The sequence below is a fragment of the Triticum aestivum genome, chromosome 1A (genome assembly GCF_018294505.1).
Source record: "Triticum aestivum cultivar Chinese Spring chromosome 1A, IWGSC CS RefSeq v2.1, whole genome shotgun sequence".
Taxonomy (NCBI): domain Eukaryota; kingdom Viridiplantae; phylum Streptophyta; class Magnoliopsida; order Poales; family Poaceae; genus Triticum; species Triticum aestivum.
Window position 1 is genome coordinate 33,870,279 of NC_057794.1, and position 66,957 is coordinate 33,937,235.

Consider the following 66,957-nt stretch of genomic DNA (forward strand, 5'->3'; position numbering starts at 1 on the left):
TGTTCATGCTCAAACTTGGCACAAAATAACAATTATTGAGGTTCAAAACTAATCCCGTAGGTAAATGTAGAGGTAGCGTGCCGACGGCGATCACATCGACCTTGGAACCATTCCCGACGCGCATCGTCACCTCGTCCTTCGCCAGTCTCCGTTTATTCCGCAGCTCCTGCTGTGTGTTACAAATATGAGCAACGGCACCGGTATCAAATACCCAGGAGTCACTACGATTACTGGTAAGGTACACATCAATTACATGTATATCAAATATACCTTTGGTTTTGCCGGCCTTCTTGTCCGCTAAGTATTTGGGGCAGTTCCGCTTCCAGTGACCACTTTCCTTGCAATAAAAGCACTCAGTCTCGGGCTTGGGTCCATTCTTTGGCTTCTTCCCGGCAGCTTGCTTGCTGGGCGCGGCAACTACCTTGCCGTCCTTCTTGAAGTTCTTTTTACCCTTGCCCTTCTTGAACTTAGTGGTTTTATTGACCATCAACACTTGATGTTCCTTCTTGACTTCTACCTCTGCTGATTTCAGCATAGCAAATACTTCAGGAATGGTCTTTTCCATCCCCTGCATATTGAAGTTCATCACAAAGCTCTTGTAGCTTGGTGGAAGCGACTGGAGGATTCTGTCAATGACCGCATCATCCGGGAGATTAACTCCCAGCTGAGTCAAGCGGTTATGTAACCCAGACATAGTGAGTATGTGCTCACTGACAGAACTATTTTCCTCCATCTTACAGCTGAAGAATTTGTCGGAGACTTCATATCTCTCGACCCGGGCATGAGCTTGGAAAACCATTTTCAGCTCTTCGAACATCTCATATGCTCCATGTCTCTCAAAACGCTTTTGGAGCCCCGGCTCTAAGCTGTAAAGCATGCCGCACTGAACGAGGGAGTAGTCATCGGTACGTGCCTGCCAAGCGTTCATAACGTCTTGTTCTGCAGGGAGAACAGGTGCGTCACCTAGCGGTGCTTGTAGGACATAATCTTTCTTGGCAGCTATGAGGATGATCCTCAGGTTCCGGACCCAGTCCGTATAGTTGCTGCCATCGTCTTTCAGCTTGGTTTTCTCTAGGAACGCGTTGAAGTTGAGGACTACGTTGGCCATTTGATCTACAAGACATATTGTAAAATATTTAGACTAAGTTCATGATAATTAAGTTCATCTAATCAAATTATAATGAACTCCCACTCAGATTTGACATCCCTTTGGTCATCTAAGTGTTACACGATCCGAGTCGACTAGGCCGTGTCCGATCATCACGTGAGACGGACTAGTCATCGTCGGTGAACATTCTCATGTTGATCGTATCTTCCATACGACTCGTGTTCGACCTTTCGGTCTCCGTGTTCCGAGGCCATGTCTGTACATGCTAGGCTCGTCAAGTTAACCCTAAGTGTTTTCGCTGTGTAAAACTGTCTTACACCCGTTGTATGTGAACGTAAGAATCTATCACACCCGATCATCACGTGGTGCTTTGAAACGACGAATTGTAGCAACGGTGCACAGTTAGGGGAGAACACTTCTTGAAATTTTGTAAGGGATCATCTTATTTACTACCCTCGTCCTAAGTAAACAAGATGCATAAAACATAATAAACATCACATGCAATTATATAAAGTAGTGACATGATATGGCCAATATCATATAGCTCCTTTGATCTTCATCTTCGGGGCTCCATGATCATCTTGTCACCGGCATGACACCATCCCATCATGATCTCCATCATCGTGTCTTCATGAAGTTGTCACGCCAACGACTACTTCTACTTCTATGACTAACGCGTTTAGTAATAAAGTAAAGTAGTTTACATGGCGTTCTTCAATGACACGCAGGTCATACAAAAATAAAGACAACTCCTATGGCTCCTGCCGGTTGTCATACTCATCGACATGCAAGTCGTGATTCCTATTACAATAGCATGAACATCTCATACATGACATATAGATCATTCATCATTCATCACAACTTTGGCCATATCATATCACAAAGCACTTGCTGCAAAAACAAGTTAGACGTCCTCTAATTGTTGTTGCAAGTTTTACGTGGCTGAAGTAGGGTTCTAGCAAGAACGTCTTCTTACCTACGTGAAAGCCACAACGTGATTTGTCAACTTCTATTTACCCTTCATAAGGACCCTTTTCATCGAATCCGCTCCAACTAAAGTAGGAGAGACAGACACCCGCCAGCCACCTTATGCAACTTGTGCATGTTAGTCGGTGGAACCGGTCTCACGTAAGCGTACGTGTAAGGTTGGTCCGGGCCGCTTCATCCCACAATACCGCTGAAGCAAGATAAGACTAGTAGCGGCAAGAAAGTTGACAAATCTACGCCCACAACAAATTGTGTTCTACTCGTGCAAGAAGAACTACGCATAGACCTAGCTCATGATGCCACTGTTGGGGAACGTTGCAGAAAACAAAAATTTCCTACGGTTTCACCAAGATCCATCTATGAGTTCATCTAGCAACGAGTGATTAGATGCATCTACGTACCTTGTAGATCGCGAGCGGAAGCGTTCAAAGAACGGGGATGATGTAGTCGAACACGACGTGATCCAAATCACCGGAGATCCTAGCACCGAACGGACGGTGCCTCCGCGTTCAACACACGTACGGAACAGCCACGTCTCCTCCTTCTTGATCCAGCAAGGGGGGAGGAGAGGTTGAGGGAGATGGCACCAGCAGCAGCACGACGGCGTGGTGTTGATGGAGCTGCAGTACTCCGGCAGAGCTTCGCTAAGCACTATGGAGGAGGAGGAGGTGTCGGGGAGGGAGAAGGAGGCAACCAAAGGCCAAGGTGTTCAGGTATGAAGTCCCTCCTCTCCCCCACTATATATAGGAGGGCCAAGGGGGGGTGGTGCGCAGCCTAGGAGATCCAATCTCCTATGGCCGGCGGCCAAGGGGAGGTTTCCCTTCCCCCCAAGGCACCTAGGAGGTGCCTTCCCCTCCTAGGACTCTTCCCCCCTCAAACCCTAGGCGCATGGGCCTATGTGGGGCTGGTGCCCTTGGCCCATGTAGGCCAAGGCGCACCCCCTACAGCCCATGTGGCCCCCGGGACAGGTGGACCCACCCGGTGGACCCCCGGGACCCTTCCGGTGGTCCCGGTACAATACCGATAACCCCGAAACTTGTCCCGATGCCCGAAACAGGACTTCCCATATATAAATCTTTACCTCCGGACCATTCCGGAACTCCTCGTGACGTCCGGGATCTCATCCGGGACTCCGAACAACATTCGGGTTACTGCATATACATATCCCTACAACCCTAGCGTAACCGAACCTTAAGTGTGTAGACCCTACGGGTTCGGGAGACATGTAGACATGACCGAGATCGCTCTCCGGTCAATAACCAACAGCGGGATCTGGATACCCATGTTGGCTCCCACATGCTCCACGATGATCTCATCGGATGAACCACGATGTCGAGGATTTAATCAACCCCGTATGCAATTCCCTTTGTCAATCGATATGTTACTTGCCCGAGATTCGATCGTCGGTATCCCAATACCTCGTTCAATCTCGTTACCGGCAAGTCACTTTACTCGTACCGTAATGCATGATCCCGTGACCAGACACTTGGTCACTTTGAGCTCATTATGATGATGCATTACCGAGTGGGCCCAGTGATACCTCTCCGTTATCCGGAGTGACAAATCCCAGTCTCGATCCGCATAAAACAATAGATACTTTCAGAGATACCTGTAGTGCACCTTTATAGTCACCCAGTTACGTTGTGACGTTTGATACACCCAAAGCACTCCTACGGTATCCAGGAGTTACACGCTCTCATGGTCAAAGGAAAAGATACTTGACATTGGCAAAAGCTCTAGCAAACGAACTACACGATCTCACGCTATGCTTAGGAATGGGTCTTGTCCATCACATCATTATCCTAATGATGTGATCCCGTTATCAATGACATCCAATGTCCATAGCCAGGAAACCATGACTATCTATTGATCAACGAGCTAGTCAACTAGAGGCTTACTAGGGACATGTTGGTGTCTGTTATTCACACATGTATTACGATTTCCGGATAATACAATTATAGCATGAATAAAGACAATTATCATGAACAAAGAAATATAATAATAATGCTTTTATTATTGCCTCTAGGGCATATTTCCAACAGTCTCCCACTTGCACTAGAGTCAATAATCTAGTTACATTGTGATGAATCGAACACCCATGGAATTCTGGTGTTGATCATGTTTTGCTCTAGGGAGAGGTTTAGTCAACGGATCCGCTACATTCAGGTCCGTATGTACTTTACAAATCTCTATGTCTCCATCTTGAACATTTTCACGAATGGAGTTGAAGCGACGCTTGATGTGCCTTGTCTTCTTGTGAAACCTGGGCTCCTTGGCAAGTGCAATAGCTCCAGTGTTGTCACAGAAGAGCTTGATCGGCCCCGACGCATTGGGTATGACTCCTAGGTCGGTGATGAACTCCTTCACCCATATTGCTTCATGTGCTGCCTCCGAGGCTGCCATGTACTCCGCTTCACATGTAGATCCCGCCACGACGCTCTGCTTGCAACTGCACCAGCTTACTGCCCCACCATTCAAAATATACACGTATCCGGTTTGTGACTTAGAGTCATCCAGATCTGTGTCGAAGCTAGCGTCGACGTAACCCTTTACGACGAGCTCTTCGTCACCTCCATAAACGAGAAACATTTCCTTAGTCCTTTTCAGGTACTTCAGGATATTCTTGACCGCTGTCCAGTGTTCCTTGCCGGGATTACTTTGGTACCTTCCTACCAAACTTACGGCAAGGTTTACATCAGGTCTGGTACACAGCATGGCATACATAATAGAACCTATGGCTGAGGCATAGGGGATGACACTCATCTCTTCTATATCTTCTGCCGTGGTCGGACATTGAGCTGAGCTCAATTTCACACCTTGCAAAACAGGCAAGAACCCTTTCTTGGACTGATCCATTTTGAACTTCTTCAAAATCTTATCAAGATATGTGCTTTGTGAAAGACCTATGAGGCGTCTCGATCTATCCCTATAGATCTTGATGCCTAATATATAAGCAGCTTCTCCAAGGTCCTTCATTGAAAAACTCTTATTCAAGTAGGCCTTAATGCTGTCCAAAAGTTCTATATCATTTCCCATCAAAAGTATGTCATCTACATATAGTATGAGAAATGCTATAGAGCTCCCACTCACTTTCTTGTAAACACAGGCTTCTCCATAAGTCTGTGTAACCCAAACGCTTTGATCATCTCATCAAAACGAATGTTCCAACTCCGAGATGCTTGCACCAGCCCATAAATCGAGCGTTGGAGCTTGCACACCTTGTCAGCATTCTTAGGATCGACAAAACCTTCCGGCTGCATCATATACAATTCTTCCTTAAGGAAACCATTAAGGAATGCTGTTTTGACGTCCATTTGCCAAATTTCATAATCATAAAATGCGGCAATTGCTAACATGATTCGGACGGACTTCAGCTTCGCTACCGGTGAGAAAGTCTCATCGTAGTCAACCCCTTGAACTTGTCGATAACCCTTAGCGACAAGCCGAGCTTTATAGATGGTCACATTACCATCCGCGTCTGTCTTCTTCTTAAAGATCCATTTATTTTCTATGGCTCGCCGTTCAACGGGCAAGTCAGTCAAAGTCCATACTTCGTTTTCATACATGGATCCTATCTCGGATTTCATGGCTTCTAGCCATTTGTCGGAATCCGGGCCCGCCATTGCTTCTTCATAGTTCGAAGGTTCACTGTTGTCTAACAACATGATTTCCAAGACAGGGTTGCCGTACCACTCTGGTGCGGAACGTGTCCTTGTGGACCTTCGAATTTCAGTAGGAGCTTGATCAGAAGTATCTTGATCATCATCATTAACTTCCTCTCTAGTCGGTGCAGGCACCTCAGGAACATTTTCTTGAGTTGCGCCATTTTCCGGTTCAAGAGGTAATACTTCATCAAGCTCTACTTTCCTCCCACTTACTTCTTTCGAGAGAAACTCTTTCTCCAGAAAGGACCCATTCTTGGCAACAAAGATCTTGCCTTCGGATCTGAGGTAGAAGATATACCCAACAGTTTCTTTAGGGTATCCTATGAAGACGCATTTTTCCGATTTGGGTTCGAGCTTTTCAGGTTGAAGTTTCCTGACATAAGCATCGCATCCCCAAACTTTTAGAAACGACAGCTTAGGTTTCTTCCCAAACCATAATTCATAACGGTGTCGTCTCAACGGATTTCGACGGTGCCCTATTTAAAGTGAATGCGGCAGTCTCTAAAGCATAGCCCCAAAAAGATAGTGGTAAATCGGCAAGAGACATCATAGATCGCACCATATCTAATAGAGTGCGATTACGACGTTCGGACACACCATTACGCTGAGGTGTTCCAGGCGGCGTGAGTTGTGAAACTATTCCACATTTTCTTAAGTGTGTACCAAACTCGTGACTCAAGTATTCTCCTCCACGATCTGATCGTAGAACTTGATTTTCCTGTCACGTTGATTCTCAACTTCACTCTGAAATTCCTTGAACTTTTCAAAGGTCTCAGACTTGTGTTTCATTAAGTAGACATACCCATATCTACTCAAGTCATCAGTGAGGGTGAGAACATAACGATAGCCACCGCGAGCCTCAACACTCATTGGACCGCAAACATCAGTATGTATGATTTCCAATAAGTTGGTTGCTCGCTCCATTGTTCCTGAGAACGGAGTCTTGGTCATTTTACCCATGAGGCATGGTTCGCACGTGTCAAATGATTCGTAATCAAGAGACTCTAAAAGTCCATCAGCATGGAGCTTCTTCATGCGTTTGACACCTATGTGACCAAGGCGGCAGTGCCACAAGTATGTGGGACTATCACTATCAATCTTACATCTTTTGGTACTTACACTATGAACATGTGTAGCATTACGCTCGAGATTCATAAAGAATAAACCATTCACCATCGGAGCATGACCATAAAACATATCTCTCATATAAATAGAACAACCATTATTCTCGGATTTAAATGAGTAGCCATCTCGGATTAAACGAGATCCTGATACAATGTTCATGCTCAAACTTGGTACAAAATAACAATTATTGAGGTTCAAAACTAATCCCGTAGGTAAATGTAGAGGTAGCGTGCCGACGGCGATCACATCGACCTTGGAACCATTCCCGGACGCGCATCGTCACCTCGTCCTTCGCCAGTCTCCGTTTATTCCGCAGCTCCTGCTGTGTGTTACAAATATGAGCAACGGCACCGGTATCAAATACCCAGGAGTCACTACGATTACTGGTAAGGTACACATCAATTACATGTATATCAAATATACCTTTGGTTTTGCCGGCCTTCTTGTCCGCTAAGTATTTGGGGCAGTTCCGCTTCCAGTGACCACTTTCCTTGCAATAAAAGCACTCAGTCTCGGGCTTGGGTCCATTCTTTGGCTTCTTCCCGGCAGCTTGCTTGCTGGGCGCGGCAACTACCTTGCCGTCCTTCTTGAAGTTCTTTTTACCCTTGCCCTTCTTGAACTTAGTGGTTTTATTGACCATCAACACTTGATGTTCCTTCTTGACTTCTACCTCTGCTGATTTCAGCATAGCAAATACTTCAGGAATGGTCTTTTCCATCCCCTGCATATTGAAGTTCATCACAAAGCTCTTGTAGCTTGGTGGAAGCGACTGGAAGGATTCTGTCAATGACCGCATCATCCGGGAGATTAACTCCCAGTTGAGTCAAGCGGTTATGTAACCCAGACATAGTGAGTATGTGCTCACTGACAGAACTATTTTCCTCCATCTTACAGCTGAAGAATTTGTCGGAGACTTCATATCTCTCGACCCGGGCATGAGCTTGAAAAACCATTTTCAGCTCTTCGAACATCTCATATGCTCCATGTCTCTCAAAACGCTTTTGGAGCCCCGGCTCTAAGCTGTAAAGCATGCCGCACTGAACGAGGGAGTAGTCATTGGTACGTGCCTGCCAAGCGTTCATAACGTCTTGTTCTGCAGGGAGAACAGGTGCATCACCTAGCGGTGCTTGTAGGACATAATCTTTCTTGGCAGCTATGAGGATGATCCTCAGGTTCCGGACCCAGTCCGTATAGTTGCTGCCATCATCTTTCAGCTTGGTTTTCTCTAGGAACGCGTTGAAGTTGAGGACTACGTTGACCATTTGATCTACAAGACATATTGTAAAATATTTAGACTAAGTTCATGATAATTAAGTTCATCTAATCAAATTATAATGAACTCCCACTCAGATTTGACATCCCTTTGGTCATCTAAGTGTTACACGATCCGAGTCGACTAGGCCGTGTCCGATCATCACGTGAGACGGACTAGTCATCGTCGGTGAACATTCTCATGTTGATCGTATCTTCCATACGACTTGTGTTCGACCTTTCGGTCTCCGTGTTCCGAGGCCATGTCTGTACATGCTAGGCTCGTCAAGTTAACCCTAAGTGTTTTCGCTGTGTAAAACTGTCTTACACCCGTTGTATGTGAACGTAAGAATCTATCACACCCGATCATCACGTGGTGCTTCGAAATGACGAACTGTAGCAACGGTGCACAGTTAGGGGAGAACACTTCTTGAAATTTTTGTAAGGGATCATCTTATTTACTACCGTCGTCCTAAGTAAACAAGATGCATAATACATAATAAACATCACATGCAATTATATAAAGTAGTGACATGATATGGCCAATATCATATAGCTCCTTTGATCTTCATCTTCGGGGCTCCATGATCATCTTGTCACCGGCATGACACCATGATCTCCATCATCATGATCTCCATCATCGTGTCTTCATGAAGTTGTCACGCCAACGACTACTTCTACTTCTATGACTAACGCGTTTAGTAATAAAGTAAAGTAGTTTACATGGCGTTCTTCAATGACACGCAGGTCATACAAAAATAAAGACAACTCCTATGGCTCCTGCCGGTTGTCATACTCATCGACATGCAAGTCGTGATTCCTATTACAATAGCATGAACATCTCATACATGACATATAGATCATTCATCATTCATCACAACTTTGGCCATATCATATCACAAAGCACTTGCTGCAAAAACAAGTTAGACGTCCTCTAATTGTTGTTGCAAGTTTTACGTGGCTGAATTAGGGTTCTAGTAAGAACGTCTTCTTACCTACGTGAAAGCCACAACGTGATTTGTCAACTTCTATTTACCCTTCATAAGGACCCTTTTCATCGAATCCGCTTCAACTAAAGTAGGAGAGACAGACACCCGCCAGCCACCTTATGCAACTTGTGCATGTTAGTCGGTGGAACCGGTCTCACGTAAGCGTACGTGTAAGGTTGGTCCGGGCCGCTTCATCCCACAATACCGCTGAAGCAAGATAAGACTAGTAGCGACAAGAAAGTTGACAAATCTACGCCCACAACCAATTGTGTTCTACTCGTGCAAGAAGAACTACGCATAGACCTAGCTCATGATGCCACTGTTGGGGAACGTTGCAGAAAACAAAAAATTTCCTACGGCTTCACCAAGATCCATCTATGAGTTCATCTAGCAACGAGTGATTAGATGCATCTACGTACCTTGTAGATCGCGAGCGGAAGCGTTCAAAGAACGGGGATGATGTAGTCGAACACGACGTGATCCAAATCACCGATGATCTTAGCACCGAACGGACGGTGCCTCCGCGTTCAACACACGTACGGAACAGCCACGTCTCCTCCTTCTTGATCCAGCAAGGGGGGAGGAGAGGTTGAGGGAGATGGCACCAGCAGCAGCACGACGGCGTGGTGTTGATGGAGCTGCAGTACTCCGGCAGAGCTTCGCTAAGCACTATGGAGGAGGAGGAGGTGTCGGGGAGGGAGAAGGAGGCAACCAAAGGCCAAGGTGTTCAGGTATGAAGTCCCTCATCTCCCCCACTATATATAGAAGGGCCAAGGGGGGGTGGTGCGCAGCCTAGGAGATCCAATCTCCTATGGCCGACGGCCAAGGGGAGGTTTCCCTCCCCCCCAAGGCACCTAGGAGGTGCCTTCCCCTCCTAGGACTCTTACCCCCTCAAACCCTAGGCGCATGGGCCTATGTGGGGCTGGTGCCCTTGGCCCATGTAGGCCAAGGCGCACCCCCTACAGCCCATGTGGCCCCATGGGACAGGTGGACCCACCCGGTGGACCCCCGGGACCCTTCCGGTGGTCCCGGTACAATACCGATAACCCCGAAACTTGTCCCGATGCCCGAAACAGGACTTCCCATATATAAATCTTTACCTCCGGACCATTCCGGAACTCCTCGTGACGTCCGGGATCTCATCCGGGACTCCGAACAACATTCGTGTTACTGCATATACATATCCCTACAACCCTAGCGTAACCGAACCTTAAGTGTGTAGACCCTACGGGTTCGGGAGACATGTAGACATGACCGAGATCGCTCTCCGGTCAATAACCAACAGCGGGATCTGGATACCCATGTTGGCTCCCACATGCTCCACGATGATCTCATCGGATGAACCACGATGTCGAGGATTTAATCAACCCCGTATGCAATTCCCTTTGTCAATCGATATGTTACTTACCCGAGATTCGATCGTCGGTATCCCAATACCTCATTCAATCTCGTTACCGGCAAGTCACTTTACTCGTACCGTAATGCATGATCCCGTGACCAGACACTTGGTCACTTTGAGCTCATAATGATGATGCATTGCCGAGTGGGCCCAGTGATACCTCTCCGTTATCCGGAGTGACAAATCCCAATCTCGATCCGCATAAAACAATAGATACTTTCAGAGATACCTGTAGTGCACCTTTATAGTCACCCAGTTACGTTGTGACGTTTGATACACCCAAAGCACTCCTACGGTATCCAGGAGTTACACGCTCTCATGGTCAAAGGAAAAGATACTTGACATTGGCAAAAGCTCTAGCAAACGAACTACACGATCTCACGCTATGCTTAGGAATGGGTCTTGTCCATCACATCATTATCCTAATGATGTGATCCCGTTATCAATGACATCCAATGTCCATAGCCAGGAAACCATGACTATCTATTGATCAACGAGCTAGTCAACTAGAGGCTTACTAGGGACATGTTGGTGTCTGTTATTCACACATGTATTACGATTTCCGGATAATACAATTATAGCATGAATAAAGACAATTATCATGAACAAAGAAATATAATAATAATGCTTTTATTATTGCCTCTAGGGCATATTTCCAACAGTCTCCCACTTGCACTAGAGTTACATTGTGATGAATCGAACACCCATGGAATTCTGGTGTTGATCATGTTTTGCTCTAGGGAGAGGTCTAGTCAACGGATCCGCTATATTCAGGTCCGTATGTACTTTACAAATCTCTATGTCTCCATCTTGAACATTTTCACGGATGGAGTTGAAGCGACGCTTGATGTGCCTTGTCTTCTTGTGAAACCTGGGCTCCTTGGCAAGTGCAATAGCTCCAGTGTTGTCACAGAAGAGCTTGATCGGCTCCGACGCATTGGGTATGACTCCTAGGTCGGTGATGAACTCCTTCACCCATATTGCTTCATGTGCTGCCTCCGAGGCTGCCATGTACTCCGCTTCACATGTAGATCCCGCCACGACGCTCTGCTTGCAACTGCACCAGCTTACTGCCCCACCATTCAAAATATACACGTATCCGGTTTGTGACTTAGAGTCATCCAGATCTGTGTCGAAGCTAGCGTCGACGTAACCCTTTACGACGAGCTCTTCGTCACCTCCATAAACGAGAAACATTTCCTTAGTCCTTTTCAGGTACTTCAGGATGTTCTTGACCGCTGTCCAGTGTTCCTTGCCGGGATTACTTTGGTACCTTCCTACCAAACTTACGGCAAGGTTTACATCAGGTCTGGTACACAGCGTGGCATACATAATAGAACCTATGGCTGAGGCATAGGGGATGACACTCATCTCTTCTATCTCTACTGCCGTGGTCGGACATTGAGCTGAGCTCAATTTCACACCTTGCAAAATAGGCAAGAACCCTTTCTTGGACTGATCCATTTTGAACTTCTTCAAAATCTTATCAAGATATGTGCTTTGTGAAAGACCTATGAGGCGTCTCGATCTATCCCCTCTATGGTCGGACATTGAGTTGTGCTCTCATTTTCTTGAGATAGACATTCGTGAGGGTGATACGGAGTTGCCTCCTGCATATTTAGATTATGACTCTATGGCTTCGCACCAGTTTGTCGAGAGGCCTGAATCACCTCTCTTATATCGTTTAATTTTTGATAAACGACGTGTTTTCCGTATTACTCTCCCTGCTCCTGCCTTCTTCGATTCACAGACAAAAAGAAGATATGTTATTACCAGAGAGGAGTCAGAAGAGTATGAGAGGAGAGCGGAGGCAGCTTGACTCCACGCTGTAGGTCAGCAGGCGATAACCGTTGCACATCAGTATGACCCCAACTATTCTTCGTCGCAGTACGACCCCAGCTACATTTACGGGTATCTGCCAGGCTATCCCTGGCAATAGACCAACTTAGGCCAAAAGCCTAAGCTTGGGGGAGTACGTATTTCTCACCGACATTACATTTATGTTCACACACACTCATTGCTAGATGTCGGTGCTCATACTTTTTCACTGTAATATCCATGCTAGTTTATTTTCTTTTTCTTGCTTTCTTCTTGTGTGTTTGTTAAACCTTAAGAAAAACCAAAAAATTAGTAGTAGTTTATTTTTCTGCTGTAGTAGTAATAATTAAAAAGAAAACCCAAAAATATTTCCCGTTCTTCTTTTGCTTGTTGGGAGCTTTCCCGTGTAAATAGTTTTATTTCTTTTCTTTTCTTTGGGGGTCAGTAGGAGAAGACCATAATTAAATTGTTGAAGTGGCTCTTATATGCATTATTGTTGATTTAACCAAGAGCCCATATTGCCTTGTCTTCTCTTGTTTATTGAATGCTCACAGATTCTAGCTTAGTCCAATGCACGTACACTCTTATTATTATTCACACCGTTCGGTCGTGTAAGTGAAAGGCAATTATGGTGATATATGATGGACTGACTGAGATGAGAAAAGCTGGTATGAACTCGACCTCTTTTGTTTTTGTAAATATGATGAGTCCCTCATTCTTAATTTAGCTTATTATGAATAAACATGTTTGCAATGACAATTAGAGATCATAGTTGCTTGTGCCATGCTTGATTAGCTATGAGTTATAATGATTTACCTTATATGCCAACATGCTATTGAGATGGTTATGATGTGGTATGATGGGGTGGTATCCTCCTTTGAATGATTTAAGTGACTTGACTTGGCACATGTTCACGCATGTAGTTGAAACAAAATCAACATAGCCTTCACGATATTTATGTTCATGGTGGATTATATCCTACTCATGCTTGCATCCAATGTTTATTAATTTTAATGCATGTACATGGCTGTTGTCGCTCTCTAGTTGGTCGCTTCTCAGTCTTTTGCTAGCCTTCACTTGTACTAAGTGGGAATACTGCTTGTGCATCCAATCCCTTAAACCCCAAAGTTATTCCAGATGAGTCCACTATACCTTCCTATATGCGGTATCTACCTGCCGTTCCAAGTAAATTTGTATATGCCAAACTCTAAACCTTCAAATAATCATTCTATTTTGTATGCTCGAATAGCTCATGTATCAACTAAGGTTGTCCTTATCTTCCGTGTTAGGCGGGTTATTCTCAAGAGGAGTGGACTCCGCTCCTCACTCACGAGAAAATGGCTGGTCAACGGGATGCCTAGTCCCATGCTTTATGCAAACTAAATCAAAATTAATTGCAAACAAAACTCCCCATGGGACCTGATGTATGTTGGAGGCACTTGTTGTTTCGAGCAAGCCATGGATTGATGCTTGCTGGTGGAGGGGAGTATAAACTTTACCATTCTGTTTGGGAACCGCCGATAATGTGTTTAGCATGGAAGATATCGCCATCTCTTAATTGTTACGTTGACAATGAAAGTATACCGCTCAAAATGCAATTTATCTCTATTTCAAAACCGAGCTCTGGCACCTCTACAAATCCCTACTTCCCTCTGCGAAGGGCCTATCCATTTACTTTTATGTTGAGTCATCACCCTCTTATTAAAAAGCACTAGCTGGAGAGCACAGCCGTCATTTGCATTCATCACTGTTAATTTATATTGGGTATGACTATGATTGGATCTCTTTTACCATGAATTACAATGTCTAGTCAGTCCTTGATCTTTAAAGGTGCTCTGCATTTATGTTTTGCGGTCTCAGAAAGGGCTAGCGAGATACCATCTTGTTATATCATATTATGATTGTTTTGAGAAAGTGTTGTCATCTGAGATTTATTATTATGGCTTGCTAGTTGATCATGTTATTGATATGAGTAATCATGAGACCTGAGAATTATTGCAAATGTGGTTAGTTATAATCTTTGCTAGAAACTTGAATACTGGCTTGACATAGTTACAAGAACAAGAGCAAACAGAGTTTGTAAAAGTTTTTCTTTCTTTCTTTCAGTTTGTCAACTGAATTGCTTGAGGACAAGCAAGGGTTTAAGCTTGGGGGAGTTGATACGTCTCCTTTGTATCTACTTTTCCAAACACTTTTGCCCTTGTTTTGGACTCTAACTTGTATGATTTGAATGGAACTAACCCGGACTGACGCTGTTTTCAGCAGAATTGCCATGGTGTTGTTTTATGTGCAGAAAACAAATATTCTCGGAATGACCTGAAACTCCACGGAACATCTTAGAAAAAATAATAATAAATCCTCGCCAAAGATGAAGACCAGGGGGCCCACTCTCTGTCCGCGAGAGTGGGGGGCGCCCCCCCCCCCCCAGGGTGCGCCCCCTACCTCGTGGGCCCCCTGGATGCCCTTCGATGCCAACTCCAACTCTATATATTTGCTTTCAGAGAGAGAAAAATCAGAGAGAAGAAATCATCGCATTTTACGATACGGAGCTGCCGCCAAGCCCTAAAACCTCTCGGGGGGGGGGCTGATCTGGAGTCCGTTCGGGGCTCCGAAGAGGGGGATTCGTCGCCGTCGTTATCATCAACCATCCTCCATCACCAATTTCATGATGCTCACCGCCGTGCGTGAGTAATTCCATCGTAGGCTTGCTGGACGGTGATGGGTTGGATGAGATTTATCATGTAATTGAGTTAGTTTTGTTAGGGTTTGATCCCTAGTATCCACTATGTTCTGAGATTGATGTTTCTATGACTTTGCTTTGCTTAATGCTTGTCACTAGGGCCCGAGTGCCATGATTTCAGATCTGAACCTATTATGTTTTCATGAATATATGTGAGTTCTTGATCCTATCTTGCAAGTCTATAGTCACCTACTATGTGTTATGATCCGGCAACCCCGAAGTGACAATAATCGGGACCACTCCCGGTGATGACCATAGTTTGAGGAGTTCATGTATTCACTATGTGCTAATGCTTTGTTCCGGTTCTCTATTAAAAGGAGGCCTTAATATCCCTTAGTTTCCAATAGGACCCCGCTGCCACGGGAGGGTAGGACAAAAGATGTCATGCAAGTTCTTTTCCATAAGCATGTATGACTATATACGGAATACATGCCTACATTACATTGATGAATTGGAGCTAGTTCTGTGTCCCCCTATGTTATGACTGTTACATGATGAACCGCATCCGGCATAATTATCCATCACTGATCCGGTGCCTACGAGTTTTCCATATACTGGTTTACGCTTATTTACTTTCCCGCTGCTACTGTTACAATAACTACAAAATACCAAAAACATTACTTTTGCTGTCTTTACTTTTGTTGCCGCTACCACCACTATCATATTACTTTGCTACTAAACACTTTGCTGCAGATACTAAGTTTCTAGGTGTGGTTGAATTGACAACTCAGCTGCTAATACTTGAGAATATTCTTTGGCTCCCCTTGTCTCGAATCAATAAATTTGGGTTGAATACTCTACCCTCGAAAGCTATTGCGATCCCCTATACTTGTGGGTTATCAATTGACAACCCCTTTTACACACGGGTTTGCGAGTAGTTGTTATTTTTGTGCATGTGTTGCTTACGTTGTGTTGCTTAGTTCTCCTACAGGTTCGATAACCTTGGTTTCACATCTGAGGGAAATACCTACCGCCGTTGTGCTGCATCATCCTTCCTCTTTGGGGAAATATCGACGTAGCTTCAAGCGACATCAAGCTGCAAGATGGAGGAGAATAGTTCTGTCAGTGAACACATACTGAGAATGTCTGGGTATCATAACCACTTGACTCAGCTGTGAGTTAATCTTCCTCATGATAGTGTCATTGATAGAGTTCTTTAATCACTGCCACCAAGCTATAAAAGGCTTCGTGATGAACTATAATATGCATGTGATGGAAAAGACAATTCTCAAGCTCTTCGCAATGCTAAAGGCTGCGGAGGTAGAAATCAAGAAGGACCATCAAGTGTTGATGGTTAACAAGACCACTTGTTTCAAGAAAAAGGGTAAAGGGAAGAAAGGGAACTTCAAGAAGAATAGCAAGCAAGTTGCTGCTCAAGGGAAGAAGCCCAAGTGTGGACCTAAGCCTGAAATTGAGTGATTCTACTGCAAAGGGACTGGTCACTGGAAGCGGAACTGCCCCAAGTATTTGGCGGATAAGAAGGATGGCAAAGTGAAAGGTATATTTGATATACATGTTATTGATGTGTACCTTACTAATGCTCATAGTAGCGCCTGGATATTTGATACTGGTTATGTTGCTCATATTTGCAACTCGAAACAGGGGCTACAGATTAAACGAAGATTGGCTAAGGACGAGGTGACGGTGTGCGTCGAAAATGGTTCCAATGTCGATGTGATCGCCGTTGGCACGCTACCTCTACATCTACCTTCGGGATTAGTTTTAGACCTGAATAATTGTTATTTGGTGCCAGCGTTGAGCATGAACATTATATATGGATCTTGTTTGATGCGAGACGGATATTCGTTTAAATCAGAGAATAATGGTTGTTCTATTTATATGAGTAATATCTTTTATGGTCATGCACCCTTGATCAGTGGTCTATTTTTGTTGAATCTCGATCGTAGTGATACACATAATATTGAAGCCAAAAGATGCAAAGTTAATAATGATAGTGCAACTTATTTGTGGCACTGCCGTTTAGGTCATATTGGTGTAAATCGCATGAAGAAACTCCATGCTGATGGGCTTTTGGAATCACTTGATGCTTGCGAACCATGCCTCATGGGCAAGATGACTAAGACTCCATTCTCCGGAACAATGGAGCGAGCCACTGACTTATTGGAAATAATACATACTGGTGTATGCGGTCCGATGAGTGTTGAGGCTCGCGGCGGGTATCGTTATTTTCTGACCTTCATAGATGATTTGAGCAGATATGGGTATATCTATTTAATGAAACATAAGTCTGAAACATTTGAAAAGTTCAAAGAATTTCAGAGTGAAGTGGAAAATCATCGTAACAAGAAAAAAAAAGTTTCTACGATGTGATCGTGGAGGTGAATATGTGAGTTACGAGTTTGGTCTTCATTTGAAACAATGTGGAATAGTTTCGCAACTCACGCCACCTAGAACACCACAGCGTAATGGTGTGTCCGAAGTCGTAACTGTACTTTATTAGATATGGTGTGATCTATGATGTCTCTTACCGATTTACCACTATCGTTTTGGGGTTATGCTTTAGAGACGTCCGCATTCACGTTAAATAGGGCACCATCTAAATCCGTTGAGACAACACCATATGAACTATGGTTTAGAAAGAAACCTAAGCTGTCGTTTCTTAAAGTTTGGGGATGCAATACTTAGTGAAAAACTTCAACCTGATAAGCTCAAACCCAAATCAGAGAAATGTGTCTTCATAGGATACCCAAAAGAAACTGTTGGGTACACCTTGTATCATAGATCTGAAGGCAAGATATTCGTTGTTAAAAATGGATCCTTTCTAGAGAAGGAGTTTCTCTCGAAAGAAGTGAGTGGGAGGAAAGTAGAACTTGATGAAGTAATTGTACCTTCTCCCGAATTGGAAATTAGTTTGTCACGGAAATAAGTTCTAGTGATGCCTACACCAATTAGTGAAGAAGTTAATGATGATGATCATGAAACTTCAGATCAAGTTACTACCGAACCTCGTATGTCAACCAGAGTACGGTCCGCACCAAAGTGGTACGATAATCCTATTCTGGAAGTCATGTTACTAGACCATGACGAACCTATGAACTATGAGGAAGCGATGATGAGCCCAGATTCCGCGAAATGGCTTGAGGCCATGAAATCTGAGATGGGATCCATGTATGAAAACAAAGTATAGACTTTGGTTGACTTGCCCAATGATCGGCAAGCCATAGAGAATAAATGGATCTTTAAGAAGAAGACTGACGCTAACGGTAATGTTACTGTTTAGAAAGCTCGACTTGTTGCGAAAGATTTTCGACAAGTTCAAGGAGTTGACTACAATGAGACCTTCTCACCCGTAGCGATGCTTAAGTCTGTCTGAATCATGTTAGCAATTGCCGCATTTTATGATTATGAAATTTGGCAAATGGATGTCAAAACTTCATTCCTTAATGGATTTCTTAAAGAGGAGTTGTATATCATGCAACCAGAAGGTTTTGTCGATCGTAAAGGTGCTAACAAAGTGTGCAAGCTCCAGCGATCCATTTATGGACTGGTGCAAGCCTCTCGGAGTTGGAATATATGCTTTGATAGTGTGATCAAAGCATATGGTTTTATACAGACTTTTGGAGAAGCCTGTATTTAAAAGAAAGTGAGTGGGAGCTCTGTAGCATTTCTAATATTATATGTGGATGACATATTGTTGATTGGAAATAATACAGAATTTCTGGATAGCATAAAAGGATACTTGAATAAGAATTTTTCAAGGAAATACCTCGGTGAAGTTGCTTATATATTGGGCATCAAGATCTATAGAGATAGATCAAGACGCTTAATTGGACTTTCACAAATCACATACCTTGATAAAGTTCTGAAGAAGTTCAAAATGGATCAGTCAAAGAAAGCGTTCTTGCTTGTGTTACAGGGTGTGAAGTTGAGTCAGACTCAATGCCCGACCACTGCAGAAGATAGAGAGAAAATGAAAGTCATTCCCTATGCCTCAGCCATAGGTTCTATCATGTATGCAATGCTGTGTACCAGACCTGATGTGTGCCTTGCTATAAATTTAGCAGGGAGGTACCAAAGTAATCCAGGAGTGGATCACTAGACAGTGGTCAAGAACATCCTGAAATACCTAAAAAGGACTAAGGATATGTTTCTCACTTATGGAGGTGACAAAGAGCTTGTCGTAAATGGTTACATCGATGCAAGCTTTGACACTGATCCGGATGACTCTAAGTCACAAAACGGATACGTATTTATATTGTATGGTGGAGCTATCAGTTGGTGCAGTTCCAAGCAGAGCATCATGGCAAGATCTACGTGTGAAGCGGAGTACATAGCTGCTTCGGAAGCAGCAAATGAAGGAGTCTTGATGAAAGAGTTCATATCCGATCTAGGTGTAATACCTAGTGCATCGGGTCCAATGAAAATCTTTTGTGACAATACTGGAGCAATTGCCTTAATGAAGAAATCCAGATTTCACAAGAGAACCAAACACATCAAGAGACGCTCCAACTCCATCCGTGATCAAGTCAAGGAGGGAGACATAGAAATTTGCAAAATACATATGGATCTGAATGTTGCAGACCCGTTGACTAAGTCTCTTCCACAAGCAAAACATGATCATCACCAAGACTCCATCGGTCTTAGAATCATTACTATGTAATCTAGATTATTGACTCTAGTGCAAGTGGGAGACTGAAGGAAATATGCCCTAGAGGCAATAATAAAGTTGTTATTTATATTTCCTTATATCATGATACAAACAAAGTAATGTTTGTTTGCAAGTATTAGTAAAAGTGTTTACTATGCATTTGACTATTGGGAAAGGGATCCAGAAGAACGCCTGTCATATAATGAAAGGTGAATAAAACAACAACTTAAAGAGAAAGGAAGTGTCCAAAGGGTGTTAGTATGACTTACACGCCTAGGAAGTCCGGGGCTAACGCCACTCTTAAGTTGGGTGCTTCTTTTGAGAGTAGGAGAAATACTAAAAGTTAAATTGTTAGAAGTTTAAAGGAAGAAAGAAAGATGACTGGAATATCCAGCTCATGTATGAATGTCATACAAGTTTTTGATGTATAGTAGGCTGGTCAAAGATATAGTTCTTGGGAATTATGGTTAAACATGTTAATCCCTAATTCTTGGGTATTGTGAGTTAATCACAAAGATACCCGCTCGATTGCATGTTGTTGCGAATCAATGTAAGAGCTACTATGGCCTAAAAAGACTAGCCAGAAATGAGGTTAAGGTATACACAGGGAACATAGTAAATGTTACTATACCTTCCATCGGTGTATTGCCATCTGTATTTATTTTCATAATTCATTTAGAGTTTTACAAACTCTAGCCCATTGCATAAGGTATCTTGCAAGAAGGTTGTTCATAAGAGAACTTTTTATGTTCGATGTTATGAATAACACAAGGGCCATACTTTCATTATGAATGAGATGTATGTTATGAATATTGATAATAATACAATACCTCTGGGTTTACTTTCATAATTCATTTTAGAGTTTCATACACTCTAGCCCATTGCACAATGTTTGTTGCAAAATAGTTGTTCATAAAACCAACAATTGTTGTTAAGTATTATGAATAACATGAAGGGCCATGCTTCCATCCAAGATGGGATGTATGTTATGAATATTGATGGTAATATGATACATCCATAACGCTGACGCTAAATGTCGCGAGACTATGAGAATACCACACATGTGTGGCACTGCATTTAGTCACATTGGAGAAACCCGCATGGAAAAATTCCATTATGATGGATTTTGAAGTCGTTTGATTTTGAATCATCTGACACTTGCAACTTTCCTCCAAAAAGTGAAGTGACTGAAATACCATTCACAGGCCATAAGGAACGAGCAACAAACTTATTGGTGATCATACATTTTGATGTGTGTAGTTCAATAAATGTTGTTGCAAGTGGTGGGTTTATTTATCTTCAGAAATGACTCAAGTAGATATATAGATATTTACTTGATAAGACGTAAGTCTGGATCTTTTGAAATCATTCGAAAGGTTTTCAAAAATGAAGTAGAAGTTATTGTAACAAGAAAATTATGCTTCTGCAATTTGATTGCACAAAGGAATATTTGAGTTACATGTTTAGACAATGTCTGATGAGTTGTGAAAGGGGTTTCATAACTTGCACCTCCCGGAACACCACTGCAAGTGGAAAGTCCGTGGAGATGTAATCTAACCATTTATGACATGGTAAGGTCAAAGAAGACATAAATAAATTTGCCATTATCCCTTTTAAAGTGATGCTTTAGAGACTGCGGCTTTTACACTGAAAAGAGCTACATCGGGTCTGTTGAAATGAAGCCATGGTATGGTACGCCCAACCATGTTATATCTTTTCTTAACATTTGGAATATGGGGCTTGTGTAAAAGGTTACAAACCTATTCCCAATTAGACAAGTGCTACTTTGTAGGTTATACCAAAATATTGGGTATTCCTCCCTCACTATACCGAGGCAAATAGTTTTGCCGCAAAACGGTGTGCTTTTAAAGAGAATGGTTCTTTCAAAAAGGTGAGTGGGAGAATAGTGCAACTCGACGAGATAAACAGTATCTTCATCATCAGATCAAAGGAAAGAGACCTTGGAAGTAATTCCAGAGTTTCCTACTGCGACTAATACGGAAGTCTCTACAATAAAATGTATGAACTTCGGTCGAACTTGCAGCTAAACCACGTAGGCAAGGCTCGTGCAAACATCTCAGGTGCGCAAATGAGATATTGTTGTTAGACAACTTTATACCTACGATACACAAGGAAGCATTGATGGGCCCTAACTCCGGAATTGGCTAAATGCCAATACAACCCGAGTTAGTTTCCATGTAAGTGATTCAAGATTAACACCTTGATACACCTTTCGGAGGACTTAGAGTCTAACGAATATTTATGGAACTTAAAACTGATATGGATAAAATGTTTTATCCATAAAGCTCGACTTGTTGAAATAACAAGTTCAAGAGTTGACTACGATGAGGTTGTTTTCATCGTAGCGATGCTTAAAGTCGGCTCGGGTTGAACTAGCAATTAATACATATTTCAATCATGAGATATGAAACATGGATGACAATAGGATTTCCATTTGATGGAAATGAAACCAAGGACTTGCATTTGTTACAGTCCAAGGCATTTTGTCTATCCAGAGGATGCTAGTAAGGGTGCAAACTTCAAAGTTCCAGCGATGGACAGAAGAGAGCAAAATGGAGTTGGAATCTTCGTGCTTTGATGAAATGGTCAAAGGGGTTTGACTTCATCAATGGGTAACGAAGATGCTTGTAATTCAAGAAAGTAAGTGGGAGCGTAATAATATTTCTAAAAACCTTGTGTGCTTGACACATCGTTAATTGGAAATAAATTTCTTGACACGAATTATGACTTCATTTGAAAATAGTTTTTTGATGAAGTGCTTAGGCTAAATAGCTTCAATATTAGGCATAATGATCTATGGAGATAGATTTACCTAATAGGGCTAAGCAATGAATACATATTGACAAGGTGCTAAAACCTTTTAGCATTTAAAACCACCAAGGAGTGATTCTTGTCGGAGTCACATGGAAGAGTTTTCTGCAAGACTCGGTGTCCAAAACACTGACGACCAAAATACATGATGCAGATTCCACACAATTTTGTGTTTGGATTAATCATGTATTCCATGGTATGTAAAACAACCAGATATGTCCGATACTCCCAAGGTGTTGCGAGTATGGATACTAAAGTGATCAAAGTACTGATCGTGGGACAACAGTGAACACGTCATTGAGTACTAGAGTAAGTACTAATGATATGTTTTCTCGCAAGCGGAGATCATGAAGAGTTCGTTGTAAAATGTTACATCGATACAATCTTCATCTTTTCTCCATGCGATTTTTGATTTAAGTTAAAGGTTTTGTGTAATACACAATATGGTGGCACGGTAGTTGGAAATTGTTCCCAGCAGGATATTGTGGCGAATTCTATAACAAATGACTAAGTATGTTGACGCTTTAGAAGCAACAAACAAGATGCTGAATCATATAGTTCATTCATGAACTTAGTGTGGTTCCAAGATGGCTTTTGTCCATGGGACACTACTGCAGGTAGTTTCTCCATAACTCAGTCTAAGGAATCCAGGTTCGACCTGTGATTCACATACATAAAAGCCAAGTCCGCACAAAATATGAATTTTGTGAAAGCGTGAAAACGCGAGGATATGCAGAGATAGACACGGAGCTGAAGTTGTCAGATCCGATAGACATCAGGCTATACCACATCCGAAGCATTTTTTACACCGGTATGCCATAGGTGTAAAGTGCATTAGCATTAACTAGATTATTGACTCTAGTGCAAGTGGGAGTCTATAGGAGATATGCCCTAGATGCAATACTAAATGATATTACTTATCTCCATGTTCATAATTATGTTTATGTTCCATGCTATAACTGCTATGGTTCTCGAGTCTGCAATAACACGAGGCTCGGAGGAAGACTCATATGCACGTGTGGAATAATAAACGGTAAGAAGTATTCCTAGTCTGGCCTCTAAGACTGTCTCAAGTGTTGCATGATGATTCTGTTTTCCTGGTCATGGGCATGTCTATGCCAGCAACTTTGAGGGCACAATGTTAAGAGAACATTTGTGTTGAATCGACCCGGATTGATGTTATGCTATGAGATTCATTCGTCACAAGTTTAATGGTACATAACACAGAGATGGTTAACGTTTGCATGATTCCTTAGACCGTGAGAGTATCGAGTTTCTTCATGCTTGCTTCATGAACTTTGGGGTTTGTTAAACGTCATCCGTAAATGGGTGGCTATTACGGCAACTTACGGGTTCATGGAAAAGTATGTCAAGTAACTTGATAGCTCAAGATTGGGATTTGCTCCTCCGAAGATGGAGAGATATTCTTGGGCCCTCTCGGTGTTATGATATCCATAATCGTCTGGCCAGACACCTTGTGATTTGATCACTGGGATGCCGGAACACGGAAACGAGAAAAGAGAACAAAACCGGTAACGAGGTAACTTGCATGGTGGACAAATTGTTCATCCACGGGGATGCAATAAATCTCACCTCGGGTGTTTGTGACATATCGCAAAGCAACAGGAATAGCTCACTGAAACTGGAGGTTCACTCGAATATTTATTCGTGTGGGTATAGGGGTCAATATGGGTGTCCACGGCTCCGATGTTGATCATTGATCAGAAGGGGTTCCAGGTCATGTCTATACTTCACCGAACCTACAGGGTCACACGCTTAAGGGTCATCTATCTGCTGAATACTAGACAGGGAGTCTGAGAGAAAATCATCGAAAAAGTTTCGGACACCGAAAAGTTTCGGACAGCGGAAAAGTTCCGTAGAGAGAGGTCACCGGATGAGTTTCGGTGAAACTGAAAAAGTTGTTTCGGGGTATGCTATTAAGTCAAAATGGTTTTGGCACATGCCTAATAATTCTTGGAGGGTGCCAGAATCATTCTGGAAACTTTTTGGAATTTTCAGACGTAAAAACCGGAAATGTTCCGGAGCTGTCGGAACCGGTCCAGATGCTTTTCGCAGATGAAAATCACTAAACTGGAACTGTTCCAGAACGCGTTGAAAATTATTATGGTGGGTACTGGAAATGTTCTAAGCCCGCATAAATATTTTCAGTTTGAATGAACGCTGAAAAATGTCATCGTGAATAGTGAAAGTGCATTTTGGGATATTTTATGGAAAGCCACCTTTTGGGACTTTGCCCAAAACATATAGGGATGCCATGGAAGGGTGGGAACTTTCTTTTGGGGGCCCCCACAAGGGGTGGGACGTTCATGGGTGCAGCTCATCCATGAGGCCCCACTTGTCCCTTGTTTTCACTCTTTAGGTCCTTGGGAAGGACTCCATTTCATGTGGGTTTTGGGTTTTCTTGTAAAACCACCCTACCCCTTGGGATTTCCTATAAATAGAGGTGGAGGGGCAGCCCTCCACTCTCATCCCTTGCTCTCATACACATACCATGCATTATCTTGCTTCTTCTCTCCCTCCCAAGAAAAGAGTTTCATAGATCCGTAAGGTTGTCTGGGTTCCGGCAGGAACTAGTTCTGGATGGCGAAGCCCTGCCGGATAGATGACATCGTATGTGTGCAACTTTGTAGAGAGATCGTAGTTTCGGTCTTAGTTCGTGAGTGCCTCCCGAAGGGCTGTCCGTAGGGGCAGAACTGGGCCTGGGGCAACTGGGGCTACAGCCCCAGGCGTGGCCCAACTCACAACTACATTATCCAACAGGAATTTTGCATGTTTGTATACTTATAAAGGCCCAGCCCCAGACGTGCACATCCAGTGCCATGCCTCGGCCCATATACAACCCAGAAAAGCTCTCCATCGCCACCAGCCCACGACGAGCAATCATCCATCTCGCCTGATCGCTACCCATAAAAGCTCTATCCCTTTCCATCGTTTCGCCAGATCGATCAGAAGAATAAAAAAACCTCGTTCATGCTGCGCCGCCAATTCCCCTCGAGGCTTAGACTACTCAACTCGACAAAATGTACGTCCGGACCTGCGCGGCTGTGCCCAGCCGACAACATTCGAAATCTCTGATCATCTAGCCGCATCCATTCTATTCTGTTCAGCTCCATTTACTTATTTTCGAATTGAAGGGTCATAATGAAAAGAAACCGATGTTCAGCTCCATTTATATAACCGGTTGGACATGATAAGTAATCTCTAGTTTGTTGTATCATATTTTTTCCCTAGCTCTTTTGTATCAGCCTAAATCAATGAATCGGTGATGTTAAAATTCTATTACTTTAGTCAAATTTGTTCACATGTTCTTGTTTTGCAAAAAATCACATGAACAATTGATTTAGTCTGTCCATTGTCTTGGTACTACTACTTGATTTATATTAAGAAGTCCATGTCCTTTTATTATTGCTGGTGAACAAACAATAACCTCAAATGAAACAGATCTTCATTAATTGGTACCAACTTTCCAATGATGCATTTTGTTAAATTGTTTACATATTTTATCAAATTTGCTCTATTTTTCATTCTGGTGAATTTGTGGTGTACTTCTAACATGCATTACTATGCGTGGTATTTGGAGTTGTTTATAGCCACATAGTTTTAGCCCTAGGCTTTGAGAAATCCTGGTTCCGCCTCTGGCTGTCCGTGTGATCGTCTGAGTTTCGAAGGTCCTCCCGAAGGGCTGTCTGTGTGACCGTCCGAGTTTCGAAGGTCCTCCCGAAGGGTTGTCCGAGTGACCGTTCGAGTTTCGAAGGTCCTCCCGAAGGGCTGTCCGCGACACCGTCCGGGGGCTGTTCGACCGCTTCCCCGAGGGCTGTCTAAGAAGCAGATGAGGGTATACATCCTCGCGGTTGTGAGGTTGTAAATCCTAGCTGCGGGGATCTGCACCGCCGATCATCATCGACTCTACTTCCCGCTGCGCTATGAGTCGGTAACGAAAAAGATCAAACCATGTATGCAGTCTCCATAGTGGTCCTGGGCTGGTGCGTAGGTCGGAATTTTTTTGTTTTCTATCACGTTCCCCTTACACTCCTCTGACTATGAGATTATGCAACTGCGAATACCGGAGGAACACCTTGTGTGCTATCAAACGTCACAACGTAACTGGGTGATTATAAATATGCTCTAGAGGTGTCTCCGAAGGTGTTTGTTGGGGTGGCACAGATCAAGATTAGGATTTGTCACTCTAAGTATCGAAGAGGTATCTCTGGGCCCTCTCGGTAATGCACATCACTATAAGCCTTGCAAGCAATGTGACTAATGAGTTAGTTACAGGATGATGCATTACGGAACGAGTAAAGAGACTTGCCGGTAACGAGATTGAACTAGGTATAAGGATACCGACGATCGAATCTCGGGCAAGTAACATACCGATGACAAAGGGAATAATGTATGTTGTTATTGCGGTTTGACCGACAAAGATCTTCGTAGAATATATAGGAACCAATGTGAGCATCTAGGTTCCGCTGTTGGTTATTGATCGGAGATGTGTCTCGGTCATGTCTACATAGTTCTCGAACCCGTAGGGTCCGCATGCTTAACGTTCAATGACGATTTGTATTATGAGTTATGTGTTTTGGTGATCGAATATAGTTCAAAGTCCCGGATGAGATCACGTACATGATGAGGAGTCTCGAAATGGTCGAGAGGTAAATATTGATATATTGGACGATAGTATTCGAACATCGGAATGCTTTCAGGACATTTCAGACATTTATCGGAGTACCGAGGGGTTACCGGAACCCCCGGGGAAGTATTGGACCTACATGGGACTTAAAGGAGAGAGAGGGGAGCCCACAAAGGGTGGCGCGCGCCCCCCTCCAAGGGAGTCCGAATTGGACAAGGAGGAGGGGGCGCGGCCCCCTTTCCCTCTCCCTTTCCCTCTCCCTCTCCCTCTCCCTCTCCTTCCTTTTCCCCCTCCGATGAGAAAGGAAGGGGGGCGAATCCTACTAGGAGTGGAGTCCTAGTAGGACTCCCCCCTTGGCGTGCCCCCTTGGTGGCCGGCCTCCTCCTCCCCTCCTTTATATACGGGGGCAGGGGCACCCCAAAGCACAATAATTGTTCTCTTAGCCGTGTGCGGTGCCCCCGCCAGAGTTTACTTCTTCGGTCATAGTGTCGTAGTGCTTAGGTGAAGCCCTGCGTGGATCACATCACCGTCACCACGTCGTCGTGCTGACGAAACTCTCCCTTGACCCTCAGCTGGATCAAGAGTTCGAGGGGCGTCGTCGAGCTGAACGTGTGCTGAACTCGAAGGTGTTGTACGTTCGGTACTAGATCATTTGGATCGTGAAGACGTTCGACTACAACAACTGCGTTAACCTAACGTTTCCGCTTTCGTTCTACGGGGGTACGTGGACACACTCTCCCCCTCTCGTTGCTATGCATCTCCTAGATAGATCTTGTGTGATCGTAGGAATTTTTTTAAATTGCATGCTATGTTCCCCAACAAATAGCGGGTCTCATCACCCTAGGCGGTCTCTTCATGTTTGTCGATGACTGGCTCTTCCGCGGTGGGTTCGCCAACAACAATAGTCAGTAGCGATCATAGGATATGGCTGGTGCTAATGGCTCCACTATTGTTCATAACACCTAACTTCATCGCCATCGATAGAGGCATTCACACTACCAAGCTGTCTATTATTAGAATAAAGTCATTTTGTTAACATCGAGTTTATGTAGTGATGCCCCATCTCGCATGTCTTCAGCTTCCCCCAACAAGTCTTTTTTCTTCCTCTTTATTTGGATCTTTTATATTTTGTTAACATCCAGTTAATAAATTCTCATACATATTTTGGGTAAAGAAAAAAATGGTTGATCTTACATCTCTTGTGATTGTGTGTACATGAAGTGTTTCATGTTAAAACACCATACCAACGACTATAACATGATGTCCATGCTCTTTAGCTCTTACTATTTTGCCTCACATAGGTAACAGAAAATGAAATGCCAAAACTGCCTAGTACGCCTTTCTTACGCAATTTAATTTGGTTGAGGAACATGGCATGCGATCTAGCTAATAAATAGCATAAATGGGACACAAAGTCTGACTTGTCCCCCTTGACAACGATATGAAGTAGAAAAACATAGACACAACATAACCATTCCTAATAAAGAGAGGCAACGATGAACAACGACATAAAAGAACCTTGATAAAGCAAATGTTATATTTACCCCTTTCCAAATATTCTCTCCGTTTTAAAATAAGTGACTCAACTTTGTACTAACTTCATGTACCATAAAAATAATGAATATAGATCCAATATTATGTCAGAACATTTGAGGATGTTAAGAACATCTACGTCGGGCTCCCTATACCCCCCCCCCCCCCCACACACACGGCTGCTACTTGTGAGCTACGTTGGAATTTTCTTGAAGAGGAGAGGATGATGCAGTACAATAGAGATAAGTATTTCCCTCAGTTAAGAATCAAGGTTATCAATCCAGTAGGAGAACAACGCAAGACCTCGTTAGTAGTACCTACACACAAAATAACAAATACTTGCACCCAACACAAACAAGGGGTTGTCAAGCCCTTGGCGATTAATTGTAAGGATGAAATCTTATAGTGATAGATAGATAAACAAAAACACAAAATAAAATAAAAGTAAATAAATTGCAGCAAGATATTTTTGAATTTTAATATTTGATAAAGATAGACCCCAGGGGCATAGTTTTCACTAGAGGCTTCTCACTTGAAATAGCATACGGTAGGTAAAGAAATTATTGTTGGACAATTGATAGAAAAGCGAATAATTATCACTATATCCAAGGCACTGATCATGTATATAGGCATCACGTCTGAGACAAATAGACCGACTCTTGCCTGCATCTACTACTATTACTCCATGCATCGGCCGCTATCCAGCATGCATCTGGGGTATTAAGTTTATAAAAAACGGAGTAACACCTTGCTTATGACATGATGTAGACAAAGTAAATCTAATTAATATGAATAAACCCCATCGTTTTATTGATACAAATACATGTCATGTCCTCTTCTGTCACTGGAATTGAGCATCGCAAGATCGAACCCATCACAAAGCACCTCTCTCATTGTAAGATAAATCAATCTAATTGGCCAAACCAAACAGATAGATCGGAGAGAAATACAAAGCTATAATAATCATGCATAAAAAGAGTTCAGAGAAGACTCAAATAATATTCATAGATAATCTGATCACAAACCTACAATTTATCGGATCCCAACAAACACATCGCAAAAAAGGATTACATCAAATAGGTCTCAAAAACATCGAAGAGATAATTGTATTGAAGATCAAAGAGAGAAAAGAAACCATGTAGCTACTAGCTATGGACCCGTAGGTCTGTGGTAAACTACTCACACATCATCGGGGGGCAACAAGGTTGATGTAGAAGTCCTCCGTGATCGATTGCCCCTCCGCAGAGTGTCGAAAAATACCTCCAGATGGGATCTCGCGAGAACAGAAATTTGCGACGGCGAAAAAAGTATTTTGGATGGCTCCCTGTTGGTTTTCCGATTTTTGAGAATTTATAGGGATGGAATTAGGTCAAATGAAGGAATGAGGGGCCCACGGTGCACCAGGGCGCGCCAACCCCCAGGGCACGCCCTGATTGCTTGTGGCCACCTCATTCGCCTTCTGGCCTCCTCCCAAAGCTTCTAGTGTTTTATGTCTAGAAAAAAATTGTCAAAAAAGTTTCATGTCATTTGGACTTCGTTTGATACTCCTGTAAAGCCAAAATCAAGCAAAAAAACAACATCTGACACTTGGTAGTAAGTTAATAGGTTAGTCCAAAAAATGATATATAATTGCATATAATTGTTTCACCTTGCATGCTTAGTATGAATTTAGGGTACCGGATATGATGTACATGACTCTGGACACATCGATTCGAGGGTTGATTGTCAGTGTCAGCGGACGTTCCCGGACGCGTACGTGGATGTAGGGTTGGTATGTTTGGCTATAGATACTCTAAAGGAGCTCTACATGATGGAATGATCTTAAACTTGTAAGAATAACCTAAGAAATCTTCAATACGTCGCGCAGTCCTTGTCTTGTTTTCTTTCTTGGATGTTTTTTTAACACAATAGCGATGCAAGCGCTCGTATATATGTGTATATACTCACCTTTATAAATGCACGCGCGCACACACACTATCTCTATGAACACCCCCGAGAGACTGAGCCGGTATATCATCTTGAGATTTATAAAGTCATCATAAGCACCTCATAGTCGACAGATCGTCTCCTCCCACTAAACGCACACCGCCGAAAATCATGAAATAAATCCTGAAAATGCGAGCACCACACTTAAATTCTGATGGATTAGAGATACTACTGTCCTCCTAACCATTCAACCATATGTTGGTTTGATTCTAGGATGGATGGTTGTTGCTCGTTCACAAACTCGTTCGTAGGACAACGTTGTATATAACCAACTTCTCTTTCCATTTCTTTTATAATACTCTCTTCGTCCAAAAATAAATGTCTTATGCATATTCTCAAAGAAAAAACCTTCAATATGTTGAGCTTAAAGCTACCTCTATATCCACTGAAAGCAATCCGAAAACGATCACCAAAACGGTGGAGCATGATGTCTGCTCCAAATGTAAGTTTAATGTTTGTGGTCTTAGCATTGCCGTAAATAAAATTTCTAAAACACAGATGTTTGAAGAAGTAATTTCGTTCTAGTGACGTTTGAGTCATTTTGGTAGAGTTTGAGTCACTTTCATTTTTGTTTTTGTAGAAATGTCCAGTAAAGCATAGAAGTGACTTCCACTGAAACCAGAGTTCGTTTCAGTCCACCGGAGTGGACAACATCTCTATACCCGAAACCAGTATCGGAGGCGTAAACCTGGGGAGTGCGCGTCCGCGAGGGACACGTCGGCCCGGCCGAATCCCGCCCGTCCATCAAGCCCGTCGGCGATCCCGTCCGTCCGCACACGCCCGCGGCGCCGGTTAAATCCCTCCACCCCCACCGCACCGCTTCTACTGGTTTCCAGAACTCTCTCCTGCCGTCCTCCTTATCTCCAGGCCGGACGAGCCCGCAGCCGCAGCGTCCGACCTAGGGTTCTGCGCCGCCGCCGCCCCCCTGCTCCCGAGGTTCGAGATCTCCTCCCCCCCCCCCCCCCCCCCCCCCCCCCCCCTCTAATCTCGCTAGCGCTCATTCGTTCGTGGGAACCCCTGGCTCCGCGCGATCGTGGTGGTGTTTCCGCGCTTCATCCCGTGGGGTTTGTAGCCTGGGTTGCGTGCACCGATCCGCGGGGGATTTTTGGAGTTTCGGCTGGGGATTTTTCGGATATCGGTCGGATCTAGCTGGATCGCCTGTTGGCGAGAGACGGAGGTAGGTTGCTTGGGTCCGTCCTGCTGTGATTCGTGGGAGAATTGGAGATTCGCGTACGGTTCTGATTCTCGCCTGTGAGATTCCCTCTATGGAGGTGGATAGGTTAGGGCAATTTTGTTTTGTGCGGAAGCGCGAACTTGAGTTTTACATGAGAGCCGTATACTAGAAATAGTTAGATCATGTAATCTTGCCTATATAGATGTTTCAACTGTCTCTCCTCCCAAGGGGAGAGTGGGTACTGGGTAGTTGGCAAATAATATTTAAACTGGTCAGACATATCAAATGGAGTCAGTAGAAAGACTTCATTTTATCATGTAAACAGGATGTGATGTTGGTTATATAATCTTGGTTATGTAGATAATTCTGATTTTATATCTTGCTGGAATCTCCATCCCTAAAAGTACATGATAGTGGTATTGGAGTGTATCAAGTGCTTTTGTGGTGTGTTTTATTCTCTTACTGATTCAGTACAAGAAGAGAAGAATAATTAGAACAGTTACCTCAATTCAAAAGTAAATGAGATGAATGGTTAATAAAAACTATATTACAGAATCAGAGTTATTTTGGAATGTGGATACTTGAACTTAAAGTCATGAGATTTGTCTTTTGCAACTGCTTTTCCCTGAGTAGCCTTTGCCAGGTTATTTAATTTATTGGTTTTATGCTTGTCATATTTGTTAATTGCGGAAGGGACTGATGGAGTGTTTTCTTAATTTTCAGGAGATGCCTCGTTATGATGATCGTTATGGAAATGCACGCTTGTATGTTGGTAGATTGTCCTCCCGTACTCGTTCGCGTGACCTAGAATATCTTTTCAGCAAATATGGAAGGTAATGACAATACTGCACATTAAGAGTTTGGCAAAAGCTTTCTGGTGTAACAGACTTTTTTTTACAAGCTTTCCAACTTTTTTTTGTGAGGGCACAAGCTTTCAACATGTGAATATGGTTCTGCACAAATTCGAATGTGCTTTTCTAGGGTTGTGAATCACCATTATTGGACTAGTGCTTGTTAGAATAGTTGACACCGTAAGTACTTAGGCCCAGTTCTTTTGACAGTTTATAATGGCATAAGCCGCTCCCTCCCAGCTTATTCTAGAATCGCCCCTCCTCAGTTTATTCTAAAGCCTCCCCCAAATTGTTTTGGGGCTTCTAAGCTAGGTAAGGTTTAATTAGTTTAGAAGCCCCCAAAAATTTTAGGGTTGGCATCTAGAATAAGCTGGGGAGGGGGCAGATTATTTTGGCAGCCACCAAAAATAACTGGGCTTTAGTATAGTTTAAATTTGGTCAAATAATTTAGGCTGTTCGTTTCTTAAACTTTTTGAACTGTAAGGTGCATGTCTTCTGCTATATAGAGTGAACCAGTCAGTGTTCTTGGATTTCTTCCTGCCCTTGTTTTTCCTGGGTGGTTTATACAAGCTGGGTTCACCAGTAGTCTTTTCAAGCTAGTTTTTGGTGTTATCTGTTATTTCTCCATGTATGCTGTGAAATTGGACTCCCAGGTCCTGTGTGTTTGAATGGTCTTGTTTGAGTGTTTTTTGGTTTATAGCAGCTGTTGGGTACCCTATTGGTGTTTCCAAACTAGTGTTTGGTGTTCTCTGTTATTTCATCTGTATGCTGTAGATGTTTGACTCCCAGGTCTTGTGTGCTTAACTTAAATGATCTTGTTGAAGGTTTTTCCGTTTTTAACACAATCCGGAAGGTATGTGGTGGAAGGGTGCCCTTGGTGGAATTGGTGGCCATTGTTCCAAAGTTTGTGGAGGACTTTGGCGAAGGGTGCCCTTGGTGCTTGGTGTAATGTTATTGACTGTTTTAGTGGAAGTTACAAGATGGTGATGCATTTGAGTACTTAAGTCCTGACGGCTTACTGTTTGTGGCAACCGTTTGCGCAGAATACGGGAAGTGGAATTGAAGCGCGACTATGCATTCATTGTATGTGAATTTTACTCTCCTCAACCTTATTTATGCTCTTTAAAGTTGTTAGCATACTTAAGACCTATTTTGTTCACATATGAGGTACACTGTTTGTTTTGCCTGTTCTTGTCTATCTAACAGGAATACAGTGATCCTCGTGATGCTGATGAGGCCCGATACAACCTAGATGGCAGGGATGTTGATGGGAGCCGCATTATTGTTGAGTTTGCTAAAGGGGTAAGTTGCCATTTGGGCAGTCCACTTTGTGGGCATAATGATAATGGTATTTTTTTGTCCTTTATGAAGCTACTAGAAACTTTGTTGTGTCATCCCTTACGGTTTATGTGTTCAGGTTCCACGTGGTTCTGGTGGTTCACGAGAACGTGAATATGTGGGAAGAGGGCCTCCTCCAGGAACAGGCCGTTGTTTCAACTGTGGTATTGATGGTCATTGGGCCAGGGACTGCAAAGCTGGTGACTGGAAGAACAAATGCTACCGCTGTGGAGAAAGGGGCCATATTGAAAGAAATTGCCAGAATAGCCCGAGGAGTCTCAGGTATGGATTTATAAATTTGTTAACCTCCATCGCGATACTCTAAATGGCCTGAAATGTTCTTCTATCTCAGTACATGAGAGTTCTTATTTAATCTTTTGTTAATGGATATGTTTTATTAGGCGTGAGAGAAGCTATTCACGGTCCCCATCTCCACGTCGTGGACGGGCTCGCAGTCGGAGCTACAGCAGAAGCCGTAGTTACAGGTATGCTGAGCAACCCACCTGCAACTCTTGGGCTTTTTACTCAATAGTTCTGTTTTCTATTCTGTTTTCTCATATTTCCTCCTGCAATCAGCCGATCTAGGTCCAGATCCTATTCTGAATCTCCCAGAGGGCGCCGCACAGAGCGTGATGAGAGGAGATCAAGGAGCATTAGCTACAGCAGGAGCCCCAGGCGATCACTCTCCCCAGGAGGCAAGGAAATGGATCGCAGCCCCACACCTGATCGCAGTCGGAGCCCCAGGCGATCCATCTCACCTGTAGCAAAGGATAATGGTGATAGCCCTCGGGGCAGGGAGACAAGCAGGAGCCCATCTGATGGCTACCGTAGCCCTGTGGCCAATGGGCGCAGCCCAAGAAGCCCTGTTAACAATGGCAGTCCCAGTCCTACCAGAGACAACAGGGCCAGTCCAAGCCCGAGGGGCAACAACGGTAGCCCTAGTCCTAAGGGCAATGGCAACGGTGGCAGCCCAAGTCCAAGGGGCAATGGTGACGACGATGGACGTCGAGGCTCAGGCTCACCTAGAGGAAGAAGCGTGTCTCCATGAAACATGGAACCATTTTCCAGTTTCTGCTCGCTACATGTGGTTGTGACAGTACATTTCAAGTTTAAGACGTTTGTCAGTGAATTTCCTATCTGTTTGCTGAACCTGTTATTTAGTTCCTGGACGCCTCGAAGGTTTGTTACTCTGGTTGTTATGTTGTGCGTAATGGATTGATAATACTAGTATTAATTAGCAATATGAATATATGGTATCACTCTGACAGCCTGTGGTTGAGGTTCGTCTCTGTTTGGAGTCACCGAAAAGTCCTGATGAGTAGCAAAGAGCGACGTGCAAACGCCTAAATCACGCACTGGACTGAACATATTTCATTTCACAACTGTGCATCTTAGAATTCATTACCGCCCCTCGCATTTATACCTCCCAAAATGCATTATCGTCCCTTCTGGGCACGGACAATGGTGTTATTTTAGGAGCGTCACAAATAAATGTTAAGTTGGGGAAGAAAAAAAATCATAAGGAAGGCTGGTCTTCTTTTATTTAATGGATGATTTCTTAGTATAATATGTCTCATCACGCTTTTATAATAGCTAGTTATTGAAAATAAATAACTGCTACACACGACACAGTATGGGACGATATTTGGACGATGCAGCACATCAAGCCGTTGATGTGTTGAGCAAAACTGGGTAGCACGGTTGAAACCTTCAACGTGTGGAGTTCGGCCGGCAATCGTCTGCATAGTACTCCCTTCGTTCTTAAATATTTATTTTTTTTAGAGATTTCAATAAGTAACTATATACGGAACAAAATGAGTGAATTTACACTCTAAAATATATATTTGTATGTGGTAGTCTATTTGAAATCTCTAAAAAGATAAATATATAAAAACGGAGGGAGTATTTGGTTGAAGATAAAATTAAGAGACAACTATTCATGCTTTTATTGCCATCTTTAAATTACATGCAATATTTAAGATTAGACTGATTTATCAACCATTGTACATGTCTTTAGAATGAATTATCGCAGCTCACATCATTCAGATCCAACATCATGATGGTGATGGATTGCGAGCTTGTTCTGTGTGGGATGATACTCTAGTCGAGATTGCTTTACCAATTTGTCAATTGCGATCTTCAAAGCTTGGTATGGCGAGGATGTTTGCATGTGTCATTGTTCTTTGTTGTTTATTCAGTGCAATTTTCAAGCTCTTTTAGTGGTCGTTCTATGCCCAGTTGTCTATTTATTATCGTTCCACTGCTCCTTCGTGCAAAGTAGGCGGGTCCCGCCGGTACCATCATTGCCATCAGGAAAGCCCTCCTCGATTGCGAGAAGCCTTCTAGTTAGCGCTTCAATTGAGAGCGTGCCCCATTTCACCAAGGTTTCGATGGAGATGACCATCTACGAGTACCTCGCCGGCACAATGCGCGGGAATTTTCCGTTAGCTCTTCAATTGAGAGTGTGCTCCAGTCCACCAAGGTTTCGATGGAGATGGCCATCTGTGAGTACCTCGCCGACATGACGCACAGGAATTTTCTGGTAGCTCTTCAATTGAGAGCGTGCCTAAGTCCACCAAGGTTTCGATGGAGATGGCCATCTGCGAGTACCTCGCTGGCACGACGTGCGGGATTTTTCTCACCGCGCGCTCGCTGGCGATCTCGTCTCTGAGCACCTTATTGACACCAGATTTTGGCATGGTTGAAAACATAATTAAGAAGGCCTCAAATGGACAAGTGCTCAAATTGAGAAAGTTCCGTATCGTCAAAAGGAGAAATTTTCATATTTGGGCCATAGCCATCTGGTCTCATCTCTAAGGCCGAAGTTGTGTTTGAAGTACTCAAATTTTATATTTAGAACACTATTCGGCCTATTACGCCCCCAAGATGGCCTCATATGAGAAAAGTTCCTATACAGATTGTCTTCGTCTCGTCGAAACGATCGATTTTTATATAAGAAATGTCTTAATCGAAGTTCGTATGCAAAAGTTACGGCCAAAAATGCGTGGCTGCATCAGGATGGCCGGACACTCCGGGAATGATCATCCGGGTTTTGGATTTCTCCGAGGATGGCCGGACTCCGGGGATGTTTGTCCGGGTTTTGGATTTTTTTGCTGCAGGCTTCGGAAAACAGACGAAAACTCCCTCAAGATGACCTCTGATCAAAATACGTTCAACATAAAAGTTGTTCGTCTCGTCGAAACGGTCAAGATTGCTTTTGGGCTTGTTTCCATCCGAGATCGTTTACCACCACAAAAAAGACCCGCAAGGTGTAGCCAGTTTAAACCGAACAGTTTTGGAAAGTTCGGACAAAACCAATCCGAATTTGACTAGGGTTTTGGACGTGAATCCAAGCCTTTTTCTTGCACGGGAAGTCCAGCCGCCTCTTATATATCTAAGGGGTGACGGCCGATTGAACAACACACAATCGATCAAATCATCTACCACTTTTTCTCTTTTATCTTTTCTCCCTAACCCTATTTCTTCTTCTTCCTCGTTCTTCGTTTGTTCTTCTTGTTGCAGGGCGGCGAACTTCGAGGCCCTAGGGGCGATCATGTCGACCTAGGGCAGCCCATAGCCGCCGCGCGCCCTGACGGGGTCCCTCCCGGGCGTGTGGGGTTTCGAGTCCTCAAAAGCACCCGCCGGATTGTCTTGCGTACCGCGCTTCCGGACGGGTCTCCTTCGACGCGAGCTGCGGTGCATCACCCTCGGCGTTGGAGGTGCACGGTGATGTATTCGTGTGCGAACACACTTTTTGGCGACTCCGCTGGGGAGCGAAGCTTTGAACGGTCTCCAGCCCGTTCTTGCTACGAAGAGATCGTCATCTAGGGTTTGCAATCTACAAAGGTAATATGAATACCCAATTCCCTACTGTAGATGCAAATAATTCATATGGTGTTACTAGATTGTTCAATGAGTATACTCTATCGGCCAGCCCTAGTTTGTTCAATCATGCATCTAATTACGTGCATAGGCCGATTCAAAGTAATTTACATGCTTTAACTTTTTATGATACTAGTAACATGCATCATATGTATCCCAACTCTCATGCATCGGCAACCCCACAAATTGTTATGCCGATGAACAACATGGTGAGTTTGGTTAATAAATTTGAAACACCTCATGTTAGGATTTCCAATGCCATGCAAGAAAGTGTTTCACCCTTTTATTCATCGGCAAGTAATGTGCAATATACTAATCCAACCATGCCGATGAACGAGAGAATTGGCCATGCTACTACTAGCTATTCGGCCAGTTATGCCCAACCGTCATATGCTACACCTCATGACAATAATTTTTCAGCACCATACACAACTGTCGATGTTCATAATTCGGCTTCCGACCTTCCTGGTCATAGCCGAATGAATGTAAATTTTACAGGAGCGGCTGTGCCCAATATTGTAGAAGATGAGGTAGTGGTGGCTGCATTGAAGAGTTTAGCCCAAAATAAGAGGATTAGTGCTCTTTGCCTTGAACACCATGAAAAGGGGCTATTTCCTGATTATGCCGCAATAAAAGTTAGAGTTTTGCAAGAAGATGAATCTTTGCCAATTGATAAAATTGGCGAGCAAAAATATGGTTTTACAACAATGCATATGCCTTCACCTAGTACTACATCATATTATACACCCCCACTATTGCAAAATTTCGGCAACAACCATGTGTCATTGCCGAAAGAATCTAAAAGCATTGGGGGGCAATTGTATCCGGAGTGGGCTGAAATTGAGAAAAAGCTTAAAGCCAACTTTGTCGCTCGCCGTCAGAAACAAATAGAAAAAGAATTGGCTCAGATAAAAAAAGGATGATTTGGAACTTGAAACTGCTTCGGTTGAAAAAGCCAAATCAAGTAGTATATATTCTGAATCCATCAAATCCAAAGAGGCAAGCCTTATTCAGAAAGGGCATGGCAAGCATAGCAAAACAACCGTGCTTGATTTTTCTGAAGTTAATGGAACCTACTTCTTGCCCTATGAGTTCCGTGCCGTAGAAATTGACAAGCCTTAAGGACAAGAGCAAGTGGCTAAACAAAGTTCGGCTGATAAGGATCTTCAAGGTAATGATTCACGAAATAAAGAAAAATATGATGAAGAGGCGTTGGGGAGCCACCCAAAGATGAAGCAAGATATTGTTCAAGCCACACCACTATCATGCTCTCCCAACATATTTGAAGAGGTATGTTCAGCAAGTAATTTACCTATTTTTAGATTTGGTCAAAACTTTATTGTTAATGCATCCATCAGAAAAATCTTCTTAAGTAATTTTGAAAGACCAATGAAGAAGGGTAATTTACTTGTTAGCAATAAAATTGTTATGAAACATATCGGTCAACCCATTGCGCCATTTATAAAGACCGACAATGACTTATTGTTACAGCCAAAGCTTTCCCCATTGCTTTATATAATGTTCATATCTAGTTGGGTAGCTTTGCTTATTTCGTACTTGGCTTGCACTTGGTCTCAACTGAGACATGTATGTTCTAAATATCTTCGTTTCAGAAATTTAAAGCCAAGGTTAAATTCTATTGAGAAAACCGATGCTAATATAATATCTTATCGAAAGACATCGGAGATAGAGTGGGAAACACAATGCATAGCCGAATGGGGTGATGCAAAATCCGAACCGTTCGTTTGCTTAACTCCAAAGCCGTTCTCACAAGAAGATCGGCTAGAAAATAAAAAATTACCTTCAATTCCAATATGTGTGATCAAATCTTTGATTTGTTGTTGAGAAATAATTATATTAGAATTCTTGATCACCATGTTGAGCCATCTGTCCAGGGACGAATGTATTGTAAGTTGCATGATTCGTCCAAGCATAATTTTGAGGATTGCGACATGTTTCGTCAAATAATTAAATCGGCCATTGATAAAGGACGATTGAAATTGGTTGAGACATCAAGAGATGACCAGTCTATTCTGATTGGTCCCGATGGCAGAAAGTTTTTGCATTGGCTGCTTCAAGCCGATCAACTTAAAGAGAAGGTAAAAACTGCAGGTGATGAGACCAAGCTTTCAAGTAAAAAAGTTGTTGAAGAGCATAATGAACATAATCTTGAGGACGAGAGTTTCATCGAAGCTACAATGAAGACGCCAAGGACTAAGGGGCAGCAAGCAAATCCAATGATCGACGAAAGCAAACCAAAAGAAAACAATGACCGAAATAAGCGCAAGTGTAAGAGATCAAAAATCTCCTTCGCTGAACTATTGGATAAATATCAAAAGAAGAGTGAAGAGAAGAATACTTATCGGCCAAATCATGCAAAGAAACCAAAATCACCCCCAAGGCGCAAATATGAGGATTGATATTGGCAAAGTAAGAATTTCTGATGTAGACCGAAACTCAATGTGAGGTCCGATCCGTTGTTGCGGCCCGACCTTTCACGACACTCCACCTTGAGCAGCAGTAGCCTCTCACCCGCGCACACGATATGCACGAAATAGAGGGTTTGAACCTTACGGCCCAGCACGAGAAAATCAATCTCGACGATGATACTCACGCGCAAAAACAATTTCTACAAAGAAATCGCAACACAGAGGTTTTCTAAAGATTCCTCCAAAACTTGATACGGGTGTCTACCCTGAAAAACACATCGTGTCTATTTCATATAAAAATAACCTCCCTTACATTGAACGCATCATGGCTTTATATAATAGCCGACCATCTAACTTGCCTTGAAAAGCAAACTGACCTTCTATCTCTAACTCAAATAAAATCTGGACTCTCCTAAAATATAAACGTAATTGCCTTTTACATCTCGGCAGTTTCTTTTTATTGCTAAAACTAACAAACCGACTCATACTGTATACACATAAAATTAGGTGCGTCATCTCCATGCCATACTTGAGCTGCGGGTCTGGTGGACCCCATCCCTGATCGCACAAGGAAAATAATCTTCACCATTTAAACCTGCTGACCTGCACCTCTAGCTCCGGCGGCCTTAATCGTGAGAAATAATAGCAGCTTATGATTCCGTGATTAATCTCAAGGAAACAAATCTCCTGGACGTGTATAACTTGGACATGTTTCGGATGTAGCAACCAAAAGAAATAACCAGATTGATGCACACCTTGATCAAACATGCTAGTGTAATCCTTCTTTCCATGTACACACATGTATCTCTCCCCATGTAATGCATCCACGTCCAACATCTTATTTTCCTCTTTCTTAAGCGAGTGCGTCTCCGCCAATACCATAGTATGCATGCATGTAACTTCAACTAATTTTGCAATCTTTTCCGTGTACTGTTTATCAACGCTAGTATAGTTTGGCACATATACATCATTAACAGTAACTAATGGAGCAATGATAACTTGATCCTGGTGGGTAGCTTGTACATCGTCATTGTCGTTGGTCCGACTATATGCGAAACTGGTCGTATCAATTTTAATGCAACATATTCATATCATTATTTTGGGCCGCCAATGCCAATGTCGTGGATGCCTCCCTATACTCATGTAGATTCATATCCATCACGGGACAGGTACGATACAAGGGCACATTCTCCATCTTATTTTAAACCATCTCACCAATATTATGCAGCTCCGAGAAGATCAACATTTGAACAATCACATGTTAAAGACCGTTTCAATCATAAAGAATCGGTCCAGAGCTCAAGGAAGAAGAAAGAGGTGGTCAACCAAGTTTATCGTGTTAAAAGAGATGGTCGTAAGAGTGCAACTCCAGATTTGATCTCAAATGAAAAAGAGCCAATTAAAGTGTTGACATTGGCTACAAAAGGCAAAAAAATGAAGCAACCAATTGATAAAAAATCAGAGTGCCAAATCTAAAGAAAAAAAGTTGAGGGTGCACAAGGCCAAAAAGGAATTGCCATTGGTCAAAATAGAATCACAGCCGAGATGCCCGCTCGGCTTATCGTATTGGCAAAAGAAGAAATTATAAAAACTTAGTGCACAAGAACTTGAAAAAAGGAGCACGGCATGGGTTCCCAAGAGGAGCAGTCAAAATAAAAATGATGTGCAACCTTCTATTGCAACAACTGTTACAAAAGTGAAGAAAGAGAAGAATGAAAGCAACAAACAATTAAGCCGAAGGTGCGCATCACAATATCAAAATCTTCGGTTAGCACATCATCCATATTCTTCAACCATACCATTCATCCATAGGTATGATCAATTACCCTCCATGGATACAACATAATTTTCTATATCATGACAGGGTATTACCAAATCACTATACATTTGGTTAGTTACATTTTGGTTGCTAATATAAAGGGGCCGAAATATTTTATTGCTATTTCATTTGTTTATTTCGGCTATACATACTTTGGTGGGTGAATTCTACATGGACCTCATGGTAATGGCCGATAGTTATCTATTGCCCTAAGAATATGTCAAAGCATGGCCGATGTAGTATCCTGACATCGTCCTTAGTTCAATTGGAGACCAAAACAAAGTACATGTTCATTGATATTGTCCTAGTCTTTCTAGTACCATGGAGGTTACTTTTGATGGTTAAAATTGTAGGAATGGCCAAGGTGTTGGTATTGTTTATATATCTCCTTATGGTGCTATTTTGTGAAGCCTCATGCCGCTTAAAATATTTATGCACAAATGATCAAAGCCGAATATGCATTGTCATTTGGATTGGAGCTTTGCCTTGCTATATGTGCTATACATATTGAGGCTTCCGGTGATTCGTTGTTAGTAGTGCAACAAATATCCGAGGATTATCAATGTTTTGACGAATCACTTATAGTTTATCTTTTGGTATGTCTAGATGCAAGATTTACCTTGGGTTGCTTTAAAATTGTTCATATATCTAGACATGACAATTCGAAAGAGTTGGCACAGCAAGCATCCGGCTACTATGTTAACCATGATGTATTGCATTTCTATCAATAGCCGATGCTAGGTCTTGTCAACATAGGTAAGGCCGAACCGAAGCCCACCGCTTCGGCCACTAATAAAACTTTTATGCAGGCAAAGTAAGTATTAGAGGAAGTTCATTCTTGATTATATGCAAAATCCTCTCTAAAGGGTGAACAATATGGTTCGGAGGATGGTTTTGATCTATGAAACCTTATCACCGGATTGTTATAAAAGTTGAGAAGTTTTCACCCAAGTTTGCATCGAAATGTTCAAACAAGCAATGGCTGATATATACTTATCACCCTAAGTACATGCAAATGGCCGATGGAGTGTTGACATCGTCCTTAGAAAAAGCTATGCAGAAGTTATTTTTCGGCACACAAGCTTTGCTGAAAAACAGGGAGGCATGTGTTGACATCAAATTTTGGCATGGTTGAAAACATAATTAAGAAGGCCTCAAATGGACAAGTGCCCAAAGTGAGAAAGTTCCGTATCGTCAAAATAAGAAACTTTCATATTTGGGACATAGCCATCCAGTCTCATCTCTAAGGCCGATGTTGTGTTTGAAATACTCAAATTTTATATTCAAAACACTATTTGGCCTATTACGCCCCCAAGATGGCCTCATAGGAGAAAAGTTCCTACATAGATTGTCTTCGTCTCGTCGAAACGATCAATTTTTATATAAGAAACATCTTAATCGGAGTTCGTATGCAAAAGTTACGGCTGAAAATGCGTGGCTGCATCAGGATGGCCGGACACTCCGGGAATGATCATCCGGGTTTTGGATTTCTCCGAGGATGGCCGGACACTCCGGGGATGTTTGTCCGGGTTTTGGATTTTTTTGTCGCAGGCTTCGGAAAACAGCCGAAAACTCCCTCAAGATGACCTCTGATCAAAACACGTTCAACATGAAAGTTGTTCGTCTCGTCGAAACGGTCAAGATTGCTTTTGGGCTCGTTTCCATCTGAGATTGTTTACCACAACAAAAAAGACCCGCAAGGTGCAGCCAGTTTAAACCGAACAGTTTTGGAAAGTTCGGACAAAACCAATCCGAATTTGACTAGGGTTTTGGACGTGAATCCAAGCCTTTTCTTTGCACGGGAAGTCCAGCTTCCTCTTATATATCTAAAGGGTGACGGCCGATTGAACAACACACAATCGATCAAATCATCTACCACTTTTTATCTTTTATCTTTTCTCCCTAACCCTAGTTCTTCTTCTTCCTCGTTCTTCGTCTGTTCTTCTTGTTGCAGGGCGGCGAACCTCGAGGCCCTAGGGGCGATCAGGTCGACCTAGGGCAGCCCATAGCCGCCGCACGCCCGGACGGGGTCCCTCCCGGGCGTGTGGGGTTTCGGGTCCACAAAAGCACCCACCGGATTGTCTTGCGTATCGCGTTTCCGGACGGATCTCCTTCGACGGGAGCTGCGGTGCATTACCCTCGACGTTGGAGGTACACGATGACGTGTTCATGTGCGAACACACCTGCAGTTTAGTCACGACCCAGGAAAGTGGAGCGCAAAGTCCTTGATAGACTCACCGTCCTTGAAAGCCATGTTATCAATCCCCGACGCAGTTTATGTGCCTTGGCCTCCCTGGCGAGCTCGACGACGACGCGAATTGTGCGCACTATGTTCGATGACGCGCAACATCTCCGGTGGAACGGGTTGCAGGATCACCGCGAGGGCATTCCTTCACCCCCAATCGGATCTGACGTCGTGCTTCATGGGATCCCAGATCCCTTGCGCCTACATTTTGACGCGCATCAAGATCGGCCACCTAGTGTAGCATGTCTGGGTGAGCATTGGGTACGATGAAGAGGCGACGTGCTCCTTCATCGTGTGCTGCACGATCTGCATCTCCGTGCCACACCTCATCCTGCTCCATATGCGGCTCAGAGCATCTTCAGCCGTTGGTCCCCCCCAGGAGGCGCTAAAAATCGCCCTTAGGGGCGCACCGGCGCAAAACGCGCGCTGGGGGTGTGATGTCACCCAGTCGCGGCATCCACGGAATTTTTTGAACGGCACAAACATGGCTCAAATTCAACCATTCTCGGCGAGTTCATACATATTTCGGCGATTTCAAACCAAATTCAACCAAACACGGCACAGACACGCCCATTCATACGTATTTAAAATATTTTACAAAAAGAAAAAACACACTACTAGGCCCGCCCGCCGTCTCGCTCGCCTCGCCGCTCCTCGCCGGCCGCCGCCCTTGCAGTTCTACATGCCGAGGAGGCTGTAGAACCGCGTGTAGTCGCCGCCGCCTCCGCCGTGGCCGCCGTCTCTGCTGCAACCCTCCCCCGGTTGGCGCGGCGGGTTGGAAGGTCCGGCGGCGTTCTCGTCATCGTCGCTGTCGAGGATCACGACGCCGTGCTCGTCCTTGCGCCCACGCTTGTGGGCGGCGATCTCCTCCAGGGCCCGGGTCTGCTGGGCCATCTCGGTCTGGAGGTAGTCGTCGCGCGCCCACCGTAGGGCGTCCGCGTCGGAGAAGCCGCGCCGGGCTATCTCCTCGTACTCCGGGGGTGGCCTCGAGCTGCTCGCGTGACAGCGACGGAAGTACGGCTCCCAGAGCGGGCTGTCGGGGACGTAGCGTGGCCCCTCCCTCGCCGTCCACGGCAGAGAGGCGCGGATACGCGCGATCTTCGCACGCCGCGCCGCCCCGGTGGGCGGTGGTGGCACCGGGACCCCGCCGGCGCTGATTCTCCACGCCCCGGGCACCCGCATGTCCGGCGGGACCGGGTACTCGGCCTCGAAGAGGAGCCGAGCTTCGTCCTCGTGAAGGTGGCGGCGACCGAAGCCGTTCGCCGCCGCGCCGTCGCTTGGGAATCGTTCGGCCAGTTTTTTGGACTGGGATGGCGAGGGAAGAGGGAGGAAGGGGAGAGAGGGCGCGTCGGCGGTGGAGACTCTGTGCGTGCCACCAGCGTGCTGGGGTCGGCTTATATAGGCGGAGGCCGCGCGAGCACGCGTGGCCGCCTCGTCTACGCGTGGCATGCGCGGGGACACGCGTCGTCACGCCTTCACTGCGCCGCCCGTGAGGCATCAATGGCGGAGGCTGACCGGCGCGGCAGCGCGCGACAGCTTTTGCATTGATTTGCCGCGGGAAACGAGGCGATGAGGACGACGAAGCGGCGAGAAGCGAGACGAGTCGTTGGCAAGGAGGGCCTGCGGCTCTTTCGCGCCAAAAACGATTCGCTCGGCGCTCCCGAGCGCACCGGGTTTGGGTTGGGTCCGCCGGTGAAAATTGGGCCCTTGAGGGCGCTACTGGATCGATTTTTTGGCGCCGGCAACCGAAAAGTCGCCTGGGGGGCCTTGTTGGGGGCGCGGCTGGAGATGCTCTCACAACCCATAGTCGCAGCGGAGTGCCCGACGCGGTGCCCCGCGCCACTGCCGCCTCCGCTGGGTTCTACCATCATAGGCCATGGCCCCTGGACCTAGCTCGAGGCTCTGATGCCATGTGTTGTTGCCGACAATGACCACCAGTGTTTAGGCAGAGAGAAAAGAGTGAGAGAGATTATAGGGTTTTCATGATATGTCAAAGTAACTTCTTTTCTTCTACCCGCTTTCTTATTTGTACTTCGATTAGAAAAGGAAAAAAACCTGCCTAAGCCAAGCCTATTATTCTGCGGTCACTGCATGCACTTAACGCGATCACCGCGTCATGCCATCCCATGACTTCCCGAATTTGACCTTATCTATTTGGCATGTGGGACCCGTAGTTCGTGGGCCATGTGAAAGTGCATCTAATCCATTGGGTGGTTTTGGTAATTCATGTCAACATATATAGATGAAAGTAAACTCCTCAAAATAGGGAAGTATTGGATCAAGCCTCAAGACTCATCCTTTCTATATTTAAGTGATCAAATATCACCTTGAGTCCATAGGTATGTTGATACTATTAAAAGGGGATGAGGTTGACAAGATGAGTTCATTGCGCAAAGTGCTCAGAGATCAAAAACATTATTTACTTTCACAATGCCCACTATATCAACCCTAGACTCCACTCGGAACCACCGAACATAATCCAATTAGAGTCGCCGATCAAATCAGATATAGCCATTGTCCCAAACCCAAGTTGATTCGGTCTCATCAAGATTTTCATTCGGACTCACGGAAGTCACCGTGCCAATCTTATGTTACCAACTGAAATTCGTTCGGAATATCTCATCAGCTTCAATCGGTGTCACTGATGTGTTCATAGTGTCGACGTCATTGGAGCCACCAATCTATTTCACCCGGTGTGACCGAGCTATCAAAATTTTCCACCTTTTGTATATATCAGTCTGACCGAGTCATTTCAGTCGGTCTCACCAATGTGTGGAAAAGTGTGTGCATCAGTCAGATTTCTGGTCATCGCTATATATACCCCCACCCACTCCATCAGTGTCTCTCGAAGCAAACCCAACTCTTATCCATTTTTCTGAGAGAGAGAGCTCCAGCTCCTTGTGTTGATTTCATTGGGATTCCACTTCAACCATCAATCCTTTGTGATTTAGTCACCTCATTGCTTTCCACCTAAACCTCTCCTACCAAAGCCAGAAATATGTGGAAGTGTTTGAGTGTTGAGGAGATTATATTTTGAAGCACAAGAGCAACGAGTTCATCATAAACAATAACATCTATTACCTTTTGCAGTGTGGTGCCTCCTAGATCGACAATGTATGCTTGGATGTCTCCAACTATTGTGGAGAAGCCAAGAAGTTCGTGAAGATCTACCCTAGTGATGTCAGTCCTTCGTGGGCATAAGCCATGGTGGGACATGTGAGGTTTCTCATTCGTGGACCCTCATGGGTGTGAGCTCTTCGTGGGCTCGGTTCCTCCATGGATCTTGCAACCAAGATCTTCACGATCTTAGATCTTTCATGGATCGAAGCCTCCATCAACGTGGATGCACGATAACATCATATATCGGAACGACGGGTCAAAATCTTCACCGTGTCAACTTGTGTTTGCGGTTCTCTCAAACTCTACTCTACTCTGTACTTTACTTGCACTTGCATGTCCGTACTTTCTGCTGCCTATACTCTAGACTTGCATGTGTATGGCACTCTTATATTGCTTAGCGAAGTTCAAATCTGCCAAGAGCTAAAATTGAAAAAATAGTTCTTTAGTTTTTGCTAGTAGTCTATTCATCCCCCTCTAGACATACTTCTGATCCTACATTGTGTCTATTAGTGGCCGTGACTAGGAGGGTGCTCGTTGCGTGCGTTTTTCAGTAGGATCGCTCGTGCCACTGTATGTGAGTTCGGTGCCCCGTAGAGGGCATTCTTGGGATTTCGCATAGCCTCACGCCACGTGGCTTCTACGAATTCGTTGCTTCATCCCCAACAGTGAGACACCTAGGTTTTTTCTCGTCCAGTCTTTCTTTTGATTTGCCCTCCACCGCCTGTTCTCTCCACTGACCCCGGCGAGCTCCGACTGCCTGCCCTGCCGCCCCTACTGGCTACTGGTACAAGGACGCATCTGCCCCCTTCGCTGATACATCGTACCCTTTAGCTGTTAGGGTCTCGCGCGACCAACCAACCACCCGCCTTGAGGAGGAGGTGGAGGAAGATCAACGACTCACTACGTCGCCACCCCGTGTCCTCGCTGGCAAATCGGGAGCCGTGGTATTGAAGAGGCTCCTGGAAGCAAGGTAATCTCCTCTCTTATCCCCTCCCCTAGTCAGTTCGTGAGCTGCTGCTCCTCACGTCTCTACTTCGAAGTGACGACGTTGCTCCAGTCGAAGTGTCGAGAGGCCTCTCCAACTCCCATAGACTGCGTCCTTGAGAATTGAGATACACCACCTGCCAGCCAGCTTGCCATATCTCGCTTCTCTTTGTTTTCTCTCTCGATCTGCTCGGTTCTGGGCTCTGCATCCTCTTGTGTGTTTCTGCCAGATGCTCTACTGTCTCATCGGGCTGGTGAGGTCGCCGGTGTCGGCCATGCTGCCGCAGCTCAGGTCACGACTCTTCGTTACCTGGGGCGTCCTCTCGAGCTTTCCCCGAGGTGTAGTGTTGCCCTATGGTTTATGTGTATGTTCTTCTTATTGCTGCGTACCTAATCCTTTGCCTCCTCTGTTTTTTGGTTGGCTTTGCAGACCAGGACATACGTTCTAGAGAGCTCCTTCATCATCAGTTGGTCCATCACGAGGTATGTAACTTCACTAAGATCATGCATGCTCCTTGTAAGCTAGGGATTATAGTTCTTCAGATTAACTAAATTCAAGCCACGAGACACCACTTTTGCTCTTAGAATAATGCAATGCAAGGATGATTCTGACATATGGATGTTGCTATTCAAAAGTTGAATTTCAAGATACTCGTGGCAGGAATTTCCCACAAGTGTTGTGGTTTAATTCACTATACTGCTAGTATTACACGAGGAAGGCGTGCATCATCGGGGTGGTGCTGAGTGAACTACAAGTCAACGGCTATATTATGTGTGCATTATGTACTATTGTATATTTTTCAATCATGCACTCTGTTCTCTTAATGATTAACTGCAAACTAGACGAATCAGGGCAATAATGCTCATGTACTAGAACAGAACACTAGAAACTTGAATGGAAAGAACCTTTAGAGAAAGGGATTACTTAGAAATTATGCTACGTATTGTCGCTATAACTCTTATAGGTTACCAAAGTAGTGATATATGATCCACAATATCTTAAAATGCGTTGATTTTGATTATCTCATCAGTTGATTGATATGAACGAATGGTAAATTTTGTAGCTTTTTATAGTTGTGGTGCAGGGCTGCATGCTACATTTGTGACTGAGAGGGCAACGCCATGGAGGCTGAGGAGGAGACCAGAGAGGCACGACATCGAGGTGGAGGGAGCCATGATCGCCGGTATTGACAACATGGTCACTTTATCTGATTGGTTGGCTTGGTCACTCTCTCGCTTCTCCAATCGTGCCCCCGATGGCATGGGAGACGATATGAACTACAAGGTTTCATCTGGACAAGGGAGGCGATTTGGAAGTGTCGTAGACGATGTTGTAGGTGCTAGGGTTCGGCTTTGCTTGCACTTAGAAATCTTTTTCATACATTGGACTAAGATCAAATGCCAATCATGCATGACCATAGTTGGGTAGTTTCAACGTCTTCAGACTTGATGTGTCTATGCAGATGAATTGGACATTTCCTCGTGCGAAATCAAGCGCCATTGTCTTTTCATCCGTTCAACCAACCCTGCCATCAAGTATTATGTTTGTGAGATGAAAAGACACTTGTCGCTCCCGGGCAAAGGATGGTAAGGACTTAAAATATGCATCGTCTTACAAATGGTAATGACTTAAAATATGCATCATCTTATAAATACTATCGTAATACCCGACCATGACCGATGCATGTTTCCTTTTCCAGTATTTCTCCTACCTCTTTACAAAAGACAATATCAAGGACCATCTTAATGAACCAGTTAAGGACATGATGATCAGTGCTAAGAGACAAGTTTGAATGATGATGTGTATGGATACGAGGGCCATAATAACAACCAATTCGTCAGACTTTGTCAAGGCGGCAGGGATCAAAGAATATCAGTTATGCGTCTTTGCCTTCAAGATTAAAAGGGGGAAACCATTGACATTATCTGTACGTTTTAAAAGGTTATGGTACAAAATCACAAGTGCATTGTCTATGCAAAAACCATTTTGTTGTCACCTATCTCACGAACTATTCGCATTAGGTTCATATGGAATGGTACCCATGGAGTTAATCGACAAGGTAGTTGAACCAAGCTATATATTAGTATGCCTAACTATGACTTTGTAGTTTTACCGTCTCCATTGGCACCGTGTCTGGCTTTTGCTCACTTATGTTCCCGCTCTTAGTACTGAACTTAATATCAGGTAATTAGCTTTTCTAATCTCTTGACCAGATGATGCTTGCATTTTGGATGGATTATAATCCCATAATTGTGTTGTGCTCGATGATGTCTTGCTTCTGGTAGGGAGTGAATGTTTCTTCTTCTCTCGAACCAGAAAATCAGTTTTCATGTTGAATACATGTGCTAAACTTGCCTTCCTACTAACGCATCATACTGTTTGATTTTTACTCTCTTGGCCACGTCTTTGGGATGAGCACCCCTACGGCAAGGCACCTTATTGATCTAGTATCATGATTCACGTGACACAAGATGTGGTCACAACTGATCTAGTAAGTGGACGTAGAACGTAAATCATAATCCAGAGTTTCTTTCCAGATTAATAATTGCATGGCAACCAACGAGCTGGTTTGAATTTGGTGGACTCCAATATCTCAAAGGAAACAAGATAGACCGTAAAACTGTTTCCTAATAGGAACATATGCATATCAATGTAATATCAAGCTTCATCTCCGCCATCCAGCCACGGTATATATAGAGTGTGAGTTGATCATTCGATTACGATGGGATGTTTACAGTCGCTGGTGATGAATGAGCTGAATGAGTAGCATCAATCTATGAATTCAGTTCACCCGTTTCTTGCTGATGAATGATGATGGTGAGACTTGCGTGGGCCAAGACCAAGTCCACAAGATATGTTTGAGCTGAAATCACCACATCCTTAAACAGATTGACTAGGGAGTTTGTTATGGTATGATGATTGATTAGGGAGTTATGATTGTATTGAAGAAGAGCGGGAAACGCAAACAGCATGTCCGGATGGCATCTTAATAATCTCAAGATGGGAAGAAATGAGTCCAGCTACGGCTGAATTAAGCATGCACAATCGTCTACACTGTTCTGCCACCCTTGTATGTATATATCTTTTGTCTTCATTTAGAGAATATAAGAAAGACTAACACGTTTATAGGCACTAGACCACATGTACACAGCTGCTTGTTTCTTCCAAGCTGGCGCAGCATATGGCAGATGAAGAATGTTGCTGTGTACCGATAATCTGTAGCTGTCAGAGTGCGTAGTTCGCCGGTAGACACGCGTGCGTGCATGTAGAGATAATTAAGAATGCAAACAACTGCACAGTTGGGGCCCTAGCCCGAACTACATACTCCCTCCGTCCTTAAAAGAGTGTACTCCCAACTTTGTTGGAGGGTCAAATTATCTCAAAGTTTGTCCGAGTTTGTGCAAAATATATCAATGCTTATGAAACCAAATAGGTATATGACGAAAATATATTTTATCATGAATCTAATGCTACTAATTTGATGGCATAAATGTTGATATATTATTGTATAAATACAGTCAAACATAATTTTTTTAAATTTTCAACAAAGTTGAAAGTACACTCTTTCAAGGACGAAAGGAGTACGGATGTAACCAAGCTGATATATGCATGTCTAATCTATGCTCCGGGCCCGTATAACCAAGCTGATATATGTCTAATCTATGCAGTGTCCTGTCTGCGGCTGAGAGCCTCCAAACCAACCCCCTTCTTGTTTACGAGCAATGATGATGATAAAGCTAGGTACACTGCATCAACATCAATCTTGTAAGGAGCTCTCCTAGGTGGAGTGGCGGACAGCACAAAGGTTGCTGTCGCCGGCCTGGGTTCGAGTCTCCTCATCCTTCTATAAGAATAAGACAGGGGACTTCTTTCCCTCTGTTCTCATTATTTTTAACATCAATCTTGTGGTGGTCACTCACTAGCGCCATGTTCAGATTGGATGGGCAGTTAATTGACCCGTTTGCAAGATTTGAGTCCAAGAACTATGCGTACCCATGAAGCATGTACTACAGTACTAGCAATCCTGACTCCTGAGTACTAGTACTACTACTCCGTAGATTGTCCAACAAGAACAACAAAGGCGTCGTACTGTAGTAGGCTACGCTACCCTGTCGTGCATGCCGAATGAATGCGCCAGCCAGCAGTGGCTCCCTGCACACACACGCCTTTCAGTTTAAGTCTCTTCTTCTTCGCATGTGCACGCCGCCAACTACTACTAATCTCCGTACCGGTTACACACTGGTGGTAGTACAAGCTAGGTATAGTCTTCATTGATTCGTCTGTCTCGCCTTCATCGTGCCGGTGCGTGACTGTAGTACTGCTCCGGCCTTCTCTCTCGGTCGCTTTCTGGACTGGACAGGTGGATGGCTATGGCTTCAGGTAACTGTTCATGCAAGGTGGTCATAATGTCTTGGAGATGGGTCGGCGTTACGTACGCGTGTAGATGTCGGTACTGACTGGTGCGTGCACACCATCAAATCTGGCGACTTCATGAGAGAGAGGAGAGCGGCTGCGGTATGGTTTGTGAGTGCGACGTGGATCGCCATTCATCATTAATTTTCTTGGCTTTGGAGGAAACAGGAGGAGGCCAAGGCGAAGAACAAGTCCACGAGTACGTGCGTGTGGGCTTGCAGCGGTTGCTGTCCCGGCGGGGCGGCTGACTCCGACCGCCCGCCGCGCCCCGGATCCAGGGGGAAATTAACCAAACATGGACCTGACCTCATTTACCGGCCGGCCTGATTCAACAAGCTGTTCGGAAGTGCATGGGTTCAGACCACATGCTTTCCTCGGGTCAATGTATACCGTACGTCTGTACATGCCTGAAAAGCTCTTGTACGCCGTGCGGTGCTCCTCGCGTTGATTATCCTTGATTTCTCTTGGACTAAAGAAAGCAAATTTAGACCTATTCGTAACAACACTCTGCACCATCATTACGGCTTCCAGACAATCATATTCAACTTGGATAGGTAGATTGCTCCATTGGAAGGCCAACATTAGGCCTTCCTTTATTGCCAAAATCTCCGTCTCTAGAACATCGTCACGGGAGAATAGATGCCGACATGAGCTGAAAATAATGCTCTCATCATGAAGAATCATACATGCTCTGGCAATTCCATTTAGGACTGACCCATCGGTGTTAAGTTTAACATACCCAGCCGGTGGGTGAGACCATGGGTTAGCTAAAGGGGTGTTGTTATTGCATGTATCAGCCATGAGCGGGTAACAAGTTGAGACGGGAGTCTTTCCTGTATGCATGTTCACACATTTGGGTTAATGACAATGAATTGAAGAGATTCAAGATAGCTAGCTAAGAATCTGCACGAGACTTCCACAGGTGGTGCTGGTTTTGCATGGATTATTTCCTTGCGGACATACCAGATGCGCCATAGCAACATCATTAATCTGACCCTCATTTTTTTTGAAAAGGTGGTCTTCCTGGCCTCTGCATCAGAATAATGCATACAACCATCTTATTAATCCAAATAAATAGGATCCAACAAGGTCTCGCAGTCTCCAAAAGCAAAACGTGAAAAAAAAAGAGCTCACACAAAACCAAAAGGCTAGAAACACAAACTAGCCAAAAGAAGGATGCCACAACCGGCTGGCTAAAAAGAGATAGGTAAACTAATTGCCTATCCTATTACATGACCGCCATCCAAACCGGTTGAAGATATTCCGAGCTACCGTCTCCCAGCGGATAAATCCAGTAACCAAACGCTCCAGGGCCTCCGTCAGAGTGAGTAGCAACCATGAACGGATCAGCGCCGTAGCTCTGAAAATAACCTGCAAAAAATGAATGTGTGTTTTTCTGTTAAAAACCAAATCATTCCTGCAATTCCAGAGCGTCCACACCAAGGCGCAGACTCCTACACGAATATGCCGCGCTAACTCGGGCTCTACCCCGTTAAGCCACGTTCCAAATAACGTGTTGACTGAACTCGGTGGAGAAATATTGAAAGCAATATGGACTGTCCTCCATAAAACTTTAGCTAGTGGGCAGTCAAGAAAAAAGTGTTTAATCGTTTCATCCCGATCACAGAAACTACACCTAGTAGGTCCTGTCCATTTACGCTTTGTCAAGTTGTCCTTGGTTAAAATAACTTGTTTGTGGAGAAACCACATAAACACTTTAATTTTCAAAGGAACTTTGACAGCCCACACATGTTTGGAACTAGGAATCGAGCTTGAATTGATCACATCAATATACATTGATTTAACTGTAAATTATCCCGACCTAGTAAGCTTCCAGCGTAATTTATCGGGTTGTTGGGAAAGTTGAACGTCCATCAGTCTCCTTACTAGATGTAACCATTCTTCCCAACGATTGCCCACTAACGCCCTTCTGAACTGAATATTAAGGGGGATTGATTGAAATACCGTTGCAACAAAAACCTCACGTCGTTGAACAATACGATACAACGAAGGGTATTGGATGGCTAGGGGTACCTCTCCGAGTCAAGTATCCTCCCAGAATCTCGTACTGGCTCCGTCACCAACAATAAACTTTGTCCTATTAAACAAGGAAAGCTTTACTTTCATAAGCCCTTTCCAAAAGGGTGAATCAGTCGGTCTTACTGTGACCTGAGACAAAGTTTTGGTTTGAAGATACTTACTACGAAGTATTTGTGCCCAAGTGGCGTCAGTTCCGCTAGATAACTTCCACAACCACTTGCTGAGAAGACATCTGTTTTTGACTTCAAGATTCTCAATCCCAAGACCCCCTTGGTCTTTCGGTCTAGAGATGATATCCCATTTGGCTAAACGGTATTTTCTTTTTAGCTCATCACCCTACCAAAAGAATCAGGATCGATAAAAGTCCAGTCTTTTCCTAACACCAACTGGGACTTCGAAGAAAGACAAAAGAAACATAGGCATACTCGTGAGAACCGAATTTATCAGAATTAAGCGGCCTCCGTATGACATGAGCTTGCCCTTCCAGCAGCTCAGTTTCTTTTCAAATCGGTCCTCGATGCACTTCCATTCTCTGTTTGTCAGCTTACAATGGTGAATTGGTATTCCTAAGTATGTAAAAGGCAAAGCCCCCAAATCACACCCAAACAATTGCTTGTAGGCCTCTTGTTCATCATTGGCTCTACCAAAGCAGAACAATTCGCTTTTGTGAAAGTTAATCTTTAACCCAGTCAATTGTTCAAATAAGCATAATACCAACTTCATATTTCTCTCTTTTGCCAAGTCGTGCTCCATAGAGATGATTGTATCATCAGCATACTAGAGGATGGACACCCCTCCATCAACGAGGTGAGGTACAAGGCCCCCCACTTGACCAGCCTCCTTAGCCCTTCCTATCAAAATTGCCAACATATCAACTACAATGTTGAACAAAATAGGGGACATCGGATCCCCTTGTCTTAGGCCCTTTTGTGTCTGGAAATAATGACTGATCTCGTCATTCACTTTAATTCCAACACTCCCTTTTTGCGTATATGATTCAATCTGGCGTCGCCAGACCTCATCAAAACCTTTCATACGCAACGCCTATTGTAGGAATGGCCACTTTACTTTATCGTACGCTTTTTCGAAATCCACCTTAAAAATAACTCCATCCAATTTTTTCGAGTGGATTTCATGGAGCGTTTCATGCAGGACCACCACCCCTTCCAAGATGTTTCTATCCGGCATGAAAGCAGTTTGGGAATGCTGCACCACAGAATGCGCAATCTATGTGAGCCGATTCGTCCCAACCTTGGTAAATTTTTTGAAACTAACATTGAGAAGGCAGATCGGGCTGAACTGCTCGATTCTCAGAGCATCTGTCTTCTTAGGAAGCAGTGTTATAGTTCCAAAATTTAAGTGAAATAACTGAAACTGTCCAGAGAAAAGATCGTGGAACATTGGAAGTAAATCCCCCTTAATAATATGCCAACATCTTTTGTAAAACTCTGCCGGGAACCCATCAGGCCCGGGAGCCTTGTTGTTTTTCATCTGCATTATAGCATCAAACACCTCCTTCTCCGAAAAAGGGGCAACCAGAATTTCATTATCATTAGCAGTTAGTTGAGGCACATCCTCAATCCTGGACTCATCCAGGGACACACAACTATCCTCCGGAGGTCCAAATAACTGCTTATAATACTCGGTGATGTAATGTTTCAGGTTGTCCTGCCCTACAATCGTTCCTTCATCTTGCTCAAGCTGGAAAATTCTCTTCTTTCTGTGTTTGCCATTAGCAATAAAATGAAAGAATTGAGTGTTTGCGTCCCCCTGGACCACTCTACGAACTTTAGCTCTCAACGTCCACTTCAACTCTTCTTCGCGGAGAAGTTCTTTCAACCTCATCTCCGCATCCAGCTTAAACTGGAACTCTGCAGGTTGCAAAATTGTGGATTCGGCTTTAATATCTAGGGACTAAATCAGAGAAAGGAGCATGTCCTTTTCAATCTTATAAATCCCACTAAGGTGTTTAGCCCATCCCCGTAGGAAACTTCTCAAATGTCTAATCTTATTCTACCACCGCTCGACAGAAGTCTTGCCTCCTCTATCTTTAGCCCATATCCTGGCTATCAGATCCAAGAAGCCTTCTCATTCAAACCAAGCAAGTTCGAAAGAGAAGGTGTTTTTGTTTCTCACGTGGTTTGGCTCACCTGTGTCCACGAATAAAGATGTGTGATCCGATATTCCGCGCGAGAGAGCCTGAACCGTTAGAGAGGGAACTTCTGTTCCCACTCGACGATTGCAAGGACTCGATCCAACTTCTCGTATGTCAGATTTGGCAAAGCGTTGGCCCAGGTAAATTTTCGACCAGAAAGCTCTATCCCTCTCAGATCCAAGCTTTCAATGATGGTGTTAAACATAAACGACCATCTGCCGTCAAAATAATCGTTATTCTTTTTCTCTCTCCTCCTAATGATGTTGAAATCACCCCCAACCAGAATTGGGAGCTGCTCGGAACCGCAAATTCGAACCAAGTCCGCCAAAAACTCCGGTTTAAACTCGGGTTGTGCGGCACCATAAACCGCCACCAGAGCCCAGTTAAACCCATCAGCTTTGGACCTAACCCGAAATTTAACCGCGAAGTCACCCATCACTATGCTTCGGACTTCCAGTGAATCGCATCTCACTCCAAGCAGGATCCCATCGGATCTTCCTCGCGGAGGAAGGCAATGCCAATCAAACTCAACACCCCCTGATAACGTGTTAAGAAACTATGGCGCAAAATTATCCCTACCAGTTTCCGAGAGAGCAATGAAATCTAATCGATGCTCCAGAGTCGCCTCAGCAAGAAACCTTCTTTTAGCCAAGTCCTTCAGACCTCTGCTATTCCAAAAGATTCCTTTCATATGTCATCATGAAATTTTTTAGCCGTCCGAATCCTAACACTCCTATGAACCGCGGACACGGGATAAACCTTCCGCTTCCACTTACGCTTGGGTTTACTATGGTCCTCCATCCGGTCCTCATAACCGGGCTCTGGTGGTTTATTCACTATATCCTCTAGGATAACCTCCTCCTCCTCGGATTCAATAGTGGATGGTGCAAGATCCGCACAAAAATTATCGAGTACTCTTACCCCCAATGCATCAATCTCAGCATCATTCATAGGTCATACTGCTGCTAGGTTTCGAATAGTTTCTAAAGCGCGTTCCGCTTCCAAATCAAGGAGATCATTAACCGAGTTGGAGATTTCACTATTAGTACTCCCTAGCGAAACTCCTAATTGGTTTGCATTATTTATAATCTCATCCTTAGAAAAATGCAAAATAGAATTGACAAGTTGACGGACATACCAGTAGTGACCTCAATGTCACGAAGCTTGGCCGCCCTCATAGCGCACCTCTGTTGCATGTCATCAACCTCCGGGTGGTCCTGGAGACGACAACTCGTCCGTCGCCCCGCAGAGACCGGGTCAGGGATCCCACCAAAGGCAATGACCTCCTCCCGAGTAGTGCCACTCGGAGGAAGCGGCGGAGGGCTCCCAAGGCGCACGGACGGAAAGCCGGGGGAGGGAGGCGCGGGCGCCACCTGCCCGAACAGCCCCTCCCCCCCGGCCCCAACCCTCAAGCCTGAGGGCGTCGCTGTCCCGACTACCAAAGGAGAAGGAAGGACCGAGGCCACCTGCCCCAGATCCCCACCCAGCACCACTGGAGATATGGCCTCACTAGCCGGCAGCCGCTGCCGAAGATGAAGGAACCGGGTCCACCTGCCCCAGACGGTCTCCCCCAAGGCCGGCCGTCAACGGTGCGGCTGGCGTCGCCGGCGCCAGGATAGGGGGAGAAGAAGTCGTGGCCACCTGCCCCGAACTCCCCCCTAGGCATATCCTTCGAAGCAGTCGACATCTGTCGGCACGTGACCACAGGGGGGCACTAGGAGGAGCGGAACCACCTGAGGCTCCACGTCCCCACCCCCCTCCAAGGTCGTCGCCGAGTGCGCCATCACACAGTCACCCACCGCGGGACGAACAACAGTCTCAAAATTCAGCACCGGGAGCGAGCACTCGAAAGCATCATCAGAATCCACCCGGTCGCTCCAAAGCCTAGGAGGGGCAGACGCAGGCTCAAAGGATCCAAACCGCAAAGTACTCTTCGGCACCGACGGAGATGGGGCCGGCTCTACCCCGGGCCCAGTCTCGGGCAACTGAGCAACCGGTCCTGATCCGTTGGACCTCTCTCGTCCGGCCTCATCAGTCGGACACTCCCTAGCACCCGCATTGTTGGCACCCTCGTGCATATCCACATCAGCCCCATTAACCGCCTCAGCAAACAACTCTGAATCCTCAAACTCAATCTCAAGAGGAAACACCTCTCCCCTATAAGTCCAGTTAACCACATCCGGGACGAACTCGATGTATAGAACACTCACCAGCAGTCAGGCCACCCAATGGGTGCGGGTCAATGCCATATCCACTTTCTCGGTTTTGCCAACCATAATACCCAGACTAGCCACAACTCGAGCATCCGTCAGAGGCTCAGAGGGTGCCCCAGAAAACCGCAGCCACACCTGAGTGAGGGGATTTCCCTTAGGCTCCACTTTCTTCCACTCGTGAAACTCTAGAATGCATTTAGTGTCGGGAACCTTGCACAACCCAAAGCTCAGCAACCGCTGCAAGTCCTCTACCCATGGGAAGTCAACCCTGAACACACTGTCCTCGATGTGGACAAGCTCCCACTGAAAATCACCTGGATCCAGTTCCTGAAGCCTCTGCACAATCTGAGCCTCAGAAACCGCTCCCTGGGTAGCTTTCACAATTCCAGTAGTCAGGCTCTGCGTCTCTACTGGAATCTCTCTCGCAGTCGGGGACTCAAAGAACATCAGCTCAACACAATATACTCCATACATTGTAAGAGCCGGAGCCTGATCACGAAGAAGCCGGCAACCCCCCGTGGCATGCGCTGGCTTACCACACGTATCACACAACTCAGCCACACACTCAGCAATGAAGTGATCCTTCTCACCACATCGATAGCATAGCATCTTCTCCTTCTTACGCGCCCACTTGGACGCCCTCTCAGACTCTGTCCTGTTGCCTGTGTCAGCTGAAGCACCAGTCATAGAAACATCCGCATTGGCCAAAGCCGTCACTACCTCCATAGCCTGGCTAGGCAGTGTGGTCGCCTGAGCGGGATCGGCCGCCACCTCGGTAGCCTGATGGTCCACAACGGCCGGCGGCGGAGGCTATCTGCGGAATCAACCACGACCACCCCCATGACCACCACGGTGATCACCTCTCTGCCGGTAATCTGGCCCTGAACCACCCTCGAGAAAACTGCCCGGACGACCAAGGAATGGCCTCTCAGCGGAACCATCACTCTGCCAAGCATAACCACGACCACCTCCCGTAGATAACGATCCACGATGCTGACCATCCCCATAAGCATCATGGCCATCGTCCCCCACTGTCCTCGGAGAGGATCAGTAGACTCTCCAGCCACCATGTCCTGTCTCGTCTGCGTAGGTCCCGAGCGCTTTTGCGTCGGCCTTGCCACATAGTGAGGCGGCGGCGCGACACGAGGCTGCACGCCATCATTAGTGGCCTGGGCAACCGGCCGAGGGACATTGACTTGTCCAACCGGCCGAGGGCCATTATGCATCAGCGGCCTCGGCGGAGCAGCTGCACGCCCCACAGCCGTAGGAGTCGGAGGCCTCGGCGGAGCAGCGCCACGCCCCACAGCCAGAGCTACCGAGCCAGGCGCCGACGACCGAACCCTGGGCTGCACGCCAACGCCGCGACCTGTCGTCGCAGTGGCCGCACCACCAGGAGCACCGGTGCCCCGACCCGCAGACAAGGGCGGCACCCCTCCTCGACCGGCGCCATGCAAGGGCAGGGGCGGAGCGGCCCGGCCGCTGCCAACACCCGGCGGCGGCGCACCCCCCCGCCAGATGAAGCCTTTGCGGGCACCGGCGGCCCGCCACGTCCCGCCATGGCCCCGAGAGGCGGAATGCGCCGAGCCCGGCCGTCCCCCGCGGAACAAAACCGCAGCGTCGGCGTCCGACGTAGAACCCTAGGGCGCTGTGATGGAGGCGGTAACGACGATCGGGACGCAATGCATGCCTCGTCCCTCTCGATGTGCTCAAGAACCGGTTCTGTCTGGGCCACATACCCAACATACCCCGGCCCAGAGACACCCAGCGGCCCACCAACGGAACGCCCCTCCTCTCGGCCCAGGAGCGAATTCAAACGCTCCTGGCGAGCCGCTCTGATCTGGGACGCCGTGACCGCCGCGGCGCTGCCGCGGTCACCTCCGGCGCCGATCGAGCCCATGCCCGGCGAGAAAGCTTTCTTTTTGTTACCGTAGTCCAAGATTCCGGCCGAATCAGATCGAAAATAGTCAAGTTCGGAAGACGTACCTTAGGTAGGGGGCCTTTCCATGGCCGGATCGCGGAAACCGCCATCCTCCGATGAACAATCCGGCGAACCACCTCCACCTTGTCCTCAGGATGCAGACCTTGCCGCGCCGGATCATCAATCGGCACGACACCCTCCACAATCGTAGCCACTTCCTCCTCCGGATACCCGGGATTGAACGCCTCACAAATCACATCCGATGGTGTAGGCGAGTACCCCTCCGACGAGTCGCCGGAGCAGTCCCCGTCGTCGTCGTCCTCATCGTCAGGGTCTGCGAGAGCCCAGAACCTACCCCCGACGTGCCCATCGCCAGAAGCGACGGACACCGGCGTCTGGATCGCGGCGATCGCCGCGGGCATCGCCTGCGTCGCCCATGCCGCCTTAGGCATCGCCCGCATGCATCCGTATCTCTCGTGTTGGGTTGTATCACCTGACCCTCATAGACTCCTCGAGACTGGCAGCCAGCTGAATGAACCATTCCTCACCGGAAGGAAGGATCGACGAAATATCAGGGAGGTCCCAAACTGCTGCCATAGCATGCCAAAGTCGCCGAGCATTAATACAAGAACAAAACGCATGGAATGTGTCCTCATCAGCACAAACAAGACAAGTTGCAACCACTTCAAGTTTCTTTCCGGTTTTTTGCACCATGTGGGTAAACAATTAGTGGCCAAACGCCAAGCAAACTCCAGAACTTTGGACGGGGCAGGGCTAGACCAGATTGCATTCTACCCATCGCGTGAACCATCAAACCGAGAGCTAGTCGAAGCAATCAGCATATTCTCTTGTTCATCCGCAGCAAGCCGGTATGCACCTTTTATAGTAAACAAGCCTGACTTTTCCGGAGCCCAAGCAATGAAATCTTCTCACATCCTAGGACCCTAGGTGACAGAAGGATTATTGTAATCTCGCAGATATCAATTGAGAGAAAGAATTGGTGCAGTTTCGTGAGATCCCATGCACCATTATGATCCAAAAGTTCATAAACCCACTTGAATCTGCGGCGCCCTTTCTGAGAAATGAGCCACCAGTAGGTTCACGAACTAACCATCGGTCTCGCCAAATGTGCACATTTTGTCCATTAGGCATTAGCAATTCTCCATACGAGTCTTTTTTATAACAACTCCAACCCATAACTAACAGCTTGCCACGTAGATGATGGGTTAGCGGAAAATACCGTGTCCTCCAATCTACCACTCGGGTAATATTTGGCCTTCAGGAGTCGTGCACACAAACTGTTAGAAAGCTATTAAGCGCCACGCTTGTCTGGCCAATAAAGCTTGGTTGAAAAGACGGAAATCCCTGAATACAAGCCCACCTCGTGCTTTTGGCCTTGTCATTTTATTCCACGCATACCAATGTGTTTTACTCTTTCCTTTCTCGGCGCCCCAATAATAATTACTGACCATACGGTTATGGTCATCACACACACGCCCAGGGGAACCTTGAAGACACTCACGATGTAGGTTGGCATTTACTGTGTAACGGATTTGAACAAGACTTCCTTACAAGCCTGAGTGGGGTGCCCATCATAAGAGAACAACCTCTTTGTTATTTTCACTTGGAGATTCTAGAACTTTCCTTTTGTCATCCTTCCATCAGGTGTTGGGATCCCTAAATATTTCTCCTCAAAACCAGAGGTAGTAACCCGTAGGGTGTTTTTAATAGCACAAATAGGATCATGTGGACAAGAGTCACAAAAGAGAATAGAACACTTCGCAGGGTTAATCAATTGGCCATGGCTTGACCATATACATCGAGTATGCTGCTGGCATGCATGGCTTGTTGGAGAGTAGCCTTAAAGAATAGCAATGTGTCATCAACAAACAACAAGTGGGATATTCCTGGAGCTCTTCTAGTAATTTTCAGTAGCGAAATACTGTCTTCCCCAATTCCTTTCTGGATAATTGCAGAGAGACCATTAACAACAAAGAAGAACAAATAAGGAGAGAGTGGATCACCTTGCCGTAGCCCACCTGTCGATGCAAACGAATCCAGGATAGCTCCATTTAATTTCATGGAGTATCTTATGGAGGTTACACAAGACATAATCCAATTAACCCACCAGTGAGCGAAGTCAAGCTTTTGCATCATTTGCCTAAGGTAATTTCAATCAACCGTGTCATAAGCTTTCAAGAGATCAAGCCTATAGGCACACTTTTTTTGTAGGGTCCTTCCCATGTTTTATGTAGTGAGTACACTCGAACGCTACAAGAGCATTATCTGTGATTAGTCCTGGACATGGGAAGCCCGGCCCAGCCGGCCCGGCCTGATTCGGCCCGAAAAAGATCGACCCGGCCCGACGCTGCTTCCCGGTCGAGCTCGGGCCTAGATTTTGAGCCCGATGGCCGGGCCAGGCCGGGCCCGAGCCCTTCGTTTTTGCGTTGTTCTGAAGAGGCCCGAGGCCCAGCGGGCTTTTAAGCGTTTGGGCCGGGCTTGGGCCCAAAAACCAGGCCTGATGGCCAGGCCCGGGCCTAGGTTTTTTGCCTCGGGCTTGGCTAGGCCCGGCCCAAGGTTTGGCCAGGTATATCTGTGATAATCGGTCCCATAATAAAGGCACTCTGGGTCGGTGATACTATGTCATTGAGCACCGGCCTTAGTCTATTAACAAGACACTTTGAAACCACCTTGTAAATTACATTACAATGGCTAATAGGGCGAAAATCAGTGAGCTTTACCGGGTTAGGAATTTTTGGGATCATAACAATAATAGTATCGTTCACCTCAGGGGGCATGACACCGGTATGAAAAAAAAATCCTTGATAGAAGCGACGATACCGTCACTGGCGTCCGGAGCGGCGGGTCGAGTGGCTGGCCTTCATCTTCTTGTCCATCGCCGTGCGGGGCTGCGGGTCATCGTTGCCGTCGGAGGGATCGAGGTCGATCTGCCAGGTACGACGGCCTGGCTCCGACGCCCTCACTGGCATCTGCATCGGTTCTTCCTCCTCCTTAGGCTCCCCACCGATGACCATCGGCCGCACGATTGCCGTCTCCCAGTACACTGCGACACGATGGTCATTAGGAGCCCAATAGTTCTTGTACTTGGACCACTTCTTCCTTTATTTAGCGTCGTCGGAGACAACCTAATTCATGGCCCAGTGAATGATGCCGACTGCCATCGCCCTTCGCTGGGTCAGGAATCAGCGTCTTCAGCTCTTGTGCAGTGGCCCTCATGAGCACTGCATCAGATTCCTTCTGCATGTCAGGCATGGAGCCGAAGTTCAATCACACCTCCATGGTGTTCTCGAACATGGTGCGGTCACCAGCCGACCACCCGAGGAAGAAGGCCCTCCAGCCAATACCCCAAGGGAAGGGGTTGGCGTTGAAGCTGGAGCTAGAGCTCATGGCGATGGAGAGGAGGAAGGTTGATAGTGAGAGAAGAGAGGGGGTGGGTAAGTAGTGATGGGCATGCTGAGTAAATATAGGTGCGATGAAGAGGAGGAAGAGTGACAGTCATGCCGTTTTAACTACATGCTCTTCAATAAGCCATGGACTCTGTGTTGTGCCTGATTCCATAAATTGTGTGCAGATCAAGTAGAGCAATGAGATGGGCACGGAGGTGCTCCCGGCTGTTGACAACAAGGGCAAGCAGCCGGTTCGTCCAATGCCTGAGGTTGTGCTGCCGCCCACCGCCGATGAAGAACCGAAGACGCCTGAGGTTGGCGGCGACGAGCGCATGGAGGAGGCCCCCAGCAGCAAGCACCGCAACTATGGCCACTACCATGAGGAGGATGGACCAACTCACTTCTACATGGCCATCCTTGCACCGAAGCTTGAGCGTATCCCCATGCCCCTGGACTTCACCAAGCACTTCGTCGCGGTGCCGACGGAGTTCAAGCTCATGAAAAACACCGGCTGCTCCTGGAAGGTGACGGTGAAGCTGATGAATGGCAGGGTGACCCTGGATCAGGGTTGGGCCACCTACGTCGCCGTATATTAGATCAAGATCGGCTACATGGTGACGTTCAAGCTTCTCACTCCCGACACCCTCAAGGTCATCATCTTCGACGATGATGGCATTGAGGTGGTCAACAAGTGCGGGAAGCATGACGAAGCCTTCGCCGCCAAGGACTAGGGCCGGGGCACCTTCTTCCTAAGTACTATCGAGTTTGCTTTATGGTTTATGTGTTGAACTGTTTGAACTATCGTTATGATGTGCGGTACTATGTTATCTGAACTATGCTGTTAAGTATTTGATGCTCTGTTTATGCTCTGCTCCGCTTATGATGTGTGGTACATGGTTGTGCCGAAGTGTGCTGATAACCTCACCAACTAGCCAAAGAGGTTACCACACACTAGGCGTTGCATGCAACCAAACACAATGCCTTGGGTTTGTCCAATAACATGTAGGCAACCAAACATCAGGCAGTGTGGTTCTACCCATGCAGGCAAGAGGGCATGCAGGCAACCAAACAACTTACAGATGGTGCATTTGAGGCTGCATTTGCATAGCCAAGCTGAGTTGAGAAGGCTATATATGCAATGCAGCTACTGTAGACTACGGCAACGAAACACACCCTTGTTGAAGTCTCCAACAGAACACCAAGGGAGGTTTGATTGAACACTTTGATCCTGAAGAAGTGTCCACACCGGATGCCGGTTTTCCACCCTAGGCTCTCCATAAACACAGGTGAGTTTCCATGCAGGCTCATCAGGACCAGCTTTGACATGTGCGTCTATGCATCGCTGATAGAGAAGACCACATCCACCAAAAGAGATTCATGCCAAAATAATGAGAGGCCACTGTTGTTACCATTACTGTCAACTCCATGAAATCCTTGCAAGCCTAACCTCGTGCGATATCGCTTCATCCGGCCCTTGGACCGACGAGTTTCACACAAGAAGACTAAAGTGGGGGAATGCGACTGAACAATTGTCGCAAGGTCACGAACTATCTAGGAATTCCCCTCTTCTCGGCAGTTCCAATTTAGGAGATTCATTTGTCTTGACGGCGTCTCCTTTGTGAACCCGCCAATGATGACACATTTTTTATTTTGTTGAGGGACGGATCAGATTTGGACCTTTTCGGGTCCTGTTTCGCCGGAGGGCTCCACGGCACAGATTTCACAGGTGCATTTAACAAAACTAGGGGAAGGAGATGCAGGCATGCAGCAGGAGAACTCCCGCGCCCAGCTAGCCCTCCTTTTCTGCTTAACTCTGAATCGGGTTCAGTCCCAGTGCTCTTACTTGCATCAACGTCCTCCTCTCCTTAGTTTCTTTTGATTCTGCAACAGTAAAACGTGAAGGATCTTCTTCTGTACTGCAGTACTGCTACTGCGGTTACTACGACCACCAGCAGATCCCCAAGTTGCTCGCAGTCGCAGGTCCTTAAACACCATATAGCTGATGCCGGGTGTACCCCGTCGCCATGTTCCGTATGGAGGTGGCCTAACCTAACTATATTATCCCTTGTCTTCCTCGAGTCAAATTTTTATGGCTTTGATGTCCGTTTCTTGTGTACTCCTCAAGTCACATTTTTAAGGCTTCATCAAAGCCTTGGGACCGGTCGGCAATAGCACGCATCACATCCAGTGGCGGAGCCAGGATTCGAGTATAGGGGGGGCCGAGTACATATATTGATCTAATCTCGTTGGTAATTACTCATCGCTGCTATTAAAATTG

At 45.3% G+C, this 66,957-nt stretch overlaps 1 protein-coding gene and 1 long non-coding RNA gene across 3 annotated transcripts; both read left to right on the top strand.

The window, feature by feature from the left end:
- The first annotated feature begins 31,458 nt into the window (after positions 1-31,458).
- Positions 31,459-35,320, top strand: LOC780696 (serine/arginine-rich splicing factor RS2Z32). Of its 2 annotated transcripts, XM_044600132.1 has the most exons (8): positions 31,524-31,626; positions 32,588-32,697; positions 33,540-33,660; positions 33,759-33,798; positions 33,922-34,017; positions 34,133-34,335; positions 34,455-34,538; positions 34,630-35,320. In XM_044600132.1, exons 2-8 carry the CDS (start codon positions 32,691-32,693, stop codon positions 35,099-35,101), a joined length of 1,023 nt encoding a protein of 340 aa, XP_044456067.1. In that variant the 5' UTR covers positions 31,524-31,626; positions 32,588-32,690; the 3' UTR covers positions 35,102-35,320. The 2 variants fall into 2 exon arrangements, with proteins under 2 accessions (XP_044456074.1, XP_044456067.1); XM_044600139.1 differs by lacking the exon at positions 33,540-33,660 and having other exon boundaries at positions 31,459-31,626.
- Positions 35,321-48,398: 13,078 nt separating this feature from the next.
- On the top strand, positions 48,399-50,611 carry LOC123082749 (uncharacterized). The gene is made up of 3 exons (XR_006439116.1): positions 48,399-48,871; positions 48,963-49,015; positions 49,607-50,611. It is a non-coding gene; the product is annotated as an uncharacterized lncRNA (long non-coding RNA).
- Positions 50,612-66,957: the final 16,346 nt, after the last annotated feature.

What these genes read in the sequence shown, in the direction of transcription:
- LOC780696 (XM_044600132.1), top strand. An exon ending in TTGTTGAGTTTGCTAAAGGG is followed by an intron (nt 34,018 to 34,132) that starts GTAAGTTGCCAT and finishes TTATGTGTTCAG; the next exon opens with GTTCCACGTGGTTCTGGTGG. An exon ending in AATAGCCCGAGGAGTCTCAG is followed by an intron (nt 34,336 to 34,454) that starts GTATGGATTTAT and finishes ATGTTTTATTAG; the next exon opens with GCGTGAGAGAAGCTATTCAC.